This window comes from Microcebus murinus, chromosome 5 (genome assembly GCF_040939455.1).
Source record: "Microcebus murinus isolate Inina chromosome 5, M.murinus_Inina_mat1.0, whole genome shotgun sequence".
NCBI classification, from domain to species: domain Eukaryota; kingdom Metazoa; phylum Chordata; class Mammalia; order Primates; family Cheirogaleidae; genus Microcebus; species Microcebus murinus.
In genome coordinates this window covers 1,874,872-1,943,925 of record NC_134108.1, presented here as the reverse complement: position 1 = coordinate 1,943,925, position 69,054 = coordinate 1,874,872, and the positions used below count along the sequence as shown (strand labels likewise).

General features: G+C 56.9%; 2 protein-coding genes across 5 annotated transcripts; both read right to left on the bottom strand.

Annotated features, from left to right (window-relative positions):
* Window positions 1-12,918: 12,918 nt before the first annotated feature.
* Window positions 12,919-24,706, bottom strand: TTLL2 (tubulin tyrosine ligase like 2). Its single transcript, XM_076002763.1, has 5 exons — window positions 24,692-24,706; window positions 24,082-24,176; window positions 19,595-19,721; window positions 16,860-16,937; window positions 12,919-14,647 (listed from the first exon to the last, which is right to left on the bottom strand). The coding sequence occupies exons 1-5, from the start codon at window positions 24,704-24,706 to the stop codon at window positions 13,052-13,054; spliced, it is 1,911 nt and encodes a 636-aa protein (XP_075858878.1). The 3' UTR covers window positions 12,919-13,051.
* Window positions 24,707-26,914: 2,208 nt separating this feature from the next.
* Window positions 26,915-60,840, bottom strand: UNC93A (unc-93 homolog A). 4 transcript variants are annotated; one of them, XM_076002798.1, is made up of 10 exons: window positions 59,999-60,084; window positions 57,975-58,029; window positions 53,103-53,238; window positions 47,460-47,641; window positions 46,331-46,560; window positions 44,468-44,593; window positions 41,426-41,640; window positions 39,319-39,454; window positions 38,049-38,180; window positions 26,915-27,678 (listed from the first exon to the last, which is right to left on the bottom strand). In XM_076002798.1, the coding sequence occupies exons 3-10, from the start codon at window positions 53,190-53,192 to the stop codon at window positions 27,413-27,415; spliced, it is 1,377 nt and encodes a 458-aa protein (XP_075858913.1). In that variant the 5' UTR covers window positions 53,193-53,238; window positions 57,975-58,029; window positions 59,999-60,084; the 3' UTR covers window positions 26,915-27,412. The 4 variants fall into 4 exon arrangements, with proteins under 4 accessions (XP_075858913.1, XP_075858912.1, XP_075858910.1 ...); XM_076002797.1 differs by lacking the exon at window positions 59,999-60,084 and adding an exon at window positions 59,557-59,847; XM_076002795.1 differs by lacking the exon at window positions 57,975-58,029 and having other exon boundaries at window positions 59,999-60,840.
* Window positions 60,841-69,054: the final 8,214 nt, after the last annotated feature.

Genomic DNA, 69,054 nt, shown 5'->3' with positions numbered 1-69,054 from the left:
GCTTTTGCCAGCAAGCACCTCCTACTGACAGGGAGGTCATTCTGCACACCCTTTTACTGCATCTTCTGACTCATCATACATGGTGTGGTCAAATCTCACTCAGAAGCACCATCTACTGGCTCAGAGACTAAACAGGGCATGTCATTATCCAAAGGAAAATCTAAAGGCAAGAAGCAACAGCTGATCCAGATGGGAATGAATCAGTGAAAGAACTCTGGAAGTATGAAGCATCAAATGGAAAGCACACTCTCAAAGGGGAACATTAGCTCTCTAGCAATGGACATCGGCCAAAGTCAGAACACTAAAATGACAGAAGAAGAGTTTTGAACATGGACTGTTAGAAAATTCAATGATGATATGCAAGAGAAAATGGATAACCAACACAAAGAAACCACACACACACACACACAAAAATATAGGACATGGAAGAAAAATTCACTGAAGAAATTGAAATATTAAAGAAAAAAACAACTTCTGGAAATGAAGAATTTATTCAAGAAATTACGAAACACAGTGGAAAGCCTCAAGAATAGGCTAGATCAAGCAGAAGAAAGAATCTCAGGGAAGATAACACCTTTCAATTAAAAAAGTCAGTCGCAGAGATAGAGCAGAGAAATAAAAGAATGAAGCCTACAAGAAATATGGGATTATGTGAAGAGGCCTAACATGAGAATTATAGGCATCCATGAGAGTGAAGAAGAAAATACACAAGGGCTGAATAATCTATTTAAGGGAATACAATGGAGGAAAATGTTCCTGCCTTGTTAGAAATATAGATGTCCAGGTACAAGAAGCTCAAAGGACTCCTGGGAGATTCATCACAAACAGGAAGACATCATGACAAACAGTCATCAGACTAACCAAAATAACCACCAAAGAGGCACTCCTATGAGCTGTAATGTGAAAGAAGCAGGTAACCTACAAAAGAAAACCCATCAAAATAATGGCAGACTTCTCACCTGAGACCGTACAGGCAAGAAGAGACTGGGGTCCCATTCTCACTCTTCTCAAACAGAATAATGCCCAGCCTAGAATCTTGTATCCTGCAAAACTAAGTTCCTCCTATGAAGGAGAAATACATACCTTCTCATACAAGCTAAGACTGAGAGAATTCATCAAGACAAGCCCTGCCCTCCAGGAATTGCTCAGAACAGTGTTCCAGTGAACACATGAATCAGTACAATAGACACCCACCAGTGTAAAATCATCCAAAAGCTGAAGGTCAAAGGCCAGATACCACAATGGCTTAAGAGAGGAAACAAAGCAAGAAAATTGTACTCAATAGGATGAACAGAAATCTGCCCCACTTACCAATTCTCTCAATAAATGTGAGCAGCTTGAATTGCCCACTGAAGAGACATGGACCTATGGCCCGGACACAGCAGAGGAGGGGGTATGAGCCATGATGTTCCCAAGAGTGAACTGTGAAATGCTCTGGCCTTTGGTGAGCAAGTTGTTACAACCATTGGCAACTTAAGCCAGCTGTGGTCGGAGTGTGTGTCCCAAAGGATCAGGCAAACACTGTAAGTCAGAACCGCCATTCCTTTTTCCCGTCAGTGAATCAGTTCTCCAGCACCTCACCAACATGAGGAAACTCAATTCTAAATAAGGACAGATAAGCCCAAAGAGAAAGGTCATGAGGAGGAGAATGGGCTGCAGGTCAATGTTCCCTGCACATTCGTGTGCTGACACCTAATCCCCAGCATGGTGGCTAAGAGCTGGGGTTTTGGGGAGGTGATTCGGGCACGAGGACAGAGCCCTATTGAATGGGATTAGTGTGGGATTAGGCCACATGGCTGAGTGATGGCAGAGATGAGACTCAAACGTGGGGCCTGGTGGCCACAGGCCCAGGGAACTGCAGCCTGAGCCTCCTGCTCCGATTCCAGAGCTCGGGTCGCTATAGGGGACTCGGGGTGGTGAGACTGAGCTGGAGTTCCTCAGGCTCTGCCACCCAGGTGACAGATGCCCTCCATGCCCCTGTCCTCTGACCTGTGGTTTCCCAGATACAGGGATTTCTAGAATCTTCTTAGTCTCTGAAACTATGAAGCATTTCCTGATTTTCAAAGAAGCATTCCTCCATGTCACGCCCATTAGGATGGCTGCGATAAACCAAACAATCTGGGAAGTAACACGCGTTGGGGAGGATGTGGAGAAACCGGAGCCCTGTGCACTGCTGGTGGGAATGCACAGTGGCGCGGTTGCCGTGGAAAGCAGGATTCTAAAAACAGACTCGCCGGGTGACCCAGCAATCCCCCTTGTGGGTGTGTGCTTGGAACTGAAGCAGGTCTCGAGCAGCTGTCCACGCAGCGTTATTCACACCAAAGGTGGAAATAACCCGGGTATCTGCCAGTGGGCGAAGGGACAAACGAAGCGTGGTGTTTGTACACAATGGAATACTATTTACCTTTAAAGGGAAGGAAAATCTGACTCCCGCTGCAGCACGGGTAACCCTTGAGGACAGTGTGCTCAGCGAGATAATCTGGTTATAAAAGGAGAAACGCCATGGGTCCCCAATTCACACGAGGCCCCAGAGCAGTCAAGTCTGCAGGGACAGAAGGCAGGACGGCGGGTGCCGGGGCTGCGGGGAGGAGGGCTGGGAGGTGATGCTTACGGGGGGCAGAGTTTCTGTTTTACGAGACAAAATGAGCCCCGTGGACGCGTAGTGGTGATGGCTGCACAACAACGGGAATGTAGTTAGCACCACTAAACCAAACATTTAAAAATGATTAAAATGGTGAATTTTATATTATGTGCACTTTACCTCACACCCAAAAGAGGCATCCTGAAGAGACGACTGCTGTTTGGGGACCTCACGAGTGCTTGGCCATATGTTCCGGAAGCTGCCACGAGTCACACCAGGCATCCCATGGTCCCAGCAAGCCCATAGGCAAACGTGCAGCCCATTTGTGTCCCTGACCATCACAAAACTCAAGTGTCTATTTAATTACTGGAAGAAATGATTGTGAGAGTGTGGGGAGAAAGCTTTCTCCAACAACAGCCTTGTCATATTTTTATCTACTTTATTAGAGCCTTCCTAGAAGAATCCTTAAAAATATTGTAAGTTCGCCTCTAGATCCAGACTCTCAAGGTGCATTTTATAAAAAAAAAACTGGCCGGGCGTGGTGGCTCATGCCTGTAATCCTAGCTCTCTGGGAGGCCGAGACAGGCGGATTGCTCAAGGTCAGGAGTTCGAAACCAGCCTGAGCAAGAGCGAGACCTCGTCTCTACTATAAATAGAAAGAAATTAATTGGCCAACTAATATATATAGAAAAAATTAGCCAGGCATGGTGGCGCATTCCTGTAGTCCCAGCTACTCGGGAGGCTGAGGCAGGAGGATCGCTTGAGCCCAGGAGTTGGAGGTTGCTGTGAGCTAGGCTGACGCCACGGCACTCACTCTAGCCTGGGCAGCAAGTGAGACTCTGTCTCAAAAAAAAAAAAAAAAACTAAGCTATTAAATAAAGTTCATTTGTTAACTTTAAATCAGGTTAACTGGTCCATTTATTTATTATTTAATCTGGACAATTTATTAAGCGCCTGCTGTGTGTGCCAGGCTCTGAGCCAAGCGCTGGGATCAAAGACAATCTGCGCAATCCGGCTTGGCGGGTGGGTGTGGAAGGAAAGGACAGGAGTGCTCACAGGGGGACAGGACACGGGTGCCAGGGGCAGCCCCCACTGTGCCAGGGAGCGGGTGGGGACGGCGTCCTCGGGGCTGAGTCCGGGGCAGGCTGGGGGGAATCACAAGACAGACAGGCTGGGGGACCCTCCTTGCAGAAGGGCCCGCGCCCGCGGGACTTGCAGATGGCCCAGGAGGAGTCCGTTGCCCGGCAGGTTTCACAAAGAGAAACGAGAAGATTAGCGGCGTTTAAACCAGTGATAGCATCGCCCCCACGAGGAAAAGACATTCCTCACTCCCAGTTAAGACGCGGGCTCCTGGCCGCCCCCACGAGACGCAGCGCACAGGTTTGCCAGACTCCCAGACGCCCCCGCCACGGCAAGGAATGAGTCACTGCAGAAACCAAAACCTGCGCCCGGCAGCACAGGAGTTGTGGTCCTGAGGCTCAGCGTTTACCGCCCCACTCACTCCCCCTTTGAGTCATTTCTTTATTTAATCATAATGATTCCGAGAGGGAACAGAACCTCGTTATTCCAGCTCCCCACAGCAGAGCCCGGGCGCGTCCCAGTGCAGAGCTGCAGGTGCCTCTGGCCGGGCGGTGGGGTGGGGGCGGAGCGGGGGAGACCCGCCCCTGGAGGTGGCCTGTTTGCGGGGTCTCTGCCTTTCGAGGGACAGAGCGCGTCCTGTTTCTCAGATGTGAGACACAAAACGGGCCGGACAGAATGATCATAAAATACCCAAAGAGGATTTGCTAGGCAGAAGGAGTGGCAGGCAGGAAACCTTTGGTTCGACAGGACCTTTCAACCTCCAGTTCCTGGAGCGCTGGTCGGGCGCCAGGCCCTGTGCTGAGGACATAGAGGTAGAATAGCCACGCTCCCCAAACCTCCGCAGTCTGCTGGGGAAGTAGACAACAGAAATAGAACTAAGCGATCATTTAAAAATGGCAAATCAATATTTGCTGAGTGTTTATGATGTGCTGCTGGGCTCTGTGCGGAATGTTTTCTTGTGTTATTTTGACTTAATCCCATGGCGTAGGTGTTATTATCCCCATTCTACAGACGAGGAAAGTCGGGGGTAGGTAGGGCATTGTCCCGGCTCACAGTGCTAAGGAGTGTCGGGGCAGGATGTGGCCCCCCAAGGCCCTGCCCTGAGCACCACCCCAGCGAGGCTCAGCGCTGGCTGCCCAGCGTGGGAATCAGGGAGCAGACTTTAAAGACGCCAGCGCCAGGCCCTTCCCCAGGCCAGCTGGGTCTGGGGCAGGCCCAGGTATCGGGCTTTTCTAAAAGTTCCGGGGTCCCCAAGCCTGCAGCGCTGTACCCGGCACACCTGTGAGCAGAGAGCGGCCGGCGGCGCTGCCCAGCCACGCTCAGAAACACGCCGAGACGCCTCCGAAGGCAGCTGGGCTTTGCCAGGCTGAAGACATGAGTAGGTGACAGGTGGAGGGTGTGGAGGCCTGCGGAGCCCTGGAGAGGAACACAGCCCACGCCCAGGAAAAAGCCGCAGAGCACCTCCCTGCACACCTGCCGGCCCGCAAAGCCCTTCAGGTGCGCGGGGCGGGCGGGCTGGTTTTACCCCAGGTGAGGCGTCTATTGCTGCAGAGACACCTGCCAGTGAGCACGTTGCTCCACGGTGTGAGTCCCACCTGTGCAGCAGGTCACGGCCCTAACGTCCGATGGCGGGAAAATCGGACATTAAGAGCCGTAACTTTCTCAGCATGAAGGTTAAGGAACATCTTCTGGGGAGACTACCGTGTCATCAAGTAAGGAATGCTCATGGGGATGTATCATAACATGGAAAATGTTTACGTTAAATGTTAGATTTGCCAAAAGCTGCATTTAAAATTGTATGTGCATTAAGATCGGGGCAGGAAAAATAGAGACGCCCCTTTTTAGTTTCAAGGGAAGGAGACAGGCATAGAATTGTATTCAGACCTTTCACAGTTGTACCTGGTTGTTTCCTTTTTTTTGAGACAGAGTCTTGCTTTGTTGTCCAGGCTACAGTGAGCGCCGAGGCATCAGCCTAGCTCACAGCAACCTCAAACTCACGGCTCAGGCGATCCTCCTGCCTCAGCCTCCCGAATAGCTGGGACTACAGGCATGCACCACCATGCCTGGCTAATTTTTTCTATAGATATTAGTTGGCCAATTTCTTTCTATTTATAGTAGAAACGGGGGTCTCGCTCTTGCTCAGGCTGGTTTCGAGCTCCTGACCTCGAGCGATCTGCCTGCCTCGGCCTCCCAGAGTGCTAGGATTGGTCATTTCCTTTAAAGCCCTTTGAAATTCTATTCACTCAGGAGGAAATAAAACCCGAGCAAATGCACAGTGTTGCTGTAGAATTCGTGTTTTCGCGGGAACCGCAGAGCAAATCGCACTCCGTTTGTTTGTTGAAGATTTCTCAGACTTCCTTAGCGACACAGGGGCCCTCCCACGCTGCACGTTTGGGTCCACGCGGAACCTTCCCAGCAGGCGACTGCTCCGGGGCGGGGGATGGTGTTGCCATTTTGTGGCCTTTCCCCAGCAGGGCGGTCCCAGGGGCTCTCACATGCGACCAGCTCTCTGGGGAAGGCCGTGGCCTGGTCACGTGGACAGCAAGGGTGCAGCTCCGGGAGGGCTGCCCGGCGGCTGCCTGGAACCAGAGGTGAGGACGGAGATGGGGTGGGCGGACCACAGGTGAGGGTGATTGGATTCGTCATTCGCCAACAAGTGTTTGCAGATGTTCTGTGTGCGGGAGTTTGGGTCACTGGAGACACAGGCTGGACACGCAGAGCCTGCCTGGGCTCGTGGCCCAGCCTCTAGTGGCGTCTATGCACCTGACCCGCTGCTGGTTTGCCGTCCCCGGGGCTCCACCACGAGCTGACCTCACCTCTGTCCTCACTGCTGTGAATCCGCCTCATCCCCGCATTCACCCACCATTGGCACCACCGCACCTGCCCACACCACCGTCCACCCGCCCGCGCCTTGTCCCGGCGGCCCAGGCTCTGCCCTACGGCCCTCTGGCGGGAAGCGCTCTTCTTCCTTCAGCTCGCCGTCCCCCTTGGGCCGCGCTCCGCAGCACCAGCACCGTCTGGCCCCCCAGAAAAGATTCCGAGACCCCGAGAAGCAGCCCCCGCCTCAGGGGCCACGCTGACCGCCGCGCAGGTGCTGCTGTTGTCGCCGAGCTCTGTGCCCAGCTCCGCCGGAGTCTCCAGCGCGTCCGCCAGGGCGCGGAGAGCCGGGGGCACACCTGCCGTGCGGCCCCTGAACATGCCGCGCTTTAAACCTGCCCGCAAGTTCTCAGCGTGGCGAGCTCCGCAGCCCGGAGTGGACCGCGGGGCACGCCTGTTGGGCCTTTCCCAGTTCTTTCTCTGGTGGGCATGCTCTCACAGTGGATGTAAGAGGAACCTTCTCATTTATGTTTTTTTATCACAACAAGCACATTTGAAGTCTGAGCTACTATGGTTTTTAATGTTTCCTTTTTATCAGGTTATAAGTGCACATGAAAAGCCCAGAGGTTCTGCAGGATTCGTAGTAAAACAGCAGCTCCCTCCCCACAGAGACCCCTCTGCTTTTTTTTATTGTAGTTGTTTCAGTCTTTACAAAGCCAGTGTCAACGCTGGTCACCTCCAGCCTTTTACCCTGAAATGTTTCAAAGCCACAGAGAAGACCGAGAACGATCACACCACACCCAGCCAGGGACCTTCCCCCGGCCACCTGGGCCCCCCCCACGTGGGTTCACGGTGCATCTGTGTGTGTATTTCTAAAAACCCTTTGAGGGATAACTCCAGACGTCACAGCTCCTCCACCCTGAGTGCCCCCAGTGTGTGACCCGAGGACAACGACAGTCTCCCATAAAGCCGTCACGCGAACCCCATGCTCCGGAAATGTCAATTGATGCAACGTAACTGTTTAATGTACAGTCCACACTCGCTTCTCCGATTGTCCCACAATGTCTTTTTTTTTTAAATTTTTTTTTGAGACAGAGTCTCACCGTTGCCCAGGTTAGAGTGAGTGCCGTGGCGTCAGCCTAGCTCACAGCAACCTCAGACTCCTGGGCTCAAGCGATCCTCCTGCCTCAGCCTCCCGAGTAGCTAGGACTACAGGCATGCACCACCATGCCAGGTAATTTTTTCTACATATATTAGTTGGCCAATTAATTTCTTTCTATTTATAGTCGAGATGGGGTCTCGCTCTTGCTCAGGCTGGTTTTGAACTCCTGACCTCGAGCAATCCGCCCGCCTCGGCCTCCCAGAGTGCTGGGATGACAGGCGAGAGCCACCAATTGTCCCACAGTGTCTTTACAGCTGATTTTCTCTCTCCTCCCCGCTCCTCTTCCTTCACTCTAAACTCAGCCCTCCTCATATGCCACCACGTAGAAGCAGCGCCTTTATAAAGGCGCACGGTGTGTCTCAGTGACTGCTGCTCCCGGCGGAGGGAGGGCTCATGTCTTCTCACCGGCTCACTCCCCGCAGTAATAATAAACACCTGGTGGGGAGATGGGCCCCTCACTGGGGGTGGGGGTCCGGCGAACAAAAGGGCAGCCCCTCTCGGCTGCGAGTCTCGGTCCGGCCTTGCAAGACATCCACGCCTTCCTCATTCTTGCTGTGTCGAGTAAACTCCGGCCAACAAAGGCAGATTTACGCTCTCACAGGCAGATAAAGCCCCTGAATGAACCACAGGGGATGCGGCTTGCAGCAACAGCCTGACTCATTTAGTGTTCGTTGTCTTTTGTGCCGTGGCTATACAGGCTTGTCATGGGAAGGAGAAACGCCTGGTCTCACCTTCGCCACTGGCAGGTCTGTGAGAAGCAGGCGACGTCCCTCATTGGCTGAATAAGTGTGTGGATGAATCAATATCTCCATCTTAGGGAAGCCTCAGGGGTGTGCGTACAAGAACAGGGCAGCCCACTTTGTCCTCGGCCCGTGTGACCCTCCCTCTCTGCAAGGAGACCCCCCGTCTGCCCCACGTCCTCGGCACCCCGACCTCACCCCACGTTCTCCAAGACTTTATTACTGTTAGTACCTCTTCTTATCTCTCGTGCTGAATCCATTTCCTGTGTGTTTTGTGTTGGAAATGCTAAAATTCTCTGTTTATTTGTGTCTTTTTATAGCACAAACTCCTAAAATTATCACAATTTATTTTATGATTTTCTTATGTGGAACATTTAAAAAATTCGTAGTGCTTTTCACTTGTGAGAGACAACCGGTTCCCTAGACCTTCCTGGAGATTTATCGTCGGTCAAGAATTCATCCTGCGAATGCTGAGCTGAACGCAACCTTGTGTCATCACGTACCTGGTTGGTTTGGGAGTAGGCAGGCAGGTGAGCAATCTCAGCTCAAACCGCAAATAGGACGGCTATGTGACCAGCAGGGGGCGCCCCTCACCTAGTCTTGTTTGGTGGATTTTGGAAGAAGTGTTCAGAGGCCAAGCACCAGCTTTCATTTCCCTGTGTGTTTTCTCAGTTGAATTAACTCCTGTATTTCTGAGCTATGGTTAGGAGTAACAGTGTGACATAATGCACAAAAAACACATTTGCCATTTAGAATTCTTACATGCACATATATCGACTCTCCAGATCTTGAGATAATTTCTGTCAGTGTTTTTTCTTTTGCTAATCTTTGCATGAGTAATATTTTCAATTTAAAGACAAAGACATCCTAGTATTTGATGTTACTGGACATTCCTAGCCCAGCGTTATGCATAAGAAATGACATATTTTCTGACTGTTAATTGAAATCAATAAATCTTTGGAACAGACTAGAGCAACATATGGATCAAAAGAATGGGACGGAAGGCAAAAAAATGTACCAAGGATAATTTTTACACAGTAATCACCTCAATTTCTATGGCCTGGGATTGCAGGCTTACCAAATCCACTGATACCGGATTACCTAGACCAGGGGTCCTCAAACTTTTTAAACAGGGGGCCAGTTCACTGTCCCTCAGACCATTGGAGAGTGCGCACTGTGGGCCCAGGACGACTCGGCTGCTAAGCAGGACAGGCAGCGGCGGCGAAAACACCTGGAGGGGCCGGGCGCGGTGGCTCACGCCTGTAATCCTAGCACTCTGGGAGGCCGAGGCGGGAGGATTGCTTGAGGTCAGGAGTTGGAAACCAGCCTGAGCAAGAGCGAGACCCCGTCTCTACTATAAATAGAAGGAACTTAATTGGCCAACTAATATATATAGAAAAAATTAGCCGGGCGTGGTGGCGCATGCCTGTAGTCCCAGCTACTCGGGAGGCTGAGGCAGGAGGATCGCTTGAGCCCAGGAGACTGAGGTTGCTGTGAGCTAGGCTGACGCCACGGCACTCACTCTAGCCTGGGCAACAAAGTGAGACTCTGTCTCAAAAAAAAAAAAAAAAAAAAAAAAGAAACACCTGGAGGGCGGGATAAATGTGCTAGGTGGCCCACATGTGGCCCGCATGTGGCCCGCGGGCCATAGTTTGAGGACGCCTGCTCTAGACTGACTGTGAACGCATGACGTGATCTTTTAAAAAACAAATCATAACACTGTTCATTATTCATGACCAAGTTCAGGGACGGGGATTTGGAACTGATCCAAGGTGAGTATTTTTTTCACGGAAAGGTAAGAACTGCGCCGACAATGCCCCCCGGGGAAAAGGTACACAAGGTCTCTTTTCAACTTCTTATTGAGCTCGTTATCACCACAGCTGCCCCTCCACGAGCCCCTCCACGAGCCCTCCATGAGCCCCTCCACGAGCCCTCCACGAGCCCCTCCACGAGCCCCTCCACAACCCCTCCACGAGCCCTTCCACGAGCCCCTCCACGAGCCCCTCCACGAGCCCCTCCACGAGCCCTCCACGAGCCCCCCACGAGCCCCCCACGAGCCCCTCCACGAGCCCTCCACGAGCCCCTCCACGAGCCCCTCCACAACCTCTCCACGAGCCCCCCACGAGCCCCTCCACGAGCCCTCCGCGAGCCCTCCGCGAGCCCCTCCACGAGCCCCTCCACAACCCCTCCACGAGCCCTTCCACGAGCCCCTCCACGAGCCCCTCCACGAGCCCCTCCACGAGCCCTCCACGAGCCCCCCACGAGCCCCCCACGAGCCCCTCCACGAGCCCCTCCACGAGCCCCTCCACAACCTCTCCACGAGCCCCCCACGAGCCCCTCCACGAGCCCTCCACGAGCCCTCCACGAGCCCCTCCACGAGCCCCTCCACGAGCCCCTCCACAACCCCTCCACGAGCCCCTCCACGAGCCCCTCCACGAGCCCCTCCACGAGCCCCTCCACAACCCCTCCACGAGCCCTCCACGAGCCCCTCCACAAGCCCTCCACGAGCCCCTCCACGAGCCCCTCCACGAGCCCCTCCACGAGCCCCTCCACGAGCCCTCCACGAGCCCCTCCACGAGCCCCTCCACGAGCCCCTCCACAACCCCTCCACGAGCCCCCCACGAGCCCTCCACGAGCCTTCCACGAGCCCTCCACGAGCCCCTCCACGAGCCCTCCACGAGCCCCTCCACAACCCCTCCACGAGCCCCCCACGAGCCCTCCACGAGCCTTCCACGAGCCCTCCACGAGCCCTCCACGAGCCCTCCACGAGCCCTCCACGAGCCCCTCCACGAGCCCTCCAGGAGCCCTCCAGCCACAGCCAGTTGTTATCTGACTATTGATGACAGTCACTGCCCACGGTGCAGCCCTGTTCATGATAGTTTAGTCTTGCTCCTCTTTTATTTCTATTTATCTATTTTCGAGACAACGTCTTACTCTGCTGCCTGGGCTGGAGTGCAGTGGCGTCATCACAGCTCACTGGAGCTGGAGGCTCCACGAGTCGCTTCATTGTGGCCTTAACCTCCTGGTCTCAAGTGATGGTCCTGCCCGGCCTCCCAAAGTGCTGGGATTACAGGCGGGAGCCACGGCGCACGGCCTCTTGCCTGTCTTATAAAAAAGGGTTTTAATTGACAGATAATAATTGTATATATTTGTGAGATACAATGTAATGTTTTAATATATATTTGCATTGTGGAACCATTGAATCAAGGTAATTAACGGATCCCTTACTTCACAAACTGCGTTTTTTGTGGTGAGAACATTCTTTTAGCAATTTTGAAATATACAACGTATCATTGTCAACGACCTTTTGGGCCTTCCTTCTTCTGTCTAACTGGAACTGTGGACCCTTGACAAAGGGTCCCATCGGTCGCCCCACAGATCCTGACCTCGAGGCCTGGCCCGCCTGCGGCCGTGGGGAGCCGCTCTGCCCGGCCAGTGTCCCACCAGGAGGCTCGTTTGTCCTCGTCCCTGGGGCTGGCGTGCCAGCCTGTCCTGCAGAGGAAACGAGGACACGGCCTGGGTGTCAGCCTGGCCCTCCTGTCTGCAGGGGACAGTTCTGCCCACCAGAGGCCCGGAGGAGGCCTGGCCAGCCATGCCCCTGCCGCTGAGCCGCTGAGCCGCTGAGCCGCTGAGCCACTGGCCTGGGTCCCACGGTGGCCCTGGAGGTGGCCTTGTGAAGGGCTCCAACCCCCCAGCTGTGGGCTGAGAGCCACCCCCGCCCCAGGAGCCGCCGGGAGACAAGCCTGTGCGTGACCCCCGCTTTCTTTTTCGTCTTATTTTTCATCGTGGCAAAATGCACATAGAAGGTGCCGTCGGGGACCTTTGGCCCACTTGCGACGTTAGGTAACGGTCACCGCTGCACAGCAACAGAACACTCTCGTCGCCCCAAAAGCAAGCCGCCCGCTGGTCCGCGGTCATCCCCTCGCCCCGGGAACCACCCACCTGCCCCCCTGGATCCGCCAGCCCGGACTTGTGCACAGGAGCAGAACCACCCAGCCTGCGCCTTCGCTGTCCCGCTGCCCGGACTGCGCACAGCGTTTCCTAGCGCCCGCCCGGACCTGCGTGTCTTAGGGCTCCTCAGAGGCCTTTGTGATCTGGCAGGCACGGTGACCTGCCTGGGTCGGGAAGGTCCCGCCGGCCCACGCTGGGACGGCTCGGGCAGTGACCGGCCAGCCAGGAGGGGGCCCCGGGGAGCTGCTTGGTCCAAGGTCTGATTTGGGGCCCAGGCTCCGTAAGCAGCAGAGTCATCTGGGCTGTTCAGTGACTCATCTCACCCTGAATGATTGATCTTTACGTTAACAAAATAATTTTGACAAAATATGGTTGATTTGGGGGGGGGGAAGCAAAAAAGTTAACTCCTGGCGTTTTTTTGTGCTATTTTTGCCTAGGAGTCCTTAAACGCGTGATAATAATCTTGTTCTCATATTTAAATAAATGCACAGCGTCACTGTAGTAAAGCATTTCCAAATACGGGTACGAGGCTTGGTGGCATCTTTCAAGAGACCTGAGCGAGTGAACCGGTGACATGGTGTGATTTAATCGCGACGGGGCGCGCTGTGTTGCCAGAGGTGCTGTTGTTGCACACACAGCCACGCCACTGGTCCCAGGGACCCCGGGACTCGGACTATTGCTTTCTCTGGGACAGGAACCCTAGGTTTAAAAAACCTCACGTCACTTTCTCTTGGTTTTACTTTTCGCCACCTGGGACCGCTGCTTGCTCGTCAGTTTCTGCAGCTCCTGGATTATCCTCTTGACGTTCAGTCCGTTCCTGGAGGCGCCAAGGGTCGCCTCGTTGAAAGGAAAAACGAGGACGAAGTTGCCCGCCTGGGGGTCCGGGAGCACGCGGGGGGAGGTCTCGGTCTGGCAGGTGCGCGCCGGCGCGAGGGACAGGCAGGGCGCGAACTCCGCGGGCGGCGGCTGCCTGCTCTGCGGCCTGGGCTTGGCTGCAGGCGGCCCCGCCGTGTGCGGGCGCGGACGCGGCCCCTGCGCCGAGGATGCGCGCGCGCCGTCGGGACCCGGCCGCCCGGCCTTCCCCGGCGCGCAGCCGCCGGCGCTGTGCGGCCTCTCCACCTGCAGCGGAGACTCGCAGGGAGGAGGGCCGTCGCAGGCCACGCCCAGCCCGCCCGCGTCACCCTCCGCACTGGGCGCACCGGACGCCCCCTCCGCCGCCCCCGCCGCCGCCCCGCCGCCTCCCCCCTCCGCGTCCCGCAGCCCGTTCACGCAGACCAGCTCGATGATGTCGTGGACGAGCTTCCTCTTCACGGACACGTCCGCCGAGCAGTCCAAGGACAGGCCCGGGCTGTAGTTGACCTCCAGGAGCCACGGCTTCAGCGTGTCGTCCAGCAGAATGTCGAAGCCGAAGAGCTCGAAGCAGTTGGCGGCGGAGGGCACGGAGGGCGCGATGGCCAGGACCGTGAGGATGACCACGCAGTGGATCTGCTGCCGCAGCAGCAGGTCGTCCACGTCCCCGCTGCGCAGGTAGGAGAAGAACCTGCTGAGCGTCCACTTGCAGCCGTGGCCGACCACCTCCTTGACCTTGCCGTAGGAGGGCCCGGACCTGTTGACGCTGCAGTTGGTCAGGTGGGCGTAGTCGTTCTCCAGGTGGCCCAGGTCGAACTTCTCGGTGGCGAAGCGCACCAGGCCCTCCTGGTAGACGTAGATGGTCAGCGGCCGGAAGCCGGTGACGCACACGTAGATGCGCAGGTCGCACTTGTACCTGCCGACCAGCAGCGGGTTGCAGATGTACTTCTGCACCACGCAGGCGCGGTCCAAGGTGAGGTCCTTGAGCTCGCGGAAGATGACGATGCCGCGGCCGCGGGACAGGGCGGCCGGCTTGCCGATCCAGCAGCCGTGCCGGCCGCCCTGCGCCTGCTGCTCGCGGAAGTACTCGGCCACGAACTTGGCGTAGTCGGCGGGCAGCACGAAGGTCAGGGGGCTGAAGGCGTAGAGCGAGGGCCCGTACAGCCGCCGCATGTAGGTGAGGTGCCTGGCCAGGTGGTCCTTCCTGGTGAGCTGGGTGGTCCCCGGGTGGTGGTTCAGCCGCTGCCAGGGCTTCAGGTTGGCGTGCTGCGCCATGCGGAACGCGGGCGTCCTCCAGTAGAGGTTCCAGCCCTCCGCGCTCTGCTGGCGCGCGTCGAAGCGGTCCCAGCCGCGCTCCAGGAGGACGCTCTGCACCACCGCGGGGGTGGTGTTGTCCACGCGGAACACCAGGGGCTTCAGCGCGGCCCCCGCCCGCTCCTCTTCCGCCGTCAAATAAGGCCTTCGTTCCTAAAGATTGGAAATCAAAGAACAGAGGAGTTGGCCGGGCGCGGCGGCTCACGCCTGTCATCCCAGCACTCTGGGAGGCCGAGGCGGGAGGATCGCTCGAGGTCAGGAGTTCTAAACCAGACTGAACAAGAAGAGGGAGACCCCGTCCCTACTATAAAGAGAAAGAAATTAAGTGGCCAACTAAAAAAATATAGAAAAAAAAATTAGCCGGGCATGGTGGCGCATGCCTGTAGTCCCAGCTACTCGGGAGGCTGAGGCTGGAGGATCCCTTGAGCCCAGGAGTTTGAGGTCGCTGTGAGCTGGCCTGCCACCATGGCACTCTAGCCCGGGAAACAGAGTGAGACTCTGACTCCAAAAAAAAAAAAAAAAAAAAAACAGGAGTTGGCCAAGACATCATAATCAAGTAGGTATTTCATATTAAAGAGCTGGCACTGCCACGCCGGCTGTCCGTGGCTTCCCTGCGGTCACACTGTCTGGCTAGATGCCCACCTGTCCTCACAGCAGGCCCACTGCTGCTACCTCTGCAAGAACAGCTCCGCTCTTCCCGCCCACGCCTTTCCTCCGTGCTCGGAGCCTACTCGCATGTTACCTTCTTTTAGTGATGTGTTAAAAATGTTTGCGATTCACCACCACCAAAACCTCCGCAGACTAAGGGGCCCTGTAGACCTGCAGCTCTGTAAACCCTGTTGCCCCATAAAGTGAGCATTATTAAGAGCGAAAAAGGAAATGTTAATTTTTTTGTAGTTAAATTGAGTATGTTAAAAGAAGCTTGACGTGATGATATTACATGATCAGTAAGAGTTTCATTGGCCGGAGAAGTTTAAGGAAAACAGGCCAGATGACTAGGGTGGCTCTCCAAGTGTCCCCTCTGACCACGCCTGGCCCCCTGGACGCCTGCCGGTGGGCAGAGGCCCGGGGCAGTCAGATGAGTGGTAGTTTGTGAGAAAAGTGGTTGAGAAGAGAAACTTGAATTCGTAAACACCCATTTTGCGAAAACAATAATGTGACTATTCAGCCTCACATTTTGAGAAATAAACAGAAAATGAAGATTGGTATCATTCTGCTGAACTTCACAGAAGGAAAACAGGATAGTTTTTGAGAACTTGGTAACTGATGATGAAGCATGATGCTTCAGCAGGACCTACTTGGTGAAAATGTGGGCATTCTGATGAGACAATGTGCACATCAAGAATTCCAAGTTAAGGCCATTACGATTTGTGTTGTTCCTGCACAATTTATCACATAATTATATGAACAAGTTACTTGGTGGAAATTCTGTAGTGTTTGAGTGTTTCTGATCGAGGCGGAAGGAGTAGATTTTGACAGATGCCGTATTTTCAGTGATGCTTTTATAAGGAAGGAGGGAGGGAGGGAAGGAAGGGAGGGAGGGAGTGGAGGGAGGAAGGAAGGAAAGAAATATGGAAGGAAGGGAGGAGGGAGGGAAGGAAGGGAGGGGGGAAGGAAGGAAGGAAGGGAGGAAGGAAGGAAGGGAGGAGGGAAGGAAGGGAGGGAGGGAGTGGAGGGAGGAAGGAAGGAAAGAAATATGGAAGGAAGGGAGGAGGGAGGGAAGGAAGGGAGGGGGGAAGGAAGGAAGGAAGGGAGGAAGGAAGGGAGGAGGGAAGGAAGGGAGGAGGGAAGAGGGAAGGGAGGAAGGGAGGAGGGAAGGAAGGGAGGAGGGAAGGAAAAAAGGGAGGAAGGGAAGAGGGAAGGGAGGAAGGGAGGAGGGAAGGAAGAAAGGGAGGAAGGGAAGAGGGAAGGAAGGAAGGGAGGAGGGAAGGGAGGAAGGGAGGAGGGAAGGAAGAAAGGGAGGAAGGAAGGAAGGAAGGAAGGAAGGAAGGAAGGTGGGAAGGAAGGAAGGAAGGAAGGAAAGAAAGAAGGAAGGAAGGAAGGAAGGAAGGAAGGGAGGTGGGAAGGAAGGAAGGAAGGAAGGAAAGAAAGAAGGAAGGAAGGAAGGAAGGAAGGAAGGAAGGAAGGGAGGTGGGAAGGAAGGAAGGAAGGGAGGGAGGGAGGAAGGGAGGGAGGGAGAGAGGAAGAAAGGAAGGGAGGTGGGAAGGAAGGAAGGATGGAAGGAAGGAAGGAAGGAAGAGAGGGAGGGAGAGAGGAAGGAAGGAAGGATCATCTGTCCGGCTCACCCACCTTTTTCTCCATCTTTGAAACTGGGAGGAGTCCTGGGTGGGTGGAGACAACTCGCTTCCGGTTATGGCGTCCCTACCTCTGGAGCCGGCTGCTGGGAGGGGTCTGCCGCTGCGGTGACGCTGAGGGCCCAGGCTAGCGCGCCGCTGCTCGAGGTCTGTGAACACAGCAGCGTCCCCAGGTGAGTGTGCGCTTCCCACGCCCTCGCCTCTTCCGGGACAGGCAGAACGTAGACCTGGCGCAGTTATTAAAGACCCCATCGTCGCAATTTGCAGGGATGTTTTCACACTGTGTCCGGTGGTACTAACGAGTATTCCAAGCAGAGTGTATGCGTGTGTGAGGGTGTGCTGTTCATGTTGTATGTTGTGTGTGTATGTGGCATGTATGTGGTATGTGTGTTGTGTGTGTGTTGTATGTTGTGTGTATTCTATATGTTGCATGTGATGTGCATTGTGTATTGTATTACATATATTGTGTGTTTTGCCTGTTGTATGCATGTTGTGTGTGTGTTGTGTGTGGCATGTATGGAGAGGTCCAGAGTCAAATAATTGTGGTCCCTGGACTTAAAAAGTTGAAAATGTGTCTTTCCTTCCTCTAAGAAATATGTCATGTTTCCCAAACTTGCTTCATCACAGCACCCTCCTAAAGCCTGTGGGACCCCAGCCCCCGCCCCACAGGCCAGCGTGGGGAGGAGGCCGTGTGGGCGTGGGCCGGCGGTGGCGGGAACAGGCGTGGGCTGTGCTCGCAGCGCGGGTCTGCAGACCCGTCCCCGCCTGCCGCAGAGCCGGGAGGTCCGGCCGCCGCGCTGGAGTGTCATCCAGAGGCCAGACGCAGAATTAAGAACGCTTTCTTCTCGACAGAGTTCTTTTGGAGCTCCCTCAAACTTCTTGTCTCCTGCCTTTTGCAGGCTTGGAGATGCCAACAGCAGCAAACTGATTAAGAAAAGTGTGTGGGCCGGGCGCGGTGGCTCACACCTATAATCCAGCACTCTGGGAGGCCGAGGCGGGAGGATCCCTTGAGGCCAAGAGCTCAAGACCAGCCTGACCAAGAGTAAGACCCCGTCTCTCCTGAAAATAGAAAAAATTAGCCAGGCGTCGTGGCGAGCACCTGTAGTCCGAGCTACCTGGGAGGCTGAGGCAGGAGGATCGCTTGAGCCCAGGAGTTGGAGCAAGGGCAGAGGCTAGGCAACTGTCATTTGAACACCTCACTCTTCACCCATTGCCCAGATGGAGCAGGCCAATCACAGGAGCTGACGGGACCTACACACTCTATTCTGGAAAGAAGTCTTTAAATATCCTCTCCGGGCCGGGCGCGGTGGCTCACACCGGTAATCCTAGCACTCTGGGAGGCTGAGGCGGGAGGATTGCTTGAGGTCAGGAGTTCGAAACCAGCCTGAGCAAGAGCGAGACCCCGTCTCTACTATAAATAGAAAGAAATTAATTGGCCAACTAATATATATATATATATATATATATATATATATATATACACACACATATATATATATAAAATTAGCCGGGCATGGTGGCGCATGCCTGTAGTCCCAGCTACTCGGGAAGCTGAGGCAGAAGGATTACTTGAGCCCAGGAGTTGGAGGTTGCTGTGAGCTAGGCTGACGCCACGGCACTCACTCTAGCCTGGGCAACAAGTGAGACTCTGTCTCAAAAAAAAAAAAAAAAAATATATATATATATATATATATATCCTCTCCGAATTTAGAAAACCTTCCTTGGAGCTGTACTTCTCAGCCTCTCTGGGCGTCACCCTGACCTGTCATGACTGAGGTAGGTCCAGGTGTCATTTAATTCACAATATGTAAACCACCAAACTGTGACTCAAAAACAATAGAGATACAGAGTTATATTAGTAACATCACGTCTCCAACTTGCACTCCAAATGCTTCCTCCATTCTCCAGGCGTGGGCTGCAGGAGGGGTGTGGGGGGGGGCTGCAGGAGGGGTGTGGGGGGGGCTGCAGGAGGGGTGTGGGGGGCTGCAGGAGGGGTGTGGGGGGGCTGCAGGAGGGGTGTGGGGGGGGCTGCAGGAGAGGTGTGGGGGGGCTGCAGGAGGGGTGTGGGGGGCTGCAGGAGAGGTGTGGGGGGGCTGCAGGAGGGGTGTGGGGGGGGCTGCAGGAGAGGTGTGGGGGGGGCTGCAGGAGGGGTGTGGGGGGGCTGCAGGAGGGGTGTGGGGGGGCTGCAGGAGGGGTGTGGGGGGCTTAGGAGGGGTGTGGGGGGCTGTAGGAGGGGTGTAGGGGGGATGCAGGAGGGGTCTGGGGGTTTCAGGAGGGGTCTGGGGGCTGCAGGAGGGGTGTGGGGGGCTGTAGGAGGGGTGTGGGGGGCTGTAGGAGGGGTGTGGGGGGCTGTAGGAGGGGTCTGGGGGCTGTAGGAGGGGTCTAGGGACTGTAGGAGGGGTGTTGGGGGGCTGTAGGAGGGGTCTGGGGCTGCAGGAGGGGTCTGGGGGCTGTAGGAGGGGTGTGGGGGGGCTGCAGGAGGGGTCTGGGGGCTGCAGGAGGGGTCTGGGGGCTGCAGGAAGGTCGGTGGGCTGCAATACGGGTCTTGGGGGCTGCAGGAGGGTTCTGGGGGGCAGCAGGAGGGGTCTGTGGGGCTGCAGGAAGGTGGGAGGCTGCAGGAGGGCTCTGGGAGGCTGCAGGAGGGTCTGGGGGGCTGCAGGTGTTGGACTTGGCCACTGAGAAATGTCACCCACTGGAAACTCTACCATCAGAATCCTTATCTGGAAGGAAAATACCAGCCACCATCTAAATCCTGAACCACCGTTTAACTCAACTCGGTAAAAACCTAGAACAAATAAAAACCTACCGAACCTCCCTGCATGCTGCGGACACACAGGTTTCTCAGCACACAGGGCTCCTCTGTCTCTCGCTGGCTTTCACTCAGCGACTTAATCAGAGTGCCACTGGCATCTGAGGAGCGGTGACTGCCGACTCTTTAGAAGCCACAGTCTGGGCATTGCTGGGCCGTCACGGTAATTGCAGGGTGCTGTGAGTCTTGGGTCTGGCTCACCCCAGACACAGACTCTCCTGGTCTAGGAAGGGGGACGGGGCACCTTCCTCACACCCTGATGACATTCCTGGGCACATGGGTCCCGCGGGAAGGACGGGGCCCAAGAAGGATGTGTTCCGTCACTGTGGGCATCCCACCTGCTGGGCAGGGCCAAGGAGGAGGCTGGCCCCGGAGACCCGCAGCCTCTGCAGCCAGCAACTCCCGGTTCTAAACTTGTCTCCTTCCCAAACAGGAGCTTGGAAAAGAACTGGATGGCCCGCGGCGTGGCTTATTTTATTTTATTTTATTTTGACAGAGACTCACTTTGTTGCCCAGGCTAGAGTGAGTGCCGTGGCGTCAGCCTCGCTCACAGCAACCTCAAACTCCTGGGCTCAAGCGATCCTCCTGCCTCAGCCTCCCGAGTAGCTGGGACTACAGACATGCACCACCATGCCTGGCTGATTTTTTTATATATATATTAGTTGGCCAATTAATTTCTTTCTATTTATAGTAGAGATGGGGTCACACTCTTGATCAGGCTGGTTTCGAACTCCTGACCTCAAGCAATCTGCCTGCCTCGGCCTCCCAGAGTGTGTGTGTGTGTGTGTTTTGAGACAGAGTCTCACTCTGTTGCCCGAGCTGGAGTGCTGTGGCATCAGCCTAGCTCACAGCAACCTCAGACTCCTGGGCTCAAGCGATCCTCCTGCCTCAGTCTCCCGAGTAGCTGGGACTACAGGCATGCGCCACCATGCCTGGCTAATTTTTTTTCTATAGATTTTTAGTTGGCCAATTAATTTATTTCTATTTATAGTAGAGACGGGGTCTCGCTCTTGCTCAGGCTGGTCTCGAACTCCTGACCTTGAGCGATCAGCCCACCTCAGCCTCCCAGAGTGCTAGAATTACAGGCGTGAGCCACCGCGTCTGGTCACGGCTTATGTTTTATAGGCATATTCAGTGCTTCCAGGACAGACAGCCCAGGCAACTTGCCACCTGAACCGGTATCAAGCTATAGCATTGAACTGTGAAACGCCGTGAATCCCAGTCATCGCTGGTCTGAGAGAGGAAACATTTTGCAATTGGGGGGTGAGGGGGAGGGGGGCCTTCTTAGGCGACCCTGACCACCAGATGCTATCGGTTCCCACCAACATCGAATGAGCAATTTCTCTAAGAAAATGTCAGTCAATGAGTATAAGCAATGCTGCCATTTACCTCTAAGGTGCACAAATAATGAAAGAAATGAAATGGTACCTTTTTATATAAAAAGACCTACACTTTTAGGACTTCAAAAATTAATCCCAAGAGCACTTCCTCTGCCTTTCTTTGGAATTACTGGGGATTTAGTCTAGGGAGCCTACATTTGCACGTGTCTCTTGTGAAAATGTGGTTTCATTCACTTTTTCGCTATTAGTATTAATAGCTGCCACTGCGGTCAAGCTGCAAATATCCCTTTTTTATCAGATAGGAACAAACAGTAGCCGTCGGCCCCTGGAGCGATTTTTCCAGGTCAGTGGAGCTGGTTCGTGAAGAACAGTCACCCGCAAGCGTCGTCTTGGAAACGGTCACTGTCTCACTGGGCCCTGTCCTGATGCATAGTTTACAGTTCATATGGAATATAGAATGCTTCTCACACTAAAATAAATGTATACATATGTATACATTTGTATATGTATAAATGTATACATAAAAACACAATTTGTTTCTACAGGCGCGGTGGCTCACCGCTGTAACCCTAGCACTCTGGGAGGCCGAGGCGGAGAGATCGCTCAAGGTCAGGAGTTTGAAGCCAGCCTGAGCAAGAGCGAGACCCCGTCTCTACTATAAATAGAAATTAATCGGCCAACTAAAAATATATAGAAAAAATTAGCCGGGCATGGTGGCACATGCCTGTAGTCCCAGTTACTGGGGAGGCTGAGGCAGGAGGATTGCTTGAGCCCAGGAGTCTGAGGTTGCTGTGAGCTAGGCTGACGCCACGACACTCACTCTAGCCTGGGCAACAGAGTGAGACTCTGTGTCAACAAAAAAACAACAACAAAAAATTTATCCCATTATTTAAGTTTGTCAACTTAAAAGAGTTCATAAGTAAATTTTCTTTTGAATAAAAGTTGTATTGCTTTGAACCCAGACTAATTACTGGATATTATCAGATCACAGACGGTGCCCTACTTTTTGTGTTAATTATTGGGAAAGTTCTCTTTCTCAATAAAGCTTTAAGATCCCTGAGGTCCCAGCCCCGGTCCAGTGCGCAGCCCCTGCCCTGAGACTCAGTTTCCACAAACCCTGCCGGAGAGCTGGCGTGAAATGCAAATGCCATCGCCGTCCCAGGCTGAGGAAGCTGACTCTGCCCCGTGCAGGCCGGGGACAGGAAGCCGTGGTCTTTTCCTTCACCGTGACCTTCTGCCCATGGTGGGACGTCTGCAAGGCCTGGTCTCCTCTCGCCGCCACTTCCCGCCCCTCCTGTGCCGCCCTGAGCCCGAGCAAAGCCGCCTCTCTCTCAAGGCCTGGGCGGACACCCAGGACCGCCGGAGCCCCTCCCTGTCCCCACGCTGTGGGATTCTCGGTCCCTCCATGGAGTCCCCACCATGAGACACTTACCTTACAGGAAAAATCACACTCTGTCCTGAATTACAGCTGCCCGAGTCCCGTAGCCAATCCCGCTCAGTCCCACGACCCTGGCATCTGTCGCAGCTCCCGGAAAACACTGCCCGTCCGGTATGTTCTGGGTGAGCTCAGCTGAATTCCCTCTGCCCGCTACGGGGGTGCGTCTAAGCCACGCTCCTCCCCTTGGTGACTTCAGTCGCGGGAACTGTGTCTGCCGCCTGTACTCGCGGGTCACCAGCGCCTTAGCACGCAGGAGGCAGGACACGCGTGTTTTGGGTAGGGAAGCGGGTTGCAGTCGCACGACCAGGTAGGCCTGGGCCGTGCTCCTCCCAAGTCCACGTGAAGGGCGGAGCGTCTGTCACCTGTGCGGGGACAGGGCGCACTCACCGCTCCCGGCTGTCTCGAGTCCCGGGTGGAGGCAGCACGCGCCCTGCTCTGGCTCTGGTGTCGCTCCCTGGACTGACCCCGGCTGGCCCAGTGTGAGGGTGGCAGGAAGGGCCTCATCAGCCGCGTCTCCAGGGGGTTGTGGGTCTCGCCAGATGAAATGGGCAGGGAGACTGCAGGCCCGGTTGCTTAGCGACGCGAGGCCTGCGTCCTCACAAAGGGGGGGCTGCCCGCCGCCTGGGTCCCAGGCTTGAGGGCTCACTGCACCTGCCCGCCTCGGCCCCAGACCCTCTCTTCCTACGGGGCGCTGCGAGCCACACCTGCACCCCACCTGTGCCCGCCGCACGTGCCTCTTCTCCCTGGGCTCTGACGTGCTTCGCCCTAGTGGGAGCTAAAAATATTTTATTTCCACATGTAAACAGTTGCGTTTCCAACATTAATCTTTCTTTTTCTTTTTTTTTTTTTTTTTGAGACAGAGTCTCGCTCTGTTGCCTGGGCTCGAGTGCTATGGCATCAGCCTAGCTCACAGCAACCTCAGACTCCTGGGCTCAAGCGATCCTCCTGCCTCAGCCTCCCGAGTAGCTGGGACTACAGGCGTGCGCCACCATGCCCAGCTAATTTTTTCTATGTACTTTTAGTTGTCCAGCTAATTTCTTTCTATTTTTAGTAGAGATGGGGGTCTCGCTCTTGCTCAGGCTGGTTCCGAACTCCTGAGCTCAAGTGATCCTCCTGCCTCAGCCTCCCAGAGTGCCGGGATCACAGGTGTGAGCCACCGCGCCCGGCCAAGTTTCCAACATTAATCTTAATAATTTTGTCTGAGCAAAGTTTACTCCAGAGAGCCCACCCGGGCCGCCCTGCCGGCTGGATCTCGCAGGGCCGTGCCTTCGCCCTGCCGCTCAGACGGGTCCTGCAGGAGCCCAAGGGGACATGGGGGCACCTCAGTGCCGCGGAGGCGTCACTCCCGGCTCACGCGGGCCCCTGTTGCTCCGTGTCTGCTGCCTGTGGTCATCTGTTCCGTCACAGGCGTCACAACCTTCGGGAACAACAACTTGCGTCACGTCCCTGATATAAAACCCGCTCGGCACGACCCGGAAATGTTGGCTGCCTCACGTGAAGCACAGGGGAAACATTGCAGGCTTTCTCGTTAGCAAACCAAGAATATGAGTCATTCCCCATATGCCACCTGCAAGGCATTGTTCTTTTCCGGTTTGACATGTTCACGTGTTAATTATTTACTGTCACCCCCCAGCCGTGCGTGGGAGTGAACTTCGCAGACTGAGCTGTGACTGAGCCCTTCCTCCAGCCCGTTCCCGAGAGCGCACAGTGACGGTGGCTTGGCGAGGACCGTCGATGAGCAGCGAGCAGTGAGCACCGCCGGGGAGGGGATCCGGCTCAGGTAGCGGCAGCCGGGCCGGGACTATCCAGTGCAGCAGTTTATAAATCCAGAGTTTATCAGGTCACTTTGGAGTTGTCCCTTCGAGGTCAGAGGCCCACACACACGCCTGCGAGACTGCACACCAGCTCTCCGCCTGGGCATCGGGCAAGCAAGGGAGGAGCTGTCTGTGTTAGAAGAGATTGCTCAGGGCCGGGCGCGGTGGCTCACGCCTGGGATCCCAGCACTCTGGGAGGCCGAGGCGGGCAGATTGCTCAAGGTCAGGAGCTCGAAACCAGCCTGAGCAAGAGCAAGACCCCGTCTCTACTAAAAATGGAAGGAAATTAGCTGGGCAACTAAAAATACATATAAAAAGCCAGGCATGGTGGTGCATGCCTGTAGTCCCAGCTACTCGGGAGGCTGAGGCAGGAGGATCACTTGAGCCCAGGAGTCTGAGATTGCTGTGAGCTAGGCTGATACCACGGCACTCTAGCTCGGGCAACAGAGTGAGACTGTGTCTCAGAAAACAAAAAAAACAAAAAACAGGCAACAGTGCTTACCTGTTGAAAATGCATCGGCCGTTTCAGAACAGGAGGAGGTGCGGCCCTGCTCTGCTCCACCCACTGCTCAAACTGAAATAGGTCCTTGCGCCCTGACACTGGGGCGAGATGGTGTTTGGGCCTGGAGTTCAAGGTGGGGCCTCTCCACCCTGCTTAGAGTGTCTGTCACGACACCCGTGGGCCGGAATATTCCGCAGGGAAACCTAGTCCCAGGGAGAGACTCGGGGCTGCAGCAACGGCTGTGGCCACTGTCCCGTCTCACTAGCCCTCTAGGTCCACCCGTCAGCTCCCTGGGACACTCAGCCTCGCCACCTGAGGCGGTGGGTGATGTCTAGCGCAGGAGCCCAGAGAGCCTTCCTCCCACCTCCATGAAAAAATCAAAATGAAATAAAAATCAAGATTTCTAACGCTCCCCTCTGCCTCTGGGCTGGGGACCCTGGCAGTCCTCGCTCTGATCTGGACACGTCTGCAGTGGCCCCCCAGGCCGTGCACACACACTTCCGAGGTCCTTCCCTGCTGGTCCCCCGCCTCTCGGCCACCAGGCCTGGGCCATGTCTCCAGGATGTTCTGCCAGGGCCTCGCTGCCCCGGAATGTCCCTGACTAAATTACAGCATTCCAGGTTCGACATGCTGACCCTGAGAATCCGAAGGTCAGTCCCAAACCAGACTTGTCCCAGCCCCGATTTGCGCCCAGGAGCACCTCGCCGCTTACCTACCACATCTGAAACCTGCAAGCCGGAGGGACGTCCCAGGCCACCGAGAGGGAGGCCGTGTGCACAAATACTCATGAGCTCTGTGCCGTGGGGACTGGGAAGGGTCGGCCCTCTGCCCCTCTGCACGGGGTGGCACTGGCAGCAGATGGGAAGCCACGTGCGGCAGCAGCCCGAGGACACCCGGCGCTGGCTTTATGCAGGAGGTCACTGCAGACCTCGAGGAGGGGGGTGGCATTCCCTGTGTCCGGGACATGATTTGGGCAGAGACGGAAGCTGCGTGGGCTCGGGGCCCACCTGGGATAGAGCCAGACACTTCGGGGAAGCGCTGGAGAGCGAGATTGGTGAGCGGGTGGACAGTAGAGGGGCAGGATTCAGCCCACAGGGCGGCTGGAGTTGAGACTGCCATCTTCAGACGGGGGACATCAAAGGTCTGCACGGAGGCCTGTGGCCATTGGTGCTGTGCCTCAGCAAAGCTGTTCTCCCTGAAGACCCCAGGGGTGGCGGTGGGGTGGGGGGGACGAGCCCTGCAGGAAGATCTGGAGAGACCTGGGAGGGAAGGGGTAGGAAGTGGTCGAGGCTCCGTGCATGGGACAGAGGACACTGGTCAGAGAACCGGAGGGGGGATGCATGGTCACACCGAGGGGAGTCCAGCCCGATGACGGGAAGACAGCCAGCGGTCAGGGACGGGTGCGGAGGGCGGATTCAAGCATGCGGGGAAATGCCAAGCTGGGCTCGGGCGGGTGGCGTTTGAGAGGCGTGAAACATAAGCCCGTGGAGGTTGCGATTTCATGTTTATCTGGCCACCGCCCGTGTCCTCGCTGGGCTGACCCGGGGAGAGGCCCCGTCCGTATCCGCTCCCCACCCCGGCTCCAGCGAGGCCCGCGTCCGCCCCAGGGCTCGGCGGCGCCGGCCGCCTTCCCGAGAGGCCCGCTTTCCTCTCGTGACAGACCTGGGGCACCTGCTCGTGCCCCGCTGGACGCCACAGAGCTGCAGTTCCAGGGTGGGTGTCGCTCCCACAAAAAAAGTAAACGTAGTGCCCACATGTAGCTGCGGAGCTGCCTTCGCAGCGGGGCTAGAAGCAGCCGTGGGGGCAGGAACCCAGGAGGGAAGGGGCGGAGAAGGCTCAGGTGCAAGGAGAGAGGAAGTAGCAGCACCTGGCCGGAGAGCTGCCAGGGGACCCGGCACCATGGGAAGGAAAGAGGCGCCCAGGGACGGTGGGGTGGGCAGAGCCGCCCCAATATCCTGTGCTGGTGGAGAGAAGGGCCTCTGTGCTGGGGACACAGCAGGTGACACACACACTCCACGCCCAGCGTCATCACGCACCGTCTTACTAGGGTGTGCCCCAGTTGAAACTATTCTCAAAGGCTTCCAGTGGTTTAGGGCACGCCGAAGACCTTATTATTGATGATGGTGATGGTGATGGTGTGTGTGTGTGTGTGTGTGTGTGTGTGTGTGTGTGTGTGTGTGTGATCCATGCGACTGTTTAGAATACAAATATTTGGACGGGAGGTAAGTCCATAAAATAATCACATTTATTTAGCAACTCAGACTCCGTGAGTTTCAAGAGACATCAGCTCTAGCCTGGCTTTCGGTGAGTGGACTCGTTCAGACCTGTTTGCAAGGTGTGCGGCCTTAGAAGTGTAAAAGTTTACCCATTTGTAAAATTACGGTGTCAGACTACCGTTATTTCAGGTAGCCTTCCGACTCCTACAAACATCAACAAAAATACGGGTAAGTCTCTGATTCTCATGTAGGATTGCACCTTAAATATTTTTCTTTTGTATCTAAAATGAAATGGACTGACACCTTCATAGATATTCCTGGCCTCTCTTGGTGAGATGATGGGCTAAAAATTCGTCAGAGTGGGAAAATACACGAGAAGTGAGATCACGCAACGTCTCTGGACGGCAAACACGCTGAAGCAGCGCTGAAGACTGACTGTCCACCCCGAGGCATCCTCAGCCGAACGCTTCTGCGACACCGTGTGGGTCCCCCACGACGGCCGCGCTCACATTTTTGTCTGTATTTCTTTCACCTCTTCTTGGCACGCCTGTGTTGGCTCAAGCGGTCTGCCCGGGTTCTCGGACTCCAGATACTCGACAGTGCCGTAAGCCACCATGGTGACACTCAGGACCCCGATGAGGATGTAGAGTTTCACGTAGACGCAGAGGAACGTGCTGTACCCAAAGGCGATGACAAACCCCAGCGCTTCAAACAGGCGGTAGCTGGCAAAGGCGGACTCCTTGTTCTCCTCGAACAGCACGCCGAAGAGAGCTGCAGAGACAGGGTGACAGTGCAGTGGCAGGTGTCACACTGAGAGCTGCAGAGACAGGGTGACAGTGCAGTGGAAGGTGTCACACTGAGAGCTGCAGAGACAGGGTGACAGTGCAGTGGCAGGTGTCACACTGAGAGCTGCAGAGACAGGGTGACAGAGCAGTGGCAGGTGTCACACTGAGAGCTGCAGAGACAGGGTGACAGTGCAGTGGAAGGTGTCACACTGAGAGCTGCAGAGACAGGGTGACAGAGCAGTGGCAGGTGTCACACTGAGAGCTGCAGAGACAGGGTGACAGTGCAGTGGCAGGTGTCACACTGAGAGCTGCAGAGACAGGGTGACAGAGCAGTGACAGGTGTCACACCGTGAGAGCTGCAGAGACAGGGTGACAGAGCAGTGGCAGGTGTCACACTGAGAGCTGCAGAGACAGGGTGACAGTGCAGTGGCAGGTGTCACACTGAGAGCTGCAGAGACAGGGTGACAGTGCAGTGGAAGGTGTCACACCGTGAGAGCTGCAGAGACAGGGTGACAGTGCAGTGGCAGGTGTCACACTGAGAGCTGCAGAGACAGGGTGACAGAGCAGTGGCAGGTGTCACACTGAGAGCTGCAGAGACAGGGTGACAGTGCAGTGGAAGGTGTCACACTGAGAGCTGCAGAGACAGGGTGACAGAGCAGTGGCAGGTGTCACACTGAGAGCTGCAGAGACAGGGTGACAGTGCAGTGGCAGGTGTCACACTGAGAGCTGCAGAGACAGGGTGACAGAGCAGTGACAGGTGTCACACCGTGAGAGCTGCAGAGACAGGGTGACAGAGCAGTGGCAGGTGTCACACTGAGAGCTGCAGAGACAGGGTGACAGTGCAGTGGCAGGTGTCACACTGAGAGCTGCAGAGACAGGGTGACAGAGCAGTGACAGGTGTCACACCGTGAGAGCTGCAGAGACAGGGTGACAGAGCAGTGGCAGGTGTCACACTGAGAGCTGCAGAGACAGGGTGACAGTGCAGTGGAAGGTGTCACACTGAGAGCTGCAGAGACAGGGTGACAGAGCAGTGGCAGGTGTCACACTGAGAGCTGCAGAGACAGGGTGACAGTGCAGTGGCAGGTGTCACACTGAGAGCTGCAGAGACAGGGTGACAGAGCAGTGACAGGTGTCACACCGTGAGAGCTGCAGAGACAGGGTGACAGAGCAGTGGCAGGTGTCACACTGAGAGCTGCAGAGACAGGGTGACAGTGCAGTGGCAGGTGTCACACTGAGAGCTGCAGAGACAGGGTGACAGTGCAGTGACAGGTGTCACACCGTGAGAGCTGCAGAGACAGGGTGACAGAGCAGTGGCAGGTGTCACACTGAGAGCTGCAGAGACAGGGTGACAGTGCAGTGGAAGGTGTCACACTGAGAGCTGCAGAGACAGGGTGACAGAGCAGTGGCAGGTGTCACACTGAGAGCTGCAGAGACAGGGTGACAGTGCAGTGGCAGGTGTCACACTGAGAGCTGCAGAGACAGGGTGACAGAGCAGTGACAGGTGTCACACCGTGAGAGCTGCAGAGACAGGGTGACAGAGCAGTGGCAGGTGTCACACTGAGAGCTGCAGAGACAGGGTGACAGTGCAGTGGCAGGTGTCACACTGAGAGCTGCAGAGACAGGGTGACAGTGCAGTGGAAGGTGTCACACTGAGAGCTGCAGAGACAGGGTGACAGTGCAGTGGAAGGTGTCACACCGTGAGAGCTGCAGAGACAGGGTGACAGAGCAGTGACAGGTGTCACACTGAGAGCTGCAGAGACAGGGTGACAGAGCAGTGGCAGGTGTCACACTGAGAGCTGCAGAGACAGGGTGACAGAGCAGTGGCAGGTGTCACACTGAGAGCTGCAGAGACAGGGTGACAGTGCAGTGGCAGGTGTCACACTGAGAGCTGCAGAGACAGGGTGACAGAGCAGTGACAGGTGTCACACCGTGAGAGCTGCAGAGACAGGGTGACAGAGCAGTGGCAGGTGTCACACTGAGAGCTGCAGAGACAGGGTGACAGTGCAGTGGCAGGTGTCACACTGAGAGCTGCAGAGACAGGGTGACAGAGCAGTGACAGGTGTCACACCGTGAGAGCTGCAGAGACAGGGTGACAGAGCAGTGGCAGGTGTCACACTGAGAGCTGCAGAGACAGGGTGACAGTGCAGTGGCAGGTGTCACACTGAGAGCTGCAGAGACAGGGTGACAGAGCAGTGACAGGTGTCACACCGTGAGAGCTGCAGAGACAGGGTGACAGTACAGTGGCAGGTGTCACACCGTGAGAGCTGCAGAGACAGGGTGACAGAGCAGTGGCAGGTGTCACACCGTGAGAGCTGCAGAGACAGGGTGACAGAGCAGTGGCAGGTGTCACACCGTGAGAGCTGCAGGGGAGGTGACAGAGCAGTGACAGGTGTCACACCGTGAGAGCTGCAGGGGAGGTGACGGTGCAGTGGCAGGTGTCACACCGTGAGAGCTGCAGGGGAGGTGACAGTGCAGTGGCAGGTGTCACTGAGAGCTCAGGGGAGGTGACAGTGCAGTGGCAGGTGTCACACAGTGAGAGCTGCAGGGGAGGTGACAGTGCAGTGGCAGGTGTCACACAGTGAGAGCTGCAGGGGAGGTGACGGTGCAGTGGCAGGTGTCACACAGTGAGAGCTGCAGGGGAGGTGACGGTGCAGTGGCAGGTGTCACACAGTGAGAGCTGCAGGGGAGGTGACAGTGCAGTGGCAGGTGTCACACACTGAGAGCTGCAGGGGAGGTGACAGTGCAGTGGCAGGTGTCACACAGTGAGAGCTGCAGGGGAGGTGACGGTGCAGTGACAGGTGTCACACAGAGCTGCAGGGGAGGTGACAGAGCAGTGGCAGGTGTAACAGGGTGAGAGCTGCAGGGGAGGTGACGGTGCAGTGGCAGGTGTCACACTGAGAGCTGCAGGGGAGGTGACGGTGCAGTGGCAGGTGTCACACAGAGCTGCAGGGGAGGTGACGGTGCAGTGGCAGGTGTAACAGGGTGAGAGCTGCAGGGGAGGTGACGGTGCAGTGGCAGGTGTCACTGAGAGCTCAGGGGAGGTGACAGTGCAGTGGCAGGTGTCACACAGTGAGAGCTGCAGGGGAGGTGACAGTGCAGTGGCAGGTGTCACACACTGAGAGCTGCAGGGGAGGTGACGGTGCAGTGGCAGGTGTCACACAGTGAGAGCTGCAGGGGAGGTGACAGTGCAGTGACAGGTGTCACACAGAGCTGCAGGGGAGGTGACAGAGCAGTGGCAGGTGTCACACCGTGAGAGCTGCAGAGACAGGGTGACAGTACAGTGGCAGGTGTCACACCGTGAGAGCTGCAGAGACAGGGTGACAGAGCAGTGGCAGGTGTCACACCGTGAGAGCTGCAGAGACAGGGTGACAGAGCAGTGGCAGGTGTCACACCGTGAGAGCTGCAGGGGAGGTGACAGAGCAGTGACAGGTGTCACACCGTGAGAGCTGCAGGGGAGGTGACGGTGCAGTGGCAGGTGTCACACCGTGAGAGCTGCAGGGGAGGTGACGGTGCAGTGGCAGGTGTCACTGAGAGCTCAGGGGAGGTGACAGTGCAGTGGCAGGTGTCACACAGTGAGAGCTGCAGGGGAGGTGACAGTGCAGTGGCAGGTGTCACACACTGAGAGCTGCAGGGGAGGTGACAGTGCAGTGGCAGGTGTCACACAGTGAGAGCTGCAGGGGAGGTGACAGTGCAGTGGCAGGTGTCACACAGTGAGAGCTGCAGGGGAGGTGACGGTGCAGTGACAGGTGTCACACAGAGCTGCAGGGGAGGTGACAGAGCAGTGGCAGGTGTAACAGGGTGAGAGCTGCAGGGGAGGTGACGGTGCAGTGGCAGGTGTCACACTGAGAGCTGCAGGGGAGGTGACGGTGCAGTGGCAGGTGTCACACAGAGCTGCAGGGGAGGTGACGGTGCAGTGGCAGGTGTAACAGGGTGAGAGCTGCAGGGGAGGTGACGGTGCAGTGGCAGGTGTCACTGAGAGCTCAGGGGAGGTGACAGTGCAGTGGCAGGTGTCACACAGTGAGAGCTGCAGGGGAGGTGACAGTGCAGTGGCAGGTGTCACACACTGAGAGCTGCAGGGGAGGTGACGGTGCAGTGGCAGGTGTCACACAGTGAGAGCTGCAGGGGAGGTGACAGTGCAGTGACAGGTGTCACACAGAGCTGCAGGGGAGGTGACAGAGCAGTGGCAGGTGTAACAGGGTGAGAGCTGCAGGGGAGGTGACAGTGCAGTGGCAGGTGTCACATGGTGAGAGCTGCAGGGGAGGTGACGGTGCAGTGGCAGGTGTCACACGGTGAGAGCTGCAGGGGAGGTGACGGTGCAGTGGCAGGTGTCACACTGAGAGCTGCAGGGGAGGTGACGGTGCAGTGGCAGGTGTCACACGGTGAGAGCTGCAGGGGAGGTGACGGTGCAGTGGCAGGTGTCACACAGTGAGAGCTGCAGGGGAGGTGACGGTGCAGTGGCAGGTGTCACACAGTGAGAGCTGCAGGGGAGGTGACAGAGCAGTGGCAGGTGTAACAGGGTGAGAGCTGCAGGGGAGGTGACGGTGCAGTGGCAGGTGTCACACGGTGAGAGCTGCAGGGGAGGTGACGGTGCAGTGGCAGGTGTCACACGGTGAGAGCTGCAGGGGAGGTGACGGTGCAGTGGCAGGTGTCACACTGAGAGCTGCAGGGGAGGTGACGGTGCAGTGGCAGGTGTCACACGGTGAGAGCTGCAGGGGAGGTGACAGAGCAGTGGCAGGTGTCACACAGTGAGAGCTGCAGGGGAGGTGACGGTGCAGTGGCAGGTGTCACACAGTGAGAGCTGCAGGGGAGGTGACGGTGCAGTGGCAGGTGTCACACAGTGAGAGCTGCAGGGGAGGTGACGGTGCAGTGGCAGGTGTCACACTGAGAGCTGCAGGGGAGGTGACAGAGCAGTGGCAGGTGTAACAGGGTGAGAGCTGCAGGGGAGGTGACGGTGCAGTGGCAGGTGTCACATGGTGAGAGCTGCAGGGGAGGTGACGGTGCAGTGGCAGGTGTCACACGGTGAGAGCTGCAGGGGAGGTGACGGTGCAGTGGCAGGTGTCACACTGAGAGCTGCAGGGGAGGTGACGGTGCAGTGGCAGGTGTCACACGGTGAGAGCTGCAGGGGAGGTGACAGAGCAGTGGCAGGTGTCACACAGTGAGAGCTGCAGGGGAGGTGACGGTGCAGTGGCAGGTGTCACACAGTGAGAGCTGCAGGGGAGGTGACGGTGCAGTGGCAGGTGTCACACAGTGAGAGCTGCAGGGGAGGTGACGGTGCAGTGGCAGGTGTCACACAGTGAGAGCTGCAGGGGAGGTGACGGTGCAGTGGCAGGTGTCACACAGTGAGAGCTGCAGGGGAGGTGACAGAGCAGTGGCAGAACCCCAGACACCAGTCTTCCACTCGCTGCAGGAAACAGTGTCAGTTTCCCACCTCTTGATTTTCTCAACAAATTCAGGACCTTTTTCTTTAAAGAAAAAAAGCAAGTGTTCTTTCACACTGCGGGCCACAGTGATCAGGTGACATCCTGTGGCAGGGAAGAACTGTCACCTGTACAAGGAACACAGAACTCAGGAAACGGCGCTGAGGGAATCTCGGCCACCTGCACTCCATAGACCGCGGGGACGCAGCTCAGAGCGGGGACTGGGGAAGGCCGGGCATGGCGGCGGGACGTTTGGGAATGCCGGAACCGTGTGGGTCAGCTTAGCGGGCGAGCAGTCCCATCTCGCCATGTCCAGACAACCACGGCAGGGTTGACCGGTCACTGCCGCGTGAGACCGCCCTTCCTGCCCCAGAGCGAGAGTCCCCCAGCACGGTGCCAGCGCCCAGGGCCTCCCGCCTGCGCATCCACGCAAGGCGCGCACTGATTAGGCCCGTCTGGAAGGACGACCGGGGACCCCCGGGGGCTGTCTGCGGGCTTGGGGGAGAAATGACTAAGCGTGTTATGGACCGAACCGAGTCCCCCAGATTCACAGTGCCAAAGCCTCAGCCCAGGACCCCAGAACACGGCGCTATTTGGAGACGGGCCTTCACAGAAGGGACCGAGGCAAAGGAGGCCGGCCCGGCCCCAGCCCAGGTGACAGGCCTCGTGTCACGCGAGTGGGCAGCCGGGATGCACACACACACACACACACACGGGAAAGACCACGCGAGGACCGGGGGGACACATTGTCTACACCGCGGGGCTCAGGAGAAACCTCCCTGCCAGCTCCCAGCTCCTGTGGGAACAGGTGTGTGCTGTTCAGGCTGCCCAGCGGGCACTTGCTGCAGCGGCCGAGCTGACGGAGACTTCTAGATGCCTCCCCTGCGCCGTGTGCTGATGCCTTTGACGTGCGGGCAGGAGGCTGCTCCAGCGCCACCTCCAGGACGGGGCTGACGGCGGGAAGGTGGACGGGTCCATCCAGAAGGCCCCTCCCAGCACCTGATGTCCTGGTGCCACCAAGCCTGGAAGGGCCCATGTGTGGGGGCCCGCTGCCCTGGTCCCCTCGATGCCCCCATCCCTGGGAGCTCCAGCCTCCCTGGCTGCTCTTCTCCCTGCTTCCCGCCAGCCGGGATCAGGCTGTGCGGGCTCTGCTCCTTCCTGTCTTCTCCCCCCATGCCCTGCAGCTCAAGGCAGAGGGAGAAGGGGGAGCAAGGGGCCGCCGGCTATGGGGAGCGGGGTCGCTCCAGCCCTTTCTGACCCTGGGCCGGGCCACGCCCGCTGCGCAGGCCAGGAAGGCCGAGCGCGGCCCCGGGCAGCGAGAGCGTGGGCGCTTACCCGTCCCCTACACTATAGGAACGGAGGATGGGCACAGTGGACCCGGTTCCCGGCCTCGGGCAGCAGCAGGGCAGGCGTGCTGGGCATGGGAGGGGTCCCGACAGGCCATGCTCCCACCGGAAATAGCTCCTGACAAAGACCCCCCCCAGGCCCTACCCGCTGGGCCGTGCAGTGTGGCCTCCGTGGGCGACACGGGGCAGGACAGGCCCCTTTCCTTTCTCTTGCGTGAGATTTACCTACAGCGTGTCCTTCCGGGCCTGCCCCGGGGGAGGGGTGGTGGCCGCCACAGGGTCACGTCACAGGCCGAGGCAAGCGGTCAGAGATGGGGCACGAGCGGGGAGCAGGGTGTGCAGTGACCGCAAACGCACGTAGGGCCGGAACCCGAGCCCGAAGCACGCGGTCTCCCCAAAAGGGTTACCGATCGCGAGCTCAGCAAGGCCCTTGGGACAGAGGCTGCCTCCTTAAAATCTCATAAATTCACAGGACCCCTGGGGCCCAGGAGGAGGGGGCCCTGGTCCCTCTCGGGCAGAGGAGTACTTCCGGACCCGCCATTCTGTGCCTGCAGCGGCGGGTGTGCAAGGTTGCCATGGTAACCCTGTCTGGGTGTCTCGCTGGCAGTCACAGTGAATAGAGGGTGGAGTCACCGGCACAGACCTGCTGCCAAAGGCTGGGGAATTCCGGGGCCCCTCGGGAGCTCGGAGCAGCGATTCCCAAATCCCGCCCCGGGAGGGACGGCAGGAGGGCTGGGGTGGGGTGGGGGTGGGCGCGTCGCCCGGCCTGCTTCCGAGCACGCGGCCCACGCAGCTTCCTAAAAGAAAGGTGTTCAGGGAAAACAGGGCTGGACATCCAGATTTGCTGTTCAGAACAACAGGAACGAGTGAGAGCAGTTCTTGAGACGGGGCCAAAGCTACACAAAATTCACCTTTTTTTTTTTTTTTTTTTTTAAGCAGAGAACAGAGACCTCGCGGACAAGCCGTGCCGCACGGTGGCACAGCCTGAGAGCCGGGGGCGCGGCCTGCCGGGAATTCCGCACTAAATGTCCCTCCTTGCTAGGGCGACAGGGGGTGTTGGTTCCACGGGAAATTCTCAAGTATGTGGGGATGTTTCCCCCAACGATCGCCCTGTCTTTGAAAAAAAATTGTTTTTACCTGTACGCAGAGGCAGAATTTCATTCCCTCGTGGAAGGGACTCCTTGTTCCAGGCACTCGCTGGACTTGACCTTCTTTACCGGACCTCAGGTGACTTCCCCCACCCTTTGGGCAGGGCCTGGCCTGAGAGCGCCCGTGCGTGTGAGCACGGGGTGGGTTAAGGCGATCATTCGCATGCCTGAGCGGCAAGAAACCCAAACACTTGGCACTGCGCTCATTCTAAAGATCAGGAGAATTATTGTATGAATATCGTGGGGCCGTTCACCCCAATCCTCTCCTTGACCTTTAATACGTAAACACTTTTTAAAATCCTCGTGAGTTCAGAGGCGTCACTTTGCATTTTGGGCAGGGGGATGGGACGTGCATGTGCCGTCCATCCTCCTGGGGGTGGGGGGAGCCGGAACAGACTCTCCCAGGTGCTCGCCGGGTCCTTCCAGGTGGTCTGACATGCCACTAACCCAAGGAAAGCCAGAGTGAGTGTGTGTACGTGTACCTCCCCTGCCGGAAACCAGCGTCTGTCCTGAGCAACGATGTCACAGCCTGGCCTCGGGGTAGCTCCAACCTGTCCCCTCCCGGCTACCGGCTTAAGCTGAATGAGCCATATCAGGGCACAGAGCCAAAACCCTCCGTCACTTGGACACAGAACTCCGCCAAGGCCACCGCATAGCTGAGGCAGGAGGGAAGACTGAGAAACATGACCCTCAATTCCAACGGTGGAGGTTTGTGGAAAGGCAGTTTTCCAGCTGTCCCATAAACTGACCACAGGAAAGGGCCTGGCCCGGAGCGTGGTCTGGGGTGACATGGGCTTTGCCGTCCTCGGGTCTGGAGCGAGCGCCCGACCCAGCCCTGCACTCGGGCCCGCGGCAGTTACTGCACTTGTCTCCCCCAGTTTCGAGCCCTGGGTCAGGGCAGAACAGTGACATCCCTCTTGGAGGGAAGAGGGCCTCTTCCCAGCCACCTTCACCCCCGAGAGGACCCTCCATCTCTTCTCGCCGACGTTTGCCAGACACTCCGCTCCCGGCTCTTGGGCCTCTGACACCCCCGGGCCTCAGCGGGGCCTGTTTCCACCCTAAGCCCCGATGCCTGTCGCTTCAACCGAAACACACACCCTCTGGACACCCTCCTCCCGCACCCCAGCCCTGCCTCCTCCTCCCCCGAGCCGCCCCTCCCAAACCCGCTAGCTCATCTCGCCACCCACAAACGCCTCCCGACGGCCACCCTCGGCGCTCCTCCCTGCCAGTTCCGCCAGCGACTTTTCCCTTTGTCCCGCAGTCCTCCTGCAAGGTGCCCAGGGACAGGGCAGCCGTCCTCCTGCCGTGCCTTCAACCTTCCTTCTCTGGCTCCTCCCGTCCCCGTCCCAGCCCCAAGCTCGAGTCGAAACAACAAAAGAGAAGCCTTGACGACCCCCACGCCCGGCCACAGCCCCCCTGTCCACTCGCTCAGACCCTGGGCTCGCCAGCTGCCTCCCCCCACCAGGAGCCAAGACGCCAAGCCACGTCCTGGGAGAGCCACCAGAGCGCACCCCAGCTACTGGCTGTCCACTCGTCCTGGAAACGACGACCCCAAGTGAGTCTGACTCCTTCCCCGGCACAGCAGCCCTGCCCAGCCCGTCTCTCCGCCAGATCCCTCCACAAGCACCCGGCCACCCTCGTACCCCCCAGGCAGGCTATGGAACCCCAGGCCACCCTCTTATCCCCCAGGCAGGCCACAGAACCCTAGGCCGCCCTCTGATCCCCCAGGCAGGCCACGGAACCCCAGGCCACCCTCTTACTCCCCAGGCAGGCCACGGAACCCCAGGCCACCCTCTTACCCCCCCGGCAGGCCACGGAACCCCAGGCTGCCTCCTGCATCAGCCGCCCCCTAGACAGCGATTGCCAAGACTCGACAGAGCGTGACTCTGGGACAAGCCTGTCCGGCCCTCCCCTGCCCGATCCCACCCAGGGCCTCCCCGCCACACTCCCAGAAAACCCACCACTGCCCCCGACCCTGCGTGACACGCGGCGCCCATGCTGATCCCAGCCACATGACACTCCTCGCCTCCAGCGCCGGCTCCCCCACCCGGCTGGGCGCCCCTGGCAGTGCTGGGCACCCGTCTGTCCCAGCGCAGTGCAGGGGACTCGGGCCTCTGCTCAGAAGGGCCTCGGTGGTGGCCGAAAGTCAGGGGGTTGTGGTCGCAAGGGAAGAGCCTACGCCGGGCTGCAGGCGGCACCGCTACTTGAGCTGGGCAGCGCCACCCCGAGGACCCTGAGCCTCAGGAAGCTGGTGCTGGGGTGGGTGGGGTCCTCTCTTGCATCTCGGATCCGAGTGGACGCTCAGACCCGAGTGTGACTCCGACGCCCCCCTGGGCCGCCTGTCCCGTCTCTCGACTCTCCTCTCCCGGCGTGGGCACACCGCGTCCCACGGGGCTCCCACGGGAGATGCCGGGGAGACCTGCGGGGGAGGGGCGGGGCACTCACCATTGTTCTGCGTCTGCCACACGGCGTCCGCCACGCCCCACAGGCCGGAGAACACGAAGAACACTGCCAGCTGGTCGGGGTGGGGCGTCCACAGCAGCAGGGCGACGGAGCAGCAGAGCTGGGTGGCCGCGCCTGCGGGCAGAGGGGGCCCCCAGAGGAGGGCGGGGCCGGGGTCCTCCTGAGCACGGGCCTCCTGCTTAAGGAGCGTCTCCCCGCGATGCCCCCGAGTGGCCTCCTGGGAGGTCGGGCACGCGTTGGTGGTGGACAGGTGTGCAAGGTGACACCTGCGCCTTGTCTCCACGGGGGCTACCCGGGCCTTCCAGACAGGCAAGGCCCCCCAGGCGGGTGATGTCTGCGCTCCCACCCGTGGCCCAGTGCGTCCCCACGTTTGGCCCCCCGATTTTGGCAGACGCTGTGAGGTCCCTAGACTGCAGCAACAGGGACCTCCTGTGACCTCCAGAGACTGCAGAGGAGCGGAAAGAGCAGGGTCTCTGGAGCCAGAGAGACGGGCCTGCCCCACCTGCCCCGGCTGTGTGATCTTGGCTAAGTCACTGCGCTTCTCTGGTCCTCAGTTTCCTCGCCTGTAAAATGGGCACCGTCTGCTGCACGGGGCGGCTGTGAAGATGAACTAGGCCACGAGCCGAGCTCTGGGCCCCTCGCAGGCACCAGCAAGGCCCATTGTTTTCCTCCCTCTTGCGACACCTTCTTGGACCCGCCCTGCCCTGCCTGGGCCCTGGGGGCTGTCCCCACTGACGCCCATTTCCCACGGTTCACAGCATCTGTGTCTCTTCTCTTTCCTTCACTTCCGGGGAAAACGGAGAGTGCTGTGTGTTTAGAGTGGAGTCCGCCAGCTGTAAAAGCTCGTCTTGGCCCACTTTGTGAACAGACGATCGTAAGCAAAGCTGCCACGGCCCAAGCGTGGTTCTCAGGCGGCCCCCGCCTCCCCCAGGACCCGGGACGGGCTCAGGGCCCCTCGTTTTTGCCTCCACAAAACTCTGCACTGACCCCGCCTGCGCCTCCCGCCACGCTCCGCTGAGCCCCACGTGGCGCACGCGCGTGGCGGGCGGGAGCGCCGGCTCTCTGAGCTCGCTGTGCGGCGCGTGCCGAGCGCGGAGCCTGCCCAGAGCCCGGGGCGGAGGAGAAACCCGACTCCCGCTTGTCCGTGGACAGGAGGAAGGCGTGAGCGGGAGGGGGTCTCCGCGGGGCTCTGTGATTTCAAGGGGGGTTCACAGACGCCCCTTTAGCCCTCGCACCGACACGCCGCACCTACCCAGCGCGAAGATGGCGACCCTGCCCGTGTACTGAGAGAGCTTCCCGTAGAGCAGCGAGCACAGCGAGTCCGTGGCCGAGAAGCAGATCATCACGTAGCCGACATACTGGATGCCCAGGGTGCAGGTGACGTAGGACTGGGGGAGGAAGAGAGCGATCACGCAGGCCCTCGGCTCCCCGGGGGCCCGAGCCTAGGAGGCCGGACTGGCGGCAGCGGCGGCGGCTGCGCTAACGCGGCCCTCGGCTCCCCGGGCAGAGCGCGGTGCTGATCTTCAGGGGAAATCCTCTCTGGGGCACAAGCTGAACAGGAGCAGTTAGGACAGACGTCTGCACAAAACTCCTCCCTGTACCTCCCTCGCCACCAACTCGTGACACACGCGTCTTTTTGCGCGGTGGCTGAGGTGCACCGGCAGTCCCCTAGTGCGACAGTCAGGAGGAGATGGAGAGAGACGGAGGGAAGTTCTGTGTCGGAGCCCGGGAGGTGGAACAGCGCCTGGGCGCCCGCACCATCACAGTGACCCGCTGGGCAGCCGCACGGCCGGCCGTGCTGGGACGTCCTCTCACTGTCCCCGTGCCCCCGTCACAGGGTGGAACTGGGGACGGGCACCAGGAGGGGGCTGGGGGCCACCGAGCCTCACTGCAGCCACATGCGGGGGCAGTGACAAGTCTGATGGGGGCATGTGTCCAAACAGCAAGAGGACTTTTCTGTCTTCTTGTTTTTTTCTCTTTTGAGCCCCTGAGACTCTCCATCAAGACTGCCCTACACTGCATCTACTACTATTAATCCTCTAGAAATAAGTATGTTTAAAGTAAAGCTACTTGAAACTCGACACAGGGCTTGTTTTCCAAAGAAGAAGTATTGTTTAGAGGAGCAAAATTATAAGCCCTACCCACATGTGTTGTAAACTGTTTTGAAAAGTGAGGCTTGTGACTAGAAAGGTAGTGCCCAAGTCTCACAATCCTCTTAAAACTTGTAACAAATACAGATAAGTTAAAAACTAAAATTAAAAAAAAAATCCTACTGCAAAAACAAGCGAAAAGAAATAAAACAAAAAACAAACGAAAAGGACGCCCTACAGGCAGTGGCATTGCCAGGTAGAATCTAGGGCACCCCGCTACTGCAGGGCCACTGGGCGTTGTGTGGTCCACCAGAGATTCAGGGTGACTGTACTGCGTTTTCGTCTCACTAGGGTGGCGGCCCCAGCTGGGCAGGAGTCAGGGCGGGGGCATGGAGGGTCTCTGTTTGGGAGGGCTGTGACCCGGAGGGCCCGCCGAGGGACACAGGCAGCTGCCCAGGCCCAGCCTGGCTCCAGACAGCCCCTGCGTGGCCCGTCTCCTGCCCAGCACGCGCGGGGGGTGAGGACCTCAGCGTTCATCTACTCAGGGGTGGCTTTTAGGGCAAAGCCTCACTATGGGGCACCTTCCAAGCACCGAGAGGCTCCTCAGAACAGGACACCCCCCTGGCAGGCAAACCAGGGTGACAGAGGCCTGGTGAGAGGCCCCTGCAGGGAGCTGGGTGGAGCCGATTGTGCCAACTGCCACCGTGTGCCCAGCAATCTGTGCCACTCTGGTCAGCCCCACAGGGGCCTCCCCTTACACAGGGAGTGGCCGGGCAGCACCTGGGGAAGGTGCTCACCCGGGGAGAAGGGGACTGGGGTGGACAGGGAGACAGAGCCTGCGTGGCCGCTCTGCTTTCTAGTAAGGTCTAGTTTGAAAACCAGAGCGGCAAGGAACGTCAGTGCTATTTCTGGATTTCACGCCCCTCCCTATGAGCTCTAAGGCAAGGGCATAGGGCGAGAGCCAGGCAGCCAATATGAGCTGGGTCAGCAACCGCTGCTGTCTGACAGCTCCGCCCTTTTCCCAGGGAGACACGTATCAGGCAAGGAGTGTCCCCTGAGATAGGGAGTCCCAGCTCCCGTGAGCTGGCTACTTGGAGGCTGCACCCTGAGCCATAAACTTGGCTACCATGGGGCGGGACACACAGGAGTCCCCTTCCCGCCAGCCAGGCTGGGAGGGTGGCCGGAGACGCTGCCGCCCCTGCAGGAGCAGACCCGGGCACGGCGGTGGCACCAACGTGTCGTGAGCCTGTGGCTCCAGCTCTGTCGTACCCTGGTGTACTCGCCGGACAGGAAGCCCTGCTGTAGGCCGCTGTACAGCGGCAGCAGGGTCAGGAGGCACAGGCGCTTGTCTCGGAACAGCTTGAATGTCGACAGCAGCGTGGACCAGAACGGCGGTGATTTCCTCTCTCCCCCACCTTCCCGCTGAATGTCTTGTATGTTTTCAAGAAACACAACGATCAGCAGGATGGCCAGCACGCCACTCCCTGAGGGGGAGGCAGAGACAGCTGCGTCAGCACCCACAGGGCCCCGGAGGAGCCCAGGCCCGAAACGGCCCAGGAAGGCGTAGCTACGTGCACCTGGGAGCTCTGCTTGCAATAGGAGTTCCACCAGACGTTGGTTAGTCGAGTGTGTTTCCGTCTCCACCACTGGACTCTAACCCCCTGTGGATGGTGCAGTTCTGGTCTTGAGCACGGTGCCTGACGCACGCTAGTGCTCCGTGTGCCTGCTCAGTCTGGATGAGGGTTTCACGAGTGCACACTCCCGACCTCTGATCCGGAAGTGGCTCTACAGGGGCCTGAGTGCTGGTGGCAGCTCACTGTCCCTCCAAGAGGTCAGAGGTCCGCTGTGCATGCTAACCTTCCAGCCTCTGCTTTCCCCCAGCAGGGCGCTGGGCTCCGTTCCCCAGCTCTTACATGTACCAGACCTTTGATCTTTAAGGGCATGTTCCAAGGCCTTCATAAATTCCAAAATTCAAGAATGACAGAGAATGTATATAGATTTCCCTTAGAATCATTAAAAAAAAAACCCTCTAAATGTATCCTTTTCAAAGCAGTAATAACTAACCCTTTTTCTGCAGTAGCATATGGAAAAATAAAAAAATAAAAAAAAAAGAAAAAAAAAATAACTAACCCTTTAAACATAAGAGTTAAGTCATAGACACTTGTCCTCTCAGGAAAGAACCAAGGTTGTGACTAGAGGTCACACCTGAGCAGAGCATGGTGGAGAGAGCCCTGGAGCTTCGCAGAGAAGACAAGGAGGCCCTGAGCACAGGAGGAAGAGGCAGGAGGCAGTCCATGGTCCAAGCCCACCGTGCTCTGCTGCAGTCCCAACCACCTCTGCCCACACGAACCCTGAGTCGGGCCAGCCTGGTGACCTGGGGACCCTGCAAGGGCAATGCACCAGGCAGGGGACTCTCGCTGGGCCACACCCCCCCCCAAGGCCTAGGTGGCTGCAGTTTGGTGCCATTGTGAGAGTACATAGAAAAACTGGAAGAAGCAGCTGTTGCACCAGGTGCATATATAGCGATGTAAGGGCACAGGAGACATTAAAAACAAGGAAATGGGACACCACCAACAACAAAATAATTCTCCAACAACAGATTCCAATGAAATTCAGAAAATACTGAAAAATTAAAATTGGAATACTAAAGAAGTTCAGTGAGATACAAAAGAATTCCAAAAATCAGTACAAAGAAATCAGAAAAACAATTCAAGATATGAATGAGAAATTTACCAAAGGGATAGATACTACACACACACACACACACACACACACACACACACACACACACACACACACAAATGAAACAGAAATTCTGAAACTGAAGAATTCACTGAACGAAATACAAAATACACTCGAAAGCTTCAACAATGGGCAAGATCAAGCAGAAGAAAGAATCTCAGAGCTTGAAGACAGGTCTTTTAAAATAACTGAGACAAAAATAATGAAAAAAGAATGAGCAAAGCCTTTGTGATATATCAGACACCATAAAGTGACCAAATATATGAATTAACAGTATCCCAGAGGGCAAAGAGAGAAAAAAGGTTTGGAAAACCTATTTAAAGAAATAGTAGGTAAAAACGTCCCCAAGTCTAGCAAGAGCTTTAGACATTCAGGTATGAGGAATAGGAAGGTCTAGGAATCCCCAAACAGATAACAATGCAAAAAGGTATTCCCCATGGCATATTATAGTCAAACTGTCTAGAATTAAAGAAAAAGAGAGAATTCTACAAGCAGCACGAGAAGAGCATCTAGTCACCTATAAAGGAATCCCCATCAGACTAACAGTGGGCTTCTCGGCAGAAACCCTAAAGGCCAAAAGAGAGTGGGACGATAAATTCAAAGTGCTGAAAGAGAAAAAAAACAACAAAAAACCTTCCAGCCAAGGATACTATAAGTAGCAAAATCATCCTTCATAAATGAAGGATGAAATAAAGTTGTTTTTTAAGAAGCGAATGCTAAGGGAATTTCATTACCACTAGACCAGCCCTGCAAGAAATGCTCAAGTGAGGCCGGGACCTGTAAACCAAAGGATGATGGTTGCCATCGTGAAAGCATGACAAAGTCTAAAATTCAGTGGTAAGGTAAACATGATTGCAGAAGAGAAAAGACCCCCACAGCGCCGCTACAGAAACCACCAAACTGTGAGGACACACGATGAGCCCGAGAGGAAGGAACAAAGAACGCACTGACGGGAGCAGCATTGCACACGTCAGTGTAAACGGACTTAACTCTCCACTTAAGAGCATAACAGCAGAACAGGTGAAAAAGCAACACCCAGCAATATGCTGTCTACAAGGAACACACTTTACTTGTAAAGACACATACATGACAGGATGAAAGTTAAGAGATGGAAAAAGATATCCCATGCAAAGGGAAACCACAAATGAGCAGTAGTAGCAATACTTGTATCAGATAATAATAAACTTTAAGTCAAAAACAATAAAAAAGAGGACAAAGAAGGTCACTGGACAATGATAGAGGGACCAATCCGGCAAGAGGACATAAGAATTTTAAATATGCTTGTGTCCAGATGCACAAAGCAAATATTCCTAGACCCGGCTGCTGCGTTAGCTGCTGCAGAAGTTCAACGATCCCATCACCGCGTGACGTGCCGTTAGACAGCACCAGTCCCCTGTGTTTGATCTTTATAAGGAAAGCACTTGCACGTGACCCAGCCCAGCACACTTTGCAAGGATTTTTCAGGTGAGGGAAATTTGCGCTGGGTGTGATGGTCTCTGTCGTAACGGGAAGGAGGTGTGGTTTTGCTTTGCTCAGGACTAGGCTCCGGCCGGGCTGTGGGGCACGTACCGGTGTAGATGCCCAGCAGGGTGTAGATCAGCTCCGGGGAGGGGCGCTGGGTGCTGTTGCTGGGCGTGGTGGCCATCTGGCAGTCTCTGGCCCCGCAGGTGGCCAGCTGCTCCTCCGGGATGGCCTCTGTGAATTCAGAGCAAATAGGCGCTATGAGAATGAGAGGACAGGTGTTAACAATCAGACAGGTGTTAATACTCGGACAGGTGCGGGCACCTGGGGAATGAACATGCCAGTGGAAAGGAGGGTGCACACCTGAGGTCAGGGCTGAACGACCAGGGTCTCTAAATGCATTTACCCCCAACACACATGTCTGCAGACTTGATTTCAAGGTGCTTCAGCTGGGAGGTAGAGAGGCACATCAGTGTTATGCAAAGATTCAGAGAGGAACAAACATGGGTTAAACGCTGGTTACTTGTTAGATTGCTTTCCAGACATAACCAAAATTTCTCAGCTCCTCAAAATTAGTCAAAAAGAAAGTACATCAAATTGGGTGTCAAGAATGCTGGGTTCTTGGCCCGGTGTAGTGGCTGGCACCTGTCATCCTAGCTCTCTGGGAGGCCGAGGCGGGAGGATCGCTCAAGGTCAGGAGTTAGAAAACCAGCCTGAGCAAGAGCCAGACCACGTCTCTACTAAAAATAGAAAGAAATTAGCTGGACAACTAAAAAAAATATATATAAAAGAAAAATGAGCCGGGCACGGTGGCGCATGCCTGTAGTCCCAGCTACTCGGGAGGCTGAGGCAGGAGGATCGCTTGAGCCCAGGAGTTTGAGCTAGGCTGAGGCCACGGCACTCTGGCCCGGGCGACAGAGTGAGACTAGTGAGACTCTGTCTCAAAACAAAAGAAAAAAAGAACGCTGGGTTCTCTTTCCCTGTAACCAGTTCCATGACCGTGGGCAGGTGATGTCTTAGACCTCTCCCTGGTCTGTTCAAAAGACAAAATGTGAACCACGGAAGGCTCCGAGCCGGCAGGCGCTCGGGAGGCGTGGTCAGCGTCTGCTGTCTTTGTTCGCAACACGACCTTCACACGCACAGCCGCCCCGCGTCTCCCAGGCTGGCGAGGGCGCCGCGGACGGACACCGGCCGTCACGGGCTCGGGGGCGTGGAACGGCGGAGGAGCCCCGCGAGGCCCTCAAGGTGCCTCCCTCGTCTGTGACAGTGCCGATCCTCCCTGCCGCTCCCCTCGCAGCCTGGCCACGGAGCCGGAAGCTTCGCCGCGGGCTCGCCGCGCCGTGGCTGAGATGAGGCTCTGGCCGAGGCGCCCCTCCTCGGGCGCACTCAGCAAGGACGGCCGTGTAGGAAAGGGAGGAGGCCTCGGCGGCCGTCGGGGAGGGTTCCCTGCACGACTGAAGAGGTTTCTTTCCGCTGCCCGCGGCTTCAGTCCTCAGCAGGGGCCTCCAAGGAGCCGTCCCGAAACAGACACGCCCGAAACCGGTCTGGGCAGGGCCGGGCGAACTGGGGCGTCAGCCCGTCCGCTAGTCATGCGAGTCGGGGGAAGGGTCGACACGCAGCTGGTCCGTGGGCCAGGCGAGCAGGAAGGTTCGCCAGGCAAGGCCGTTCTTGGACAGGGCAGGAAGGATAGCTGTGACTCCATGAACCCAAACTCCTCAGGCGGTTTCCCCACATGCCCTTCCCGGGGCTCCCCTGCCACTGTGGTCAGGGACCTTAAGACCCTCGTGACTGCCCGGTGGCGAGCAGGACCTGGTGACCGGGCCACGGGCAGGTGGAGGCTCACTCGGGTGGGGCCGCCCACTCAGGTGTGTGCTCACCTGCCCAGGTTACGGGATGGAGGCAGGTGCACCGGTGGACCCAGGGACCCCTCCGCGGCCGGCGCTGGGGGACAATCGCAGGGCCCCCCTTTACCTTTACTGGGGGTCTGGCCAAAGACCAGAGAGGAAATCAGGTTGCCCCACACGCCGGACGACTGGAATATGAGGAAGAAGATGCCGAAGTACTGGTTGACCACGTCCTTGCTGAGCTTGCCCGCCTTCCGTGCGCGGGCGTTCCCCGCGATGGTGAGGTAGGTGCACTGGGCAGACCACAGCGGGGCCGCCCCGAGCCCCAGCAGTATGGACGTGGGGATCAGAGTGTACCTGCGGGACGACAGGAGACACGTGGCGCCTGCGTCCCCTCCCGCCTCCCCGTGTGGTTGGGAGAAGGAAACCGCACACCTGGCCGCGCAGGTGTCACTGCTCGCTGGCAGGTTGGATGGGTGGGTCCCCCGTGAGGTGCTGACACAGGAGCGAGCTCAGGGCCACTTCTGGTTCAGGGTGGTTGGCGAGAGTGAAATTCAAGGTCAGGGGAGGGTTTTTTTGTTTTTTTTCTAATCTGGATGCAACCGCAAAGCTGGAGCTAAGCAGCACAGAGGAGGTGGGTGGGTTCTAGGTGCTTCTAACAGCTTCAGGTTAAGAGCGATTGATCGTGTGATCGGCTCAGCCCTCTCTACGGGGGTCCTGTGAAAACCGGGTGGTTGCAGGAAAGGAAGGGTGTGTGCCAGTCAGCAGCACGTCCGGGGACAGTCCAGGGGTGCTTGGTGGCAGTGCTCCTGGGGACAGGCAGGCGGCCCGGAGGCCTGGGGCTTGGTCTCTGTGCAGCTGTCCCAGCCGGGAGCAGGTGGACTTCAGACAGGGTCCCTGTGGGCAGCCGGGCCGTGCCCACCTTCCGAGGATGGGGTGAGGGTACGGCGTCTGGCCCAGTGGTGGCGGCCTGGCTAAGTCTCTGTGAGACCCACCCTAGTGAGTGTCCACGTTAGAGTCTCCCTGTCATCACTGGGGCCAGACACATCTCCTGGTGCGGAGAGGGAAACTGAGGCCCAGGGCGGATCCCAGGAAGAGCCCGGGATAGGGACTGGGTGGTATGGGGGGGCCAGCAGGGGCCAGAGGAGTCCCGGTGGGAGATGGGCAGAAACCGCCTGTGGTCCCACCAGGGAAGTGAGGGACTTGGGGCGGCAGAGTGTGCTCTGAGAGGGACCGGGGGCGGGGCCGGGCCGTACCAGCTGGCGGAGAAGTTGCCCAGGGAGAAGGCCACGTAGCCGCACATGGAGACGGCGATGGTCCACTTGCAGCCCAGGCTGCGGATGAGCAGCGGCGGCAGGAACATGGAGGACAGCAGCACCGTGCCGTACAGCGTGCTGAGCGCCGACATGCCCAGGCCGTCCTCGCTGTACAGGCTGCTCTGTGGGGACAGACTGGCCGTCAGGAGGGATGGGCGCTGTGTGTCCCCCGGGCCCCCAGCAAGAGGCCTCGCTGCCCAGCTGGCGGGAGGGGGCCGCAGGCAAAGCCGACACCAGGGAGGGGACGGTGCCGCGCTGGGCCGGGGTGGCCGCGCTCTCTGTGGACACCTGCGGATGGCTCAGCTGAGCTGCCACAGGGCGGGCAGGGAACCGGCCGGCACAGGCCATCTTGGGTGACTGGCTGGCACAGGCCACCACGGGGGACCGGCCAGGACAGGCCACCGCGGGGGCGGCAGTGGGGCCTGGCAGTGACAGAGAGCTCAACAACACCGTCTCTTCCTCTGGTTCCACATGTGAGAGGGGAGGATGGAGAGGAGGAAGCCGGGGGCGAGGGCGGGGTCTGCCCCCCATCTGTGTGCTCCCCCTACATGTGCCCGCTCGCCCCTCGGACCCCAGGGAGAGGATGGCTCGGGTGGGGTCTCCCCCACGGGGGCCAGAGTCCCCTTCCCAGGTAGTCGCTGTTTAGTGCCAGCAACGGCCAGACACAGAAACGAGAGCTGCCTCCAACTCGCCACCCGGTCTCGGCTGAGAGACATGTCACTAGCCCCGTGGGAACGGGGACGCCACCCGGTGAGAGGGAGAGCAGGACCTCGGCCCAGGGCTGATGAGCTAAAGCCAATTATCTCAGTGCCCTGTGCTCAGTCTGCAAGGTTGCCCTGACATGGTCCTGCAGATGAGTCACACGGACCGGTCACGCAGACTGGTCACGCAGACAGCAGGACCCATGTCCTCAGCATGCCAGAGGCCAGGAGAGCAAGACCCAGGGCCTGGGGTCAGCTCCTCCCTCCTGGGCTTGCAGACGGCCTCGCGTGGTCCTGTCTGTGGTCTTCGTCCTAATCTCTCCTTGTGAGGACACCAGCCACCCGGGAGTGGGGCCAGCTTAACAGCCTTGCTCTGACTGTGTCACCTGTGTCCTGGCCCCATCTCCACGCACAGACACGGCCGAGGTCCTGGCGGTCATGGTTTCTGCACATGCAACCCAGGGAGGACACAGTCCAGGCCCTGACACTATTAAAATTCCTTCCCACTTGGTCCCCCCCCCCACAAAAAGACAGAATGTCTTGTAGCGAGAGATCTGCAGCTCGCTGTGAAGTTCCGCCTTCTAGAACAGCCCTTCCCCGTCCACTGGCGAGTCCAGACGCCCGCACCCATGGCTCACGCAGCGTCACCCACTCCAGCTCCCTCTTCTTCCCCCCTCACCCCTGCCCCTCAGCGTGCCGGGTGCCGCTCACCCTCTCTCCAAGCCCCACCCGTCTTCCAGCCTGGGAGAAGGTCCCCACGGCTCTCCCCAAATGCTGTCGTCCACGGAGCTCTCTTCTCTCCTCTTTGACCTTGTTTAGAATTTCTCTCTCTGGACCAGCAACACGGCCCCTCTGCCCATCTCCCCGTCACCCCACCTGGGCTGCAATCGCTTTGAGGGCAGGGAACACACTGCTTTTTAAAGTCTCTCCCGATGCCTTGCCCAAAGCAGGTGCTTCATAATATCTCCTGGTTCATTAAAGCCAATTAAGAGCAAGAATGGCGAGTCCCATAGAAATTCTGAAATTGGGTTGGAAGATGGAAATTGAACATTATCCTCTGAAGCGGGGGTGGTTAGCTGGAAATTGAACATTATCCTCTGAAGCGGGGGTGGTTAGCTGGAAATTTCTACTTATACCTCAAGTTGCCAGGAGTGTAGAGAGTTGGCTCAGCCCAGGCCTTTGTTTCCTAATATTTTGTATTAAATACTCGTGAGCATCAAATACTTGAACGAGCTTGCCGCCTCTGCGAGTGCTGAGGGAAAGTGCAGGTTTCCCTGCGTCCGAAGGTCTTCGCCCCCCGCGGTGCCGCTGCAGATCCGGCAGAGTGTGTTTGTCACGTCCAGCGGAACTTGATCGCAAACCACTGAGAAGGAAGACAGATCGCCATATCCACGGCAGCAGCAAAATTTTAAAAGCAAATGTCTCTTTCTGTGTGCATGACACGTTCAAACACCTGCGTTTGCATGTGCTGGGAGAGCCGGCCTGCAAAACGTGCGCATGATCTGGGAGGCCGAGGCGGGCCGATCGCTCAAGGTCAGGAGTTTGAAACCAGCCTGAGCAAGAGCGAGACCCCGTCTCTACTAAAAATAGAAAGGAATTAATTGGCCAACTACAAATATATAGAAAAAACTAGCCGGGCATGGTGGCGCATGCCTGTAGTCCCAGCTACTCGGGAGGCTGAGGCAGGAGGATTGCTTGAGCCCAGGAATTTGAGGTTGCTGTGAGCGAGGCTGACGCCACAGCACTCTAGCCAGGGTGACAGAGTGAGACTCTGTCTTAAAAAACAAACAAGGGAAGAACGCAAGCATGAAACAAGCACACCTGAACGTTGAACTTCCCAAGACCTACTGGCACGAGCCCTTGCATCACTGCTTCCACGCACTCAACAGAGGGGACGTGAAGCCCGTGCTGCTAGGGGCTCAGTGACACGGGGGAAATTAAAGCTGCCCTCAAGGAGCTGAGGAGTCAGTGAAACGGGGAGTGGAGGGGGAGTCTAGGGAGAGTGGAGGCCGCTGGGAGGGAGGGCAGGGTGGGAGGCGCAGGTGAGGGAGAGAGTGCCCTGCAGAGCTCGAGTTGGCACCAGGGACGGTGTGGGACACTCGGTGGCCTCTGCCCCAGCTGCCAAGCGCTTCTGGCAGGAGGTGGCTTTAGGGTCTGCCGCAGGTAGGCCGTGGGGGGCCCTCGCTCTCCTGGAGACCTGGGTGGGCTCTCCAAGACCACGGGGAGCCCTGGGGGCTTTCAGCAGGCCAAGGGGCAGGAGAGATTTCTTCCTTCACCAACATTCACGCAGTGCCTTCTGTGTCTGGCACTCCCCGAGGCTGGGGCACATGGTGACTCGTGGATGTGGTCCCCGCACCCCGCAATGCACAGCCCAGGGCTGCCGGTGGGGGCTGAGCGGCACGTGCTGTGATGAGGGGCCTGGATACCAGGAGTGCGCAGACACCCAGACCTCGGCTCCAGGGCGCGGACAGGGAGCCTGGGGCGACCTAAGCTGAGACCACCTGGTTGGTAGGAGGCCTACAGCAGAGGTGCCATGACTGAGTGTCCTGGGGTCCTGGCAGGCAGACACCTGGTCCAGACCAGGACAGGGACTCGCAGGAACAAGGCCATGTCTTCCTGGTGGGCTTGCTGAGCTCAGAGGAGGGAAATCTGTGCCTGCATGCGGTGCTTCCTTGGGGCCGGAGAAGGAAGCCGACCAGGTACAAGCAGGTGGGCTGGTGGAGACAGGTGGGCTCCTCCAGGCTGGCTGGGACGCAGCTGTCCCTGAAGTCTGTTCTATCCATGCATTCCGTTCTGCTTAAGCCAGTCCTGACTAGCAGGGACAATTACCCCAGGTAGGAGCACGTTTCTGTCTCCTGGGTCTGCGAGCAAGACCATGTGGCCAGGACTTGGGGGTGGAGCAGGTGAGTGGGGGCTGTTCGTGCCTCTGGGCCCCACGTGGCTCTCTCTCACTGCTAGTCTCCCAGGCCTGAGGCCCAGGGGGAGTGGGCAGAGCTGGAGGGAAGACGGCCACCTCCTCCCTGCACAGCGGCCAGCCTCCACGGAGCACGTCTGCCGGATGCCACCGAGGGATTCCTGAATGAGGCTCCTCAGTGCTAGGAGCCACAGAGGCAAACAGTCGTCCCCCACCTTTGTCTGTACCCTGGAATCTGCCGTCACCGCCGAGAGAGGGGACACTGGCACCTCTGGGCCCTCCCCATTCCTTTCCCTCTGGCTTCCAAGTCCAGAGGCCAAGGTGGGGCCGGTCACCGGGCAGTGCCACATCCACAGGCTGCTCCCGAGGGACTCTGACCTCCCACTGCCAGCCCGGCCGCCCAGCAGGACCTTCTCGGGCAAGCGTCCTGAAGGGATGTGTCCCGGCTGCTCCTGCCCTGGAGGAGCTCTCCTCCCAGAAAGCACACGCCAACCTCACGCGACAAGAGCTCGGTTCAGCGTAACAGAACTGGCGCCACACACACTAACGCTCTGTTGCAACAGCGCAGCCCGGGGAGGCCCGGACTCCAGGAGCCGTGACCTGTCGTGGCAAGAAGGGAGGCTGTGCTTCCCCTGCCCGCTGACCGTGAGGGTCACCACGGCTGGCACTTTGTCCCTGGGAGTCTAATCAGAAACAGGAGTGCAGCCAAAGCAGACACGCACTTAAAAACTCAAGGCTTCATGCCTGTCATCCCAGCACTCTGGAAGGCCGAGGCGGGAGGATCGCTCAAGGTCAGGAGTTTGAGACCAGCCTTAGCAAGAGCCAGACCCCGTCTCTACTATAAATAGAAAGAAATTAATTGGCCAACTAAAAATACATAGAAAAAATTAGCCAGCCATGGTGGTGATGCCTGTAGTCCCAGCTACTCGGGAGGCTGAGGCAGAAGGATCACTTGAGCCCAGGAGTTTGAAGTTGCTGTGAGCTAGGCTGATGCCACGGCATTCTAGCCCCGGTGACAGAGTGAGACTTTGTCTCAAAAACAAAACAAAACAAAACAAACCCCTCAAGGCTGCTGTAACCGTCCTTGCCAGCCTCCAGAGCATTTGCACACAGTGAGGACAGAAACTCTGATCCTGGGCATGCTTCTCTGGTTCAATACTGTGCATACAGTAGGTGCCTAATTCTTGTTCTTGATTGACACATCATGCAAGACCACACCGGCTATTTCATATGTGACAGCCTAGCCCCCAGGGCACAGCCTTGGGTGACGAATGTGCCCAGGGGGATGATGACAGTCCCATTTCCTGGCCAATCCCTGGAATGCCCTGGAGGTCCTGCTCCCAGTTAAAGGTCCGACTTGGCATGTAACTACCTCGGGAAAACACGTCAAATCCTCTTCTGGGTACGCGTGACCAGCACCGCAGCCTTTTAGTGAATGCTATTAGCCTTCTACATGGGCTCAGAGACCGAGGAGGAAAATGTACCGCAAAGCTCAAAATATATAGAGACGGTTTTGTCAAAGTTGGCGGTCTCGCTTCGAGCGGCCCGGGAATCTATAAGGTCCAGTGAGATCTGACAAACGCGCCACCCTGCCCCTGACCACGAAGCCAGGGGTATGGAACCGCAGAATTCACAACGGTTTTCCTTGTGTCTCTTTCCGACCACCCAAAGGCAAAGCATGTCCCATCAAATCACGGGTCCCAAGACCCTTGCTCTCCTGGTCTGAGAGCCACACACGCCACGCCGGCGTGTGACCCCCTTGGGACGGGAGTGGGGACCGCAGGGCAGGACTGCACACACAGACCGCCGCTTGTTTCAGAGGAGCTTTCGGGGGGCGAGGGGGAAGTGCTAGGACTCGTGGGCATTAAGAAATCCCGTTTTGTCGCCATCTGTGACCACAAGGATCGCCGGAGGCCCGGAGACGTTCCGAAGTCCAGACGGTGTGACGTCTCGGCTGCCCACACTCACCTGCAGGTTCTGCAGTCCCCCGTAGGCTGTGAAGAGCAGCAGGAACCCAGAGGACACCACCAGGACGTTCCTCAGACTCCTTTCCATCATGCCGGGTCCCCGTTGACCGCAGGAGGACGCGCAAATCAGTCGCTCCCTAAAAGAAGCCAAGGGGTGCTCGTGAGACACGGTCTGTCCCGAGAAGTCCCATCCTCCCTGTCACCTGAGCTGGACCTGTGTTGGTCGTTAAGGCCGCTGGTTAGTGAGCATGGCGGCGGCCGGCCCAGGAGGCGCAGGGAGCGCCGTTACTCATTCACCCGCTCTGCGTCCGCCGTTGCCCCTCTCTTGGGGGGGGGGCGAAAGATGAAGACTCTTACCAGCTGGTCTGTAATGCTACCTTTCCCTGTTACTGTCTAGCAGACCTGGCCCTCATGGCGAAACATAAATTGTGTGTTTTTATATGCATGCGTGCACAATGGTACCTTCCTCGCTAAGAGAATTCGTCAGCGGTGCAGAGTGTAGACTTTAGTCTTAAAGAGCAAAGCATAAATGTCAACGTCACGATACACAGTCCAACTTCTGGAAGAGTGCCAACGTGATTATAAGATCCCGGGGCCAAAGTCTCAGTATTGCAAAGCCGATATGGTTTTATAACACTGCAATAATTTAAAAAAAAAAAAAAGAAAAACCACCTTAAGCACAGTGCTTTACAACTTGTAGAACACTTTTAAGTGCGTCATTTTGTGTTAACTACAGCAATCCTAAGATAGTTATCATTACAAATCTGAGACCCGTTACAAAGCATGACACTGAACTTCAGAAAATGGAAGAGACTTTAGCGATTTAGGTCTACATCCATGTCATCCAACGCAGTGGCCATGGGCCATGTGTGGCTACAGAGGACCGAAAATGAGGCCAGAGTATCTGAGCAACTGAATCACAACTGCATCTCATTTTAGTTAATTAAAATGAAAGTTAATTTAGTTAATTTAAATGGGCACAAGTGGCTCGTGGCTACTGGGTTGGATAGGGCGGCCATAGAGCTTTAAACAACTCTCCCCAAACTCACAGCTAATAAGCAAGAAGAATCACCTTTTATTCCAGTGTCAGTACAACTCGGCGCCTGCAGGCTGAGTGCAGAGCTCTGTCAAGGCAGCCCTTCCATCTCGCTTGGGTCTGGAGGGCCACCCCGCAGCCTGGCCACCCCCACTCGCGGTGGCCGCACTGCCCAAGACAGCATGCCACCCCCTCTGGGCTGCGCGGCCAGTGGCGAATGGGACGGAGTTCTTGCCGCTTAGCTGATTCCAGTGAAAAGTTTCATGGAAATAATGTTTTGCATATTAACTAAACATGGATTAACATGTACATACAGACGGGAGAACTACACAGTCTCGAGAAATGCATTAGCCATGCGTGTGGCATGCGGCCGGCAGCCACGGGAACAGGTAAGCTCTGCAGGTTCACGTCCTAACCCTGTGACTCCTTAGCTGGGTGGTCTCAGGGGTCAGGTTACTCCCCGAACCTCAGTTTCCTCCCAAAGAAGGAGCACTGCAAAAGTTCAAGAGGCTAATAAGTTTGGAAGCCTCTGGAATAGCCCCTGATCCACAGTAATCACCAATAAATGTTGATTTGCCGAGATGACACTTGGACTTTCAGAGAAGCTACAAGCTGGAGCAATATCTAAAGAAATATACTTAGCAGAACATGGATTTTTTTCGCACTGACCTTGTAACCAATCAATAAACTTTGACTTCCTTCTTTTTTTTTTTTTTTGGTGGCATTTGGTTGACTTCAGTCTGGCCTGCTATTACCCACAAGTGACTTGCGTTTAGAAGACCTTCTCCACGTCATCTGTTGCTACACTTTCCGGAACCGACCGTGAGGACTTGCTAACTGGCTCTAGGACATTTCCCAGCCTGAATGTCCCAAGGTGCTTCACGCCGTGCACAGATAGACCTGGGAGGTCTGTGTCACTTGCCCCAGACACACCCTCCCCGCCCCTGCAGCTGCCCCACTTATACCGGGAACTAAGTCCTGAGATCCTGGCTCGGACCACACCTGCCGTCTCCCTCTCAGTCCCTCCCTTCACCTAAGTGAAGAGAGATTTTTAAAATTGAATGGTGGCCGGCCCAGTGGCTCACGCCTGTAATCCTAGCACTCTGGGAGGCTGAGGCGGGAGGATCTCTTGAGCTCAAGAGTTTGAGACTGGCCTGAGCAAGAGTGAGACCCTGTCTCTACTATAAATAGAAAGAAATTAGCTGAAAAACAACTAAAAATAGAAACAATTTGTTGGGCATGGTGGCGCATGCCTGTAGTCCCAGCTACTCGGGAGGCTGAGGCAGTAGGATCGCTTGAGCCCAGGAGTCTGAGGTTGCTGTGAGCTAGGCTGACGCCACGGCACTCTAGCCCGGGCGACAGAGCGAGACTCTGTCTCAAAAATAAATAAATAAATCAAATAAAACTGAATGGTGCATGTTACCATCTGCCTTTGCTCTCTAGCGGAATAAAACTCTTCTGAGAGAGTTGTCTGCCAGTTGTCTACGGCCCCTGTGACCAGGACAGGTGTCAGTGCGGTCACCAGGTGGCTTCCTCATGAGCAGAGGGACGCTCCCATCCTACCCAGGCCCCCGACTCACACGTTCCCGCAGACATGCGGCTGGAGGAGGGACGTTTGCACGGCAAACTCTGCAAACCCGCGCTGGCCGGGCTCTCAGCGCCGGTGCCAGTCACTAGCCCTGTGCCCCACCCCCCCCCCCCAAGCCGTGAACCAACTGGGCGGGGGGGGAGGGGGACCTCCCACAGGCTGGAGAGAGGTGGGCATGCGTGATCCAAGGTACCAGCAGTCATTTCACACCTTAAAATTAACATCTAAACCGTATCAGCTTGAGCAGAAAAGATTATTTCCTAGATCTGCTTGCATCTGATGGTCACTTGCTGGATAGAGAAATGAAAGCTGCGGCGTCTGATAGGAGCTGGAAGAATGAATGTTCCGGAGAACCCGGGACCTTGTGCGGCAGCAGTGGCTTCACCAGCCACTAGGGGACACTGCTTTGCTGCCACTGAGCTGGCCGACTGCTCCAGGGTTTTGAGAGTGACAGAAACACATTTCCGATCAGTAAACTTCCTGCAGAGACGCTGAAGATGGCTTTTAACTTAAGGGAAGTGTAATCAGGGGTTTGCTCTTTTAAAGAAAGTACTCAGGTGAGCAAATTAATGTCAATTCTCTTGACATTTAAATCTGGAATCTTGAATCGAAGCAGCACCAAACATTCAAATGTGCCTTGTTCATTAGGAAGGTTTTTATCTACATAAAGATGAAAAATGTATATATAAAGACTAGAACAAATTGTCCGCTGTAGGAATTCTCACACTTTGGAAATAAATGGGCTCGATACTCTGTGTGTGTGTGCATGCGTGTGCGTGTGTGAGGGCGTGTGTATGTGTGTGTGTGTTTAAAGGAAGAGCAATTTGCATTAGTGCAACTATGGCTTGAGAAAGTGTTTTCTGTTAGCAAACATTCCAGAGCATCCAAACTCTCGGAACGGGCTGATGACCCAGCTGGGCCCTGGCTGGAGAGACCCCGAGCTGAGAGGGGTCACCTGCACTGGGTCTTCCTTGGCTGAAGCACAGCCCAGGAAGGCGCTGGGGTAAGTGTGAGCCCACGGCCGATCTCCACAGCTCACCAGGGAGGGCAGAGCCCGCCTTGCGCCAACTCAGCGGAACACACTCTCATCCTCACACGGTTTCTGGGTCGTATCAGCCCTCCAAGTCGCCCTGACGTGCCCTTGCCCTCCTGGGCCTCTGGGTCTTTCCTTCCCTCTGGGGTCCTCAGCACACACTTGGGACTAAACAGCCCAACCCAGAGGGGTCCGCAGGGCCCTGACCAGTGGCTGAGACAGGGGCGAGGCTCCTCATCCCACGCCGAGGTGGGGGATTGGCAGGTCTGCAGCTTACACGCTTCAATCCCCTCTTCAGTGCAGGGACGCTGTGAGTCAGCGCACGGGCAGTCTGGGCTGCCCTGCTCTCATGGAGCACACGTGTGTACATGGACTTGCACACACATGCACACATGCACATATATGCACACATGCACATGCACGCAAATGCAGGGACACACACGCACAAATACACTTTTCTTCGTGCACAGTCCCTTTTCCCTTTCCAAGGAGCTTTCTGCTGCCTTAGATATAGACCCTACTTTGCTAACCCTTCCACAACAACTTTTGGGGTCTGCCCTGTGCCAGATACCATCACAGCTACTGGGGCTTCCACACTGATGAAAGGGCCAGGGGGCCCCGCTCTCAAAGGCGCTACATTCCGGTGGAGGAAACAGATAATAAACAGCTGGGCAAAGAGAGAACTCGGATGAGTTCGACGGTGGAGGGTGCTGCGCTGAGGGTAAGGCAGTCATGAGGCAGAGAGTGCGGGGCACACACGTGACCCGGCTCCCGCACCGGGGCGGCAGAACAAACAGCACCGCTGGCCGGCAGAGCAGCGGCCCTGCAGACAGATACCCGCGGAGACAGAGTTTCCCTCCACAGAGACCCAGAGCCCGGCTCTCCACGCAGCTCAGGAAACGGGAGCGGCGCTTGGGCGGAGTCAGACCCAGCCCGGCAGCGCTGAGAGTAGCTGAGGACGTCCAGGCAGAGATCCGGGTGGCCGAGGGCCAGGAAGGCATTTGTCCACGGAGCCCGCACGCGGGGCCGGCCGTGGCGACCTCGCTGGAGCTTCCCAGGTGTTTTGTCTGTGCAGACAAAGCCGCCGTGGTGCTAGACTGCACTGGCAAACCTCCAGAGATCACTTTGCACCTTTGCTCCCGTCACACAAACATCCGTAAAATGTGAACTCCGTCCCCGCGCCACTAGTAGACGGCGCCGTCCCTGTGTGCTTTACCTAGTCCGTGGTCTCCTCCGCTCCAGCCGCGGCCGTCGTTCCTGGCGTCTCAGACCTGGAAGGACGGCAGAGGGGCAGGCTGACCCGTCTTCCCGGTCTGCTCCCGGCCAATGTGAGCGGGACCGGCGCTCCCTGGCGCGCCCCGGGCCGCCGTTGCACAACACGCATGTTTGCCCCTGTGGGAGGCCGGGCCTGCCTGCGGAGCCAGTCTCGGCAGACTCGGGCTGGGGAACACTCTCGGCTCTCTGGGAACTGGGGGTGGCCCGCTGGAGCGTCGAGGCCAGACTGGGAAGTTCCCGACATGATTCAGTGAGGGCACTTCAGAGAGACCAGGATCGAAAGTCACTGCTTTTTTAGAGAAGTAAAAGTACATGAGCTCACTTTTATGGAAAATGCTATTCGTGTGTGTATGTATATAGGAATATAAATGGATACACGTGCGTGTGTGCACACACACATATGCAGCACATAGTAGGCTCATTGTGCACCCACCTGCTCACAGTGAACTCTTCTCTGGATGCTAGCATTTGGGGGAGGAAAGGGGCACATGTGCCCTTTTATTTGATACACCTAGATATTATTTTTATAATTCTAGGAAGGGCATCTAATTTTAAAGGGAATAAAAAATTTTGAAGGGAAATATACTTTTATAAAGAGATTTTCTGGCCTGGCGAGGTAGCTCATGCCTGTAATCCTAGCGCTCTGGGAGGCTGAGGTGGGTGGATCATTTGAGCTCAGGAGTTTGAGATTAGCATGAGCAAGAGCAAGACCCCAACTCTACTAAAAAAAAAAAATATATATATATATATAAAATTAGCCGGGCATGCCTGTATTTCCTGCTACCGGGAGGCTGAAGCAGGAGGATCACTTGAGCCCAGGAGTCTGAGGTTGCTGTGAGCTGGGCTGATACCACGGCACTGAGCCTGAGCAACAGAGTGAGACTCTGTCTCAAAAAAAAAAAAAGAGATTTTCTTATAAAGAACTCTAAAAACTAAACTAAAACAGGCACTTATTTCCGGGCAGCCCATGTTCAAGGTTAACCTGTTCCCCTTGGGCTGCCCTCGGGCACTTGGCCACCCGTGGTCTCCACAGCTCTGGCCTCAGAGGCTGCCTCCAGGAGGCCCTGCGGCTGCTCAGGCGCACTCACACCGCCCTGGTCCTGCCTTTCAGATCGATCTTCGCTTCCAGGCCTCCCTGGAGCCCACGGCCGCCAGCGCGGTGCGCGCGGGCACAGGGCTGCGAGCCCAGGTGCTCGATTGGCCCCTCGGGCTCGAGCTTGCCGCCCACTGGCCGGGCAGCTCCTTGGCCTGACCTGCTGATGGACCTGCTGGGAAGCGGCAAGAAGTGTGGCTGGGACGCCCGGTGACCCTGGCGGACAGCGACAGTGTGGCTTCAGCAACAGCAAACGCTCCCCCAGCTCCGCACACTGGACACAGGGGACACATGGGACCAACAAGCCAGGGTCCCTGCCCTCGGCCCCGGCCACAGCTCCGGGACCGGTCTCAGTGGCAGGCAGCGTGACGGGACACAGTGCTCTGCCCCGGGCCATCAGCTGCCCTCCCCGGGGCAGGAGGCCACGCACCTGTTCATCCCTCTTGACCCAGCCCCTGTGCGCGGGTGAAGGCCAGGAGGGCAAGGCAGGGAGTGGGGCTGACGCCGGCTCGGCTGGGGAGAAAACCAAGCTGATGACGCGTCTGAGAACCGAGAGGATTGTGACTCACAAGGGCAGTGAGAGTTCTGTGCTCACAGCGCGGGGCCTCCCGGAACAGTCTGCCCGTGGCCGGCTGTGAGCTCTGCGTCCAGCCCTCCCCCGGCGAGGAGCCCGGGAAGCTCTGTAGCGAGATCTCTGAATGTCCCCGATTGGCCTGGACGTGGCCACGCACCCAACTGTGTCACTTGGCCTCCGATCCCAGACAGCGGTCTGCACCCTCGAGCACGGACGGGGCCCTTCTCGGGCAAATGGGCCCAAGTAATGGGCCCAAATGCTTTCCCAAGGAATCCCCAGTATCCTGTGTTTTTCTTACCCGGCGTGTTCGACTAATGATGGAGTGTGGAACTGGGTGGGTCTGGGGCCCGGAGCTGGCGCGCACAGCTGCTGGACGCCTCTCGCCGTGCCGTGAAATCTCACGGAAACAAGGGCGTGGAGAAGGGGACGGCGGCTCCAGCCTTCACCCCCGGCGCCTTCTCCCATCTGTCCTCGTGCCCGCCCAGCCCGGTGTGCTGAGCTGTGTCCGAGCAGGCTTCCTCCCGCTGCCTGCACGCCACGCCTCCTCCGTTCTCTGGAAGCTGAGCGTCTGACCCGTTCACGTGTCGGCCGCGAACCGAACGCCCACGCCGAGTCCCTCACCGTGCCGGACGGTCGCCGGAGCTCACGCGGCACCCGTCCTCGTGGTCCACAGAGAAAACGCCGCACGAAGCTAAAACACAAATGTGTAGAAGACGGTCTGCCGCCCGGCAGCGGGACGCCTGCGAGTGGCGAGACCGGTCCCACGTGGGTGCAGTGACGGCTCGCCCAGCACCGGCGTTGGGACGACAGCCCGAGCTTGCTCCGGGGACGGCCCCAGGCCGCAGGCAGGCGCTGGCGAGCAGTGCCACCCTGTGCTTTGTGCTCAGCTCACTTTGCATTCAGCAGGTGTCTGCCGGCTTCCGTAGAATGCGTATTCTACCCAAATGAGGGAAACCTGAGCCGGTATTCACGTGCCCAGAACCGATTTAATGTTCTTCGAGATTCTGTCACCGCGAAACGATTGGCTGAAGTGCGCTCAGGCCTGAGAGCGTCAGTGCATCTCTGGAAAGTTTTCGCAAATCACCGTCTTTCCAGCGTCTTCAGTTCTTATCGATGCTGCTCTTTGCAAGGTCTTCTTGTGACCACTCTCAACAGCTGAGCGGCTACAATGCTCTCTGTGTCCCCAGTGTCTTGTGTTTGTCAGCCCCGCAGGTACAGGGTGCAAACCGAGGGGTGTGTCCCTGTTGGCCTTTCCTGCTCCGGGCGGTGCGGGGTGGGGAGTGAGTGCAGCTCAGGCCGGGGTTGGGGGTAGAGGGTGGGGGGCACCAGCACCTCATTCCCAGGTGCCCCTGCAGCCCCTCCGCCCCCTGCCGCCCCACCCCTCACTTTCATACGTGGGAGCCACACTTCTGCCTGATGTTCCAGAAGGAAGAAAGTCCGCAGCCACCCCACCGTCCTCGGGGGTGCGCAGTGAAGTGCGTGGATTCTCACGGACCGCGAGGCCCCCCTGAGCCCCACGCGCCGAGCAAGCAGCGCTGGTTGTAAACCCAGCGCCTCTCTCACCCACGCTCTCCCTCTGCCCCGTCTGCTCCAGGAATGGACGCGCCTCCCCCTGGAATGGCGGCCCCGGCGAGGCCCCACCTCACCACCCACACTTCCTCTCAACGACCCCATGTGGGTGGGGGTCCCCCGTTTGCCCCCCAGCCCTGCCCCAGGAACATGTCTCCCCAGGAATATTTTTTGAGACTTTTCTCTAATTGGGAAACAGAAGTCCTCATCCCTCTGAAGGGAATGTCAAGGGCTGAGCCCGGGGTGAGCAGAGCAGTCAGGCCCTCGCCCCAGCGTGGGACACCGTGGCCAGCCGGTGGCCGGGACAGCTTCCGAATGTGAGGCTGGTGGCGGGCCCCCTCCTCTCCCTAGATCAAAAAAAAAAAAAAAAGAAAGAAAGAAAAAGAAAAGAAAAGGCTCACGAGAGCAGACCCTGCTGAGAACACCCACACCCAGATGTCCACCCGGATAAGACAGTTTTGGCTCCCGGATTCCTCAAATACCACCAGCCCCTCCTAAACCGCCAAAGGTCACAGTGGAAAATCCCAGCTCTTCACACCAAAAGTCCCTAGCCCGGCCCACACGGTATAAAAGGCCTCACCCCCTTCAAACAGAGGTGACTTCTGGGCCTCCCCCTCTCTTGGGACCCCAGAACCTCATCCGGGAGTGCTGAATGAAGCCACGTTGGGCCAGGTGTGGAGGCTCACGCCTGTTATCCTAGCACTCTGGGAGGCTGACATGGGAGGATCGCTTTAGCTCAGGATTTCAAGACCAGCCTGAGTGAGAGCAAGACCCCGTCTCCACTAAAAAAAAAAAGAAAGAAAGAAGAAAGAAAGAAAGAAAGAAAGAAAAGAAAGAAAGAAAGAAAGAAAGAAAGAAAGAAAGAAAGAAAGAAAGAAAGAAAGAAAGAAAGAAAGAAAGAAATTTTTAGGTGGACAACTAAAAATATGTATATGAAAAAGGTAGCCGGGCATGGTGGCACGTGCCTGTAGTCCCAGCTACCCGGGAGGCTGAGGCAGGAGGATCACTTGAGCCCAGGAGTTTGAGGTTGCTGTGAGCTAGGCTGATGCCATGGCACTCACTCTAGCCCAGGCAAGAGAGTGAGACTCTGTCTCAAAAAAAAAAAAAAAAAAAAAGCCACGTTGTTTGGCACCCCCCTGGGTGCTCTGTCTGTCTTTTCTTTTCGCCAACACTGAAGAACCTTACACGGAACAGCTGCTACTCGGCCTGACTTGCTGGAAACCACAGTGGGCAGGAGAAGAGGCCCTTGTCAGTGGGCCAGGACCTCCCCACCCCTGCACCCTTCCGCAGCCCGGTGGTCCAGCCAGAGCCTGGTCCCGGAGCCTGGATCTGCCCTCCCCACAAACAGGCCAGGCCAGGAAAACACACAGGCCCTACAGGGCGCTCTGCGGAGCTGCGGCCACTCCAGACACACTTTCCTGCCACGGACCCTGAGACTCACCCTTCTGAGGGTCCCTTTAGGCCCGGGTGTGGGTGCTGGGTCTCCGGGCAGGTGCCTGTTATCCTGACAGGCTCAGCCCACTGCAGGGCTCAGCTCACCTTATCTCGGCCTCTGCCCTGCCCCTGCCCCTGGCTCAGAGCTCACAGCCGGCAGGGAGAGGGAGGGGTTGCAAATGAGGCCTGGTGGGATGACCCTGTGGGACTTCTCTCAGTGGGACGTCCTTCCGGCCCAGACCTCTTTCAGCAGGGTGACTGCTGGGGCTCTGCTCCATAGAATGTGGCCCTGCTGGGACTCCTGGCCGTGGGGCATCCTTCGGGCAGTTGCAGCGACTCCTACTTCAGTGGGGACCCTCCAACCTGCCCGCACGCCCCTGGATTAGCTCAGTGGAGGAGATTTCTTCGGAAGCCCCGCTTTGTCTCTTATGGGAAGCGGGTTACACTCCGGCTTGCCCTGGGTCCTGGTTGCAGCCACCTCTTTTTCTGCCACCGTGAGGCCCCTGTGAGAATTCTGCCCTTTGCTTTGCTTCTGCCGACGCTGGACTTGAGATTGTCCACTGAAACGAAGGCTGTTGGCGCAGAAATAATCTGTCATTTTTGTAAAGGTTTATTAAAAGCCAAATGAGGCTGGGCGTGGTGGCTCATGCCTGTAATCCTAGCTCTCTGGGAGGCCGAGGCAGGAGGATCGTTTGAGCTCAGGAGTTTGAAACCAGCCTGAGCAAGAGCGAGACTCCGTCTCTACTATAAATAGAAAGAAATTAATTGGCCAACTAATATATATAGAAAAAAAATTAGCCGGGCGTGGTGGTGCATGCCTGTAGTCCGAGCTACTCGGGAGGCTGAGGCAGGAGGATTGCTTGAGCCCAGGAGATTGAGGTTGCTGTGAGCTAAGCTGACGCCAGGGCACTCTAGCCTAGGCAAGAAAGCGAGACTCTGTCTAAAAAAAAAAAAAAAAAAAAAAGCCAAATGGGAAGATTGACCCAGGAAGACAGACCGACAAAGTGGCCAGTGTTCTGTCGTCTCTGACGAGCTGGAAGGTTTTTGTCAGAAGGCGTCAGAGAAGGGGGGCCCGCATCTCAGGGGTGCCTGGGTGCAGTGGAGGGGAGAGCACAGGGACCCCCAGATTGCACCATGCAGGCTAAAGCCTGTCTCGTGTAAGAGGGTCAGCAGAGCTTCCTGCTTCAGCTAATCTTGAGATAAATGGTGTCCCACTCAGTGTCGCAGGGCGAACACTGATCAGTGCATTGCAATTTGAGGACTCACCATGAGATGCTGGGCCGTCCCCTGCAGGCTGCAGCCTCTGGCTCCAGGGGGGCTCTTTCGTCCACTGCAGACCAAGGCGTGCTCAGGGTGGGGTCCCCAGGACGGCCTGCCTGGGAGCGGGCTGGAGGTGCTCAGGCTTGAGCTCAGCCAACAGCCACCAAGGGAGTGGTTCGGGCATCCTAGGGCTGAGCCTGCCCCGGGCTCTCTGTTAGAATCTCTCAAAGATTGAGCTGTCAGGCCTGGTGTGGTGGCTCAGGCCTGTAATCCTAGCACTCTGGGAGGCCGAGGTGGGAGAACTGCTCGAGGCCAGGAATTCCAGACCAGCTTGAGCAAGAGCTAAACCCACCTCTACTAAAAACAGAAAGAAATTATGTGGCCTGTAAGGTTTTTCCGCAGTGGTGAAAAGAAAAGACAGAGAGAGAAAGAGTGGGGCCAAACCACGCGGCTTTATTTAGTGCTCCCAGACGAGGTTCTGGCCCCAGAACCTCACCTACATTTGAATGGGGTGAGGCCTTTTGCCATTTGGGCCAGGCTAGTCACTTTTGGCGGGAAGAGCTGGGCCGACCTTTGGTGGTCATTGAGAAATAGGAGGGGCTGGGGGTATTTGTGGAATCCAGGAGCCAAAACTGTCTTATCGGGGCATGGTAGTTTTCAGCGGGCAGTCATCCTTGGCAGGTCCTTGGCGGGTCTGGTCTCCTGAGCCTTTTCTTTTTGATCCAGAGAAGGGAGGGGGCCCACCAGCCTTACATGGACAACTAAAAATATATAGAAAAAATTAGCCGGGCATGGTGGCGCATGCCTGTAGTCCCAGCTACTTGGGAGGCTGAGGCAGGAGGATCGCTTGAGCCCAGGAGTAGGAGGTTGCTGTGAGCTAGGCTGACGCCACGGCACTCACTGTAGCCTGGGCAACAGAGTGAGACTCTGTCTCAAAAAATAATAATAATAATAATAATTCTTTTTAAACTGTCCTTTGAAACAGCGGGACCCCAAATGCAAAGAACTTCCTTCTTGTGGGTTAAAAGTGCTCGGCCCTCTTTGCAGACCTCCAGGACCGAGGAGGGAAAGCTCTGAAGGACAGGGTTTGTGCAGGCGGAAGGAAGGCTGCCCCACCCTAACAGCGTCTGGGGCGCCGTCCTGCTGGGTCTAGCGGCTCCCAGTAAAGCACCTTGCTTTTCCCCTCACAGGCGAGCACGCCCCCTCCTGCCCCAGCCTCTGCCAAGGGTATGGGGGCATGCGGGCGCCCCTCTCCCCGGGCAGGAGGTCGGGTGCTGGTTGTCAGGCCGGGTCTCTGCTTTGAAGCTGTGCGATTGGGTTTTAAGGTCCCAAACTGACACTCATTGTTCAAAGAGGAGATGAGGATGCTGGAATCTACCCCAAACACAGATTTTCTTGGTCTCACGGGTTTCTTTAAGAATGCTGTCCATGGCCGGGCGCGGTGGCTCACGTCTGTAATCCTAGCACTCTGGGAGGCCGAGGCGGGTGGATTGCTCGAGGTCGGGAGTTCAAAACCAGCCTGAGCAAGAGCGAGACCCCGTCTCTACTATAAATGGAAAGAAATTAATTGGCCAACTAAAAATATATACAAAAAATTAGCCGGGCATGGTGGCGCATGCCTGTAGTCCCAGCTACTCGGTAGGCTGAGGCAGGAGGATCGCTTGAGCACAGGGATTGAGGTTGCTGTGAGCGAGGCTGACGCAAGGGCACTCACTGTAGCCTGGGCAACGAAGCGAGACTCTGTCTCAAAAAAAAAAAAAAAGAATGCTGTCTATGACACTATCTCACAACAAACGGTGGATTGTCTGAGATGGTCTTCGAGTTTCGTGCAGTCTCACTTCCCAGCTGGACTGCACGGACACCCACACCCAAACTCGGCTATCGTCGCAGGCAAAGGGTCTGGCTTGTTGTTCTGCACCGTGCCGTGCGTGCACACAGTCAGTGCTACCTAAATGCTTTGTCTCCCGGTTTTTCTGTTGCACTGCCCAGCTTGAGGCAAAGTACTCACATATTTCCCGCGGACGTAGCCTGCGTGCTGCCCACTCACTCTGGTCGTGCGCAGAACGATCACGGGAAGAACACGCCTTAGGGTCTCTGGAGGCCTTTGTTCTGAGACGGTCACTCTACTAACAGAGCAGCAAGCACGGGTACAAAATGTAAGCAGCACGTTGCACACGTCATAGCTGGACACTCTCTGAAAGGTAATGCTTAGAAAAAGGTGAAATCATGACTCGTACCAAGATACAAGCATGAACACGTGTGAAAGAGTTTATATTATTCTGCACACTTGACAGGAGAGAACTAGGCAGATGTTAGAACCGTGCAAAGGGGAAGTGAAAACAGCACAGTTTGTATGTAGTAGAGGAACTTCGAAACGAACTGCAAAGGGAGGCAGAACTGGGTATACCACAGGAGGAGGGAAGCCGGTTAAAGTCTCCACTAGAGTCATTTCCACGTCCTTGCAACAGTGAATTGTGCTGCCATAAACATTCTGGTGCAGATGTCTTTATTATACAATGTCTTTTGCTCTTTTGGGTAGATGCCTAATAAGTGCTATTGCTGGATCGAATGGTATTTCTATTTTTAGCTCTTTGAGGTATCTCCGAATTCTTTTCCGAAGTGTCTGTCAATTCATGGGTGGATTATTAAAATTTGGTATGTGTTTACAATGGAAGATTACTCAATTATAGGAAATGACAGTGACCTAGCACCGCTTATATTCTCCTGGATTGAGCTTGAGCCCATTATCCGAAGGGAGGCAACACAGGATGGGAAGAATGGGCTCCACATGTACTCGCCATCAAATGAGTACTGACTGCTAAGCAGCACTATGGTGCTCAAAGGGTTAAGGATTGGGGGGTTGGAGGAGAGACTCACAACTGAGGGACACTGTGAGCATTGTGGAGGGGAAGGGCACGCCTCTAACCCTTGCTAGGGAGAGGCAAAGGTATAAAATGTAACCAAAATGTTTGTACTCTCTTAATTTCCGGAACTTAAAAAAAAAATCTCCACTAGACAGGGCAGGGCAGGGCAGGACACAGACACGCATCAGTGGCCGGCAGTTTACAAAGAATTGCCAAATAGTTCAAAGACAAGGAACAGCTCAGAGGTGCATGCTGTAGTTGTTCAATGAAAAGCAATTTTCTTTCTAAGTCTCTAACTAGCTAATTCACACCATGCTCCAGCGAGGGCGTTATTTTTAACTTCCTTTAATTAATAATCTCTTTTTGTGTGTTGCAGATTGTTGTCTACATTTCCAAAATTCACAGCAAAGATTTTTCATTAAATAATTTTCACTAGAAGTAATTAAAAATCAAAAGCCAAAACCAAAGCGAAACACACAAAGTTTGCCAATCACACTGATGACAGCTTTTCCGGGAGATTACAGTTCTTAGCGTAACATTTATGTTGTTAATTCTGTAATTCTGTTTTTTGTTTTTGTTTTTTTTAATGTGTCTCCTGGGCCAGCAGAGCCAGGTCAGTCCTGGCAGGACACAGGCCTTCCCGGAGAAAGCCGGGTTTCTCAGCAGCTCTCTGCAATGCCGGGAGGGCAGGGGGAAGCAGAAGGCCTCGGTTCAGAGGAGTTTGTCTAAGCAGTGCCCCTCCTCCTGGAAGCCGTCCGGTGAACTTGTCGTGTTTATTTGTGCCTTGGTTGTCTGACAGCCCTGGAACGCCCTACGGGTTCCATAATCTTCTCATCTTTGAAGTTGACAAAGTCTAAGTTCTTCCCGGTTATTGACAAATCTAAATTCTAAAGAACGCTACTCAAGGCATCTTTGGCTTAAACTTGAGAAAGGGAGGAGAAATAACAGCAGTCGTGTCCCGTGGAAATTCTCCCAGCCTTCGGGAGGACTGGCAGGAACCGCACCTTCAGAAAGGAGAGGACTTCCAACCCCCTGGGCCCGACCGCGGGTGGAGGCTCAGCCGCTTTGCAGCTCGTGCACACCGTTAGGAAGTTAGTTAGCCTGTCTGTTCTCACACCTGTAGCCGGGAACTGTTTGTGCAAGGTTGTGCAAGCTGTTTGTGCAAGGTTGTGCGACTTACAGATAAAGGACGTGAAGTGCCTCGCACAGAGTAGGCACCTACTGCATTCGAGAAACTGCACTTCTTAGTCCAAGGCTGTGCACGTCGTGTTGCCCTGAGCTATGGGGCCGGTGTCCAGCGGGGACTGCACGAGTATTTCAGAAACTGTCACAGTGAGGCTTGAGGGTTGCCTGTGGCACAGGAAGCCTGTCCCCTGGGAGGGCCTGGGGCTGGGAAGCCTGCCCTGGCCCTTGTGAGGGTCGCACTGGCTTGCAAATGCCAGCTCTCCATTCACTATCCGTTCACCCCTCCTCCCTTACTGACAGAGCCTCAGGACGTCCGAGGCTGCGAGGTGTCCGGATGACCCATGTGCTGTCCCTGGCTGCCTTGCAGCCGAGGTCGTCACGGCCAGTGCCGTCCAGGAACCCTTGTGAACAGCAGACGTTGGGGGGCATCTCCCCAGCCTGTCCTCTCGCCCCTGCCCCTCCCCCAGCGCCATTCTGAGGCTGAAGCTGCACAGGGTCTCGGGGGGCGGGGCAGGCGCAGGTGCAGGGGAGGAGCCCAGGTCCCTGGTGACTGGGGAACTCCGGCACCAACCCACGGCCGCTGCCCCTGGCTTCTTGTCACCCTGCTCCGCGAGGCCACCTCCGGCTAGGTCTGTGTCCCTCGCAGCCGGACGCTTTGAGAGCCTCCTGCTCCTGCAGGGGCTGGGATATGCATCCCCCGAGAGTCCGGTGCCCTAGCTATCGAGTTATTTTGAGCTGAAGGCAGCAGAGCCGAAGCACACGCAGGGTGGGGTCCCTGCCCTCCCCTCTGCCGGGCGCCGGGCACAGACCCCTCGTGAGGCGGCCCCGCCCGCCCTCCCTGTCCCAGGACAGCAGCAGCCTCCCCGGCAGAGACGGCTCGGTGCCCGGGAGTCCGCGAGCAAACTTCCTCCCCGGCCTCATTTTCCATCGGTTTCTTGTGTTCACTTTCCTGCCTTTGCCGCCCCTGGAAACCCCAAGATTCCCTTTGTCTTGCTACTTCCCTAAAATTTACTGTTCTTTCTCAAGATGCTGTATAAGCCCA

Bases quoted from the DNA above. Each gene is read 5' to 3' on its own strand.
- UNC93A (XM_076002795.1), bottom strand. From the start codon at position 60,165: ATGGGAGAAGGCGCCGGGGGTGAAGGCTGGAGCCGCCGTCCCCTTCTC. The intron at 47,642-53,102 runs GTGAGTGTGGGC...CTGTCCCCACAG, and splicing joins GGGGACTGCAGAACCTGCAG to AGCAGCCTGTACAGCGAGGA. The intron at 46,561-47,459 runs GTACGGCCCGGC...GTCGTCCCGCAG, and splicing joins GGCAACTTCTCCGCCAGCTG to GTACACTCTGATCCCCACGT.
- TTLL2 (XM_076002763.1), bottom strand. The intron at 16,938-19,594 runs GTAGGTTTTTAT...CTGTGTTCACAG, and splicing joins GCAGCATGCAGGGAGGTTCG to ACCTCGAGCAGCGGCGCGCT. The intron at 14,648-16,859 runs GTAGGGACGCCA...TCCAATCTTTAG, and splicing joins CCCAGCAGCCGGCTCCAGAG to GAACGAAGGCCTTATTTGAC.